The sequence below is a fragment of the Narcine bancroftii genome, chromosome 8, assembly GCF_036971445.1.
Source record: "Narcine bancroftii isolate sNarBan1 chromosome 8, sNarBan1.hap1, whole genome shotgun sequence".
Taxonomy (NCBI): domain Eukaryota; kingdom Metazoa; phylum Chordata; class Chondrichthyes; order Torpediniformes; family Narcinidae; genus Narcine; species Narcine bancroftii.
This window is the reverse complement of record NC_091476.1, coordinates 146,483,458-146,555,546: the sequence shown is the minus strand read 5'-3', so window position 1 is coordinate 146,555,546 and position 72,089 is coordinate 146,483,458. Positions and strand designations below refer to the sequence as shown.

Below are 72,089 nucleotides of genomic sequence, written 5' to 3'. Positions count from 1 at the left end.
TCATGTAGAAGGTTAATGGTGGCCGGTAGCCTTGCCCACTTCAGTCATCTCAGGAAGTGCAGTCACTGTTGCACCTTCCTGACAAGTGATTAGATGTTGAGTGTTCACATTACGTCACTAGTTAATTAAGTGGTGAGACCATATCCACCATATTCTATAAACATTGCTCTCTTTATTTAAGAAGGGATGTTAACGTGTTCAGAAGCAGTTCAGAGAAATTTCCATCAACGGACACCCAAAATGAGCAGCATCTCTTTTGAAGAATCACAAAGGTCTGCAGAATCCGGAATCTGGCACCAAAAAAACTGCATTTCCTTCCACAGATGTTGCCTGACCTGCTGAGTTTGTTCTCATGAGGTACGAATGGACAGCCTGAAGTTATCCCAGCACGATAAAAATTAATTGATTGTGTTATGAGCCCAAGGGACCCCAAAACCCAGCAGCAAGACATTCACCAAGACAATTGGTTTTTAAAGCAAAAGTTATTTTTAATCAACTTTAAACATGAAAATAGAATCAAACATTAACTTAACTCTATACTTAACCCAAATTAACCCCCTTCTAATTCTAAGCGCACGTGTATGTAATGTGTGTGTAAATTCAAGAAAAGTTCTTTGGTTCACAGTTCGATCTCACTTCTCCTTCTTCCAACTTCTCTGTGTAGGCAATCTCCATTCTGTGCACAGAATTTAACATGTATAAAGTTCACCAGACTTGATGCTTGAAAGGTAAGTGTCTGCTGCTCAGGAAGGTTCTTGTAGGGTTTGCAGAGAGAGATTGCTCCAGGATTTCCACAACTGAGGTACCAACTCTAGTCACCTCAGGGTCTCTCTGATGAAACTTGCCCCATCAGGGTCTTCTAGATGGTAACTTCTTTCTTCAAGCTACTAGAGTTCCATTCCTTCCTCTATTTCAAGAGAAACGTCAGACTGATAGCACTTCCAGCCATCTACTGCTCTGGAACTTGCTTTCATCAGTTTCAAACAGTTTTCCCTGGTTTGCACTTTTCAGTAACTTGTCAATGTCTAACAGTCACTGACTGACTGACTGAGCTGTTAACTCTCTCTCTTTTCCAATTGAAATTCCAAAGAGAGCATGTGACTCATGTCTTGCAAAACCCCACCTTCCTGAGCAAAACAACAGGAGTTCTTTCTTCTGCTACCATATGTTGTTAGATAAACAAAATCCAGGAGTGACCTTTCTATGAGCACTTTTCAGAAAGGGTACTGATGGACAGCATGTCTCCAGCAAGACAATGGTCAAGCATTTTATGACAGTCAGTTTAATGAACACCTTAAAGGCACTTACATTCTCCAGAGATCTTGCAATGTGAATTCTTCAGTCTTTCAAATAAGATCTGTTTTAAATTGTGTGTATGTATGGGACCTACTCTAAATCTTATAAATTCTCCCCAAATATTAATATTGTTACAATTGTACAATTGTCATATATATTATACAGCGTGCATATGCACCAAATTCTTACTTGCTGCAGCCAAACAGGTACTTTGAAAAAAAAACAATAGTGTACTGCATTGATTTAAAAAGAAACAACAAAGGCAAAAGGCAGATAATAAATATTCACATCTCGATAATGTGATCTCCCCATCAGAACTTGCTGTGTGTGATCAGATCCTCTATGTTAGCCTGGAATGGAACACTAATGTTGGTTTGCCTATATTCCCTATGGGATTTGTGGGATTTCACAGAGACATCATACAGTAGGTCTTACCTCTCCAGTTCAGCAAAGCTGTATCACAGCCTGGTTTGGGAAATCGACTGCCCAGAAACACAGAAGGCTGCAAACACAGGTAGGCCTACCACAGGCTCCAATCTCCCATCCTTTGAAGTCATCCGCAAGAAGGCAACCAACACCATAAAGGATCCCCGTCACCCTGGTCACCTTTTCTCACTGCTCCCTTCAGGCAGAAGGTGCGGAAGCCTGAAGACCAGCCCTTCTAAGTTTCTTTCCAAAAACTGTCAGGCTCTTGAATCTCCCCCCTATTACATTAATCATGGACTGTTTCAACACAGCAAGAGAATTCTCTGTGCTATTGTTGCATCATTTTTTCTTGTGCTATGGTAACTGCGAATATTTATTATCTTATCTTGTGTATTGATTATTCTCTTTTTCAATTCAATTTAATGAACACTGGTGTTGTTGTTTTGATAATGAATTTCTGTTCAGCTGCCACAAGTAAAAGGTTTGGTGCATATGACAATAAACTCATCATTATTATTATAAGTAAATAATTTTGATGTCAATTCTTCACCTATGCAAAGCAACAGCACCAAATACTTCTGCCAAAATTATCAAGGTTGCCTAGCGACACTTTGTGATGTTAAATAAGAATGAGTAGAGTAACGAGAAGTTGAAAAAGTCACTCTGGCCGAGGGGAAGATCAGAGAATTGTCAGCCCATTGAATGAGAACAGCTGATTTACTGGCAGGAAGTGTTTTACCCACTCGGGTGAAATGTTAGTGAGAATGAGTCAACGAAAGGGTTGAGATTTTCTGTGTAGAGGGGAGGTTGCTGTTTTGACTGCTTGGCATATTGTGAAGAGTAAATTGAAACCTTGGAGCAGGGCTCTGATTGCTTTGCATTTAACCTTCGCAGTGTGGCTATTGCAAACTGTGCAGATTCATTTTCAGTCAAGAGCCATCATTATCACTTGTCACAGCTGCAATGTAACCTGCAATTACAGAAAAGTGGATAACAGTTGAGGGGGGAAGGAACAGGAGGACAGGGTAATGGACTGAAATGGAACAAACCCACCATCTGTATCTGAGCTCCTCCATGTGGATCAGTTGAGTAATACAGCTCCCTCAACTTTCACCATCCCTTCCACCCTTCTCCTTCTGTCTTCTCTTTATTGCTCTCTCCTTATAACTTTAATTTAGAGGTACAGCCCTGTAACAGGGCCTTCCTGTCCACGTACCCACAAATGTTTTTTTGTGACCAATTAACCTACTAACCCTGTACATCTTTGGAATGTGGGAGGAAACCGGAGCACCTAGAGGAATCCATCTGGCCACGGGGAGAACAGACAAATTCCTTACAGACAGCGATGGATTTGAACCCAGGTCACTGAGATGTGATGGCATCATGCTAACCACTTTCTTCTTTCTGTTTTGCTTCTTTCTCCATCTGCCAATCACTTAGCTGCTATGCATTTAGACACTGCCCCTTCTCCCTCCCCCACCTACCCTCCTACTGTCTGTCATCGTCACCCTTTTGGCTCCCGTCTCACCCCTCCATCTCTCTGCTTTACTTGTCTTCCCACTCCACATTCAGTCCTGATGGGTCTGAACCTGAAACGTTGACTTTAAACTTCCCTCCATGCATGCTGCCTAACTTGCTGAGTTCCTCCAGCAACTCGTTTTGGTTTTATAAAAATTTTGGTTAAAGCACAAGATATGTGGATCTTTGTGCTCAAGACCATACTTTAGGGCTGGCTGTACGCTGGGTCTGGAATTAGCCTGTATTCACCAAGTTCCACTTTAGGGAGATTGACGAAAAGCACTTCCTGGATTTCCTGGAAGGAATGCCAAAAGTGCTCCGGATCCACAGGCAGTGGTGGATTAACTACCACTGGGCCCCTAGGCTAAGCATTAGTAAGGCTTCCCTGACCTTGCCCCTCCACCCCCCCCCCCAAACCTTTGTTGAATAGAATAAAGTAACATTGTTATGTTAAATAAATTATATTCGGGGGTCTCCAACATGGTCAATTTCGACCCCTGGGGGTCGATGGGGCTGTCCAAGGGGTTGTAAAATGCCAGGCGGTCGAAAGGGGTTCAGTAAATGCCAGGGAGGGGGGAGGTCGAATAAACTTTTGATGTGGAAAGAATTGTGGAGCTGAGGTCCCCATTCCTGCCTGGGAGCCTAAGGTCCTCACTCCTGTTGGGAGCCCAACATCCACGCTCCTACTGGGCCTCTTCCTTTCTGGGCCCTTAGGCTTAAGCCTCCTCAGCCTAATGGTTAATCCGTCACTGTCCACAGGACCATAAGAGTTGCAGAGAGGATCACTGGAGTTTCCCTCCTCCCCCATCGACATGATCTAACAGGATTGTTGTCTGAAGAGGGTGCATTGAGAACCCCTTCCACCCTGCACTCAGCTGCTCCTGTCAGGGAAGAGATACAGGAATATCAGAGCCAGCACCACCAGGCTGAGGTACAGCTGCTTCCCACAGGCAGTGAGAATGTGAACGACCAAAGGAACTGCTCACACTAACCATCTGAGACTTTCATTTATACAAAACAATGTTTATGTTTATAGATATAATACTAGTCCTGCATATATATATTATTTGTCTGTATGTGTGTTATGTCTGTTATGTCTGATTGTGGTTTGCAAAGCCCGCATTGGCCATTCAAAAGATAATGGTGATCCACCTTCTAGAAATGCATAAGCCTTCTGGTGAAGGACCTCTCATAGTGCTGTTGGGGAGGAAATCTATGTATATATGCATGTAATAGTCGATAGTGTGTAAACGTTGACTCCCTATTTTTGGCTCCGGCTGCCTGCCCATCCGAGCTTCTGACGCTCCAACCATGACTCTCGCCTAGGCTCTGGCCGCCTGCCCATTGGTGATCCCAATGCCCCAAACACAGGCTTACCATCCATTCCAATCCACCCAGCTGCCCCTCAGAGGTCCTAATGCCTAGATCGATGCAAATACTTACCGTGGTCAAAAGTAGAAAGCATGTAATAGTCAACCCCTAAATTTTATCTAAAAATTGTTCCAATTCAAATATTAAATGTGTATATACGGTGGTATTCTATGTAAAAACTGATTAAAAGCATTTAGAGATTTTCTGACAGGAATGTCAAAGTGCTTCAGAAAGGAATAGGCATCCAGGAAACACAAAGGAATTCATTCCATTTTGCTGAAGTACGTTTCAAAATTATGTTCCTCCCATTAACATTCTCAACATGGGCTGCATTCCATATTAGAATGGAATTAAAAGTCAACAAGATGAGAAAAATGAATGATTATTTCATGGTTCTTTCTTTGGCTTGGCTTCGCGGACGAAGATTTATGGAGGGGGTAAAAAAGTCCACGTCAGCTGCAGGCTCGTTTGTGGCTGACCAGTCCGATGCGGGACAGGCAGACACGATTGCAGCGGTTGCAAGGGAAAATTGGTTGGTTGGGGTTGGGTGTTGGGTTTTTCCTCCTTTGCCTTTTGTCAGTGAGGTGGGCTCTGCGGTCTTCTTCAAAGGAGGCTGCTGCCCGCCAAACTGTGAGGCGCCAAGATGCACGGTTTGAGGCGTTATCAGCCCACTGGCGGTGGTCAATGTGGCAGGCACCAAGAGATTTCTTTAGGCAGTCCTTGTACCTTTTCTTTGGTGCACCTCTGTTATGGTGGCCAGTGGAGAGCTCGCCATATAATACGATCTTGGGAAGGCGATGGTCCTCCATTCTGGAGACGTGACCCATCCAGCGCAGCTGGATCTTCAGCAGCGTGGACTCGATGCTGTCGACCTCTGCCATCTCGAGTACCTCGACGTTAGGGGTGTGAGCGCTCCAATGGATGTTGAGGATGGAGCGGAGACAACGCTGGTGGAAGCGTTCTAGGAGCCGTAGGTGGTGCCGGTAGAGGACCCATGATTCGGAGCCGAACAGGAGTGTGGGTATGACAACGGCTCTGTATACGCTTATCTTTGTGAGGTTTTTCAGTTGGTTGTTTTTCCAGACTCTTTTGTGTAGTCTTCCAAAGGCGCTATTTGCCTTGGCGAGTCTGTTGTCTATCTCATTGTCGATCCTTGCATCTGATGAAATGGTGCAGCCGAGATAGGTAAACTGGTTGACCGTTTTGAGTTTTGTGTGCCCGATGGAGATGTGGGGGGGCTGGTAGTCATGGTGGGGAGCTGGCTGATGGAGGACCTCAGTTTTCTTCAGGCTGACTTCCAGGCCAAACATTTTGGCAGTTTCCGCAAAGCAGGACGTCAAGCGCTGAAGAGCTGGCTCTGAATGGGCAACTAAAGCGGCATCATCTGCAAAGAGTAGTTCACGGACAAGTTTCTCTTGTGTCTTGGTGTGAGCTTGCAGGCGCCTCAGATTGAAGAGACTGCCATCCGTGCGGTACCGGATGTAAACAGCGTCTTCATTGTTGGGGTCTTTCATGGCTTGGTTCAGCATCATGCTGAAGAAGATTGAAAAGAGGGTTGGTGCGAGAACACAGCCTTGCTTCACGCCATTGTTAATGGAGAAGGGTTCAGAGAGCTCATTGCTGTTACAATGGGTTAAAATGAAACAGAGTTTAACATCAATATAAAGTCCACACACCAGACAGCACTGAACCTACCATACTCTACATTCAAGCTCCCCCATATGGAACAACTGGGTAAAGCACAGAATTGGTTACAAGCCTTGGGTTTATGTCCTCTTCATACCTTGAAGAAGGACTCGGGCCCAAAACGTCAGTCATCTTTACCTCCTATGGATGCTGTAACCACAATGTCTGCAGAATTTTGTAATTTACTTCCTATGGATGCAGTGGGAATGTGTTTTTACTACATTCACAGCGTCTGCAGACATTTGTGTTTTATCCTTTATATCCTGTGTTCATCAGAGTGGTAAAGGCATGGTAATTGACCTTTGAAGCAGAAATATGGGCAGAGGAAGTCTTCCTGCACTGTGGTAACTGTGGAAATGTAATAATCTATCTTTTGTATTTATGATCACTTTCTAATTTAATGTATACTATTGTAATACCTTTTTTCTTTACGAAGTACATGTTTGGCTGCAGCAAGTTTCAGTGTTCTTGTACATTGTACAATGAATATGACAATAAACTCATTATCACTAATGTCCTAAAGGCCATCCTGTTAAAAGGCTGGATCCCTGTAGAGAAAGGCTTATATTTATCTCATTCCTGTCCTGTTCTGTTCCATGTTTGGGGGTGATGTGGGCATCACAGCAAGCATTTATTGCCCATCCCTAACAGTTGAGTGAAAACAGCAGCATTACCTTAGGGGTGAGGGATAAACAGAAGAATTTAAAGGAACTTTCATCACAGGAGGACGCACCTGGATCCAGGTGTAGTTTGACACTGTATGCCACGTCCAGAACATCTGCACTGCCCCAGAAGACAGATGTGGACGCTATTTAGGATGCCTTCATGATAAGATGTAGCACTGCAGAAATGCCTACAGGACCTCTTTTCTCTGAAGCAGAAGCAGTGACTTGTTTGCTCTGCTGGAGGAGAGAGATGCTCAGACCAGTCCGAGAACTGACTTGAAGCAGCTGTGATTTGGGGTCTGTTAGCTGATCTCCACTGAAGATCTGAAGGTTGAGCCGATGGTGGAATGGTCTGAGTAACCTACAAATTTTTGCTCTGTTTTCTACTCAGTCCCCCCAAAGTATCATTGGTCTTCTGATTCTGGACTTCTACATTGGACACGGGACCAAGTCAAGTTTATTGTCATCTGATTGTACAAATACAACTCGACGAAACAGGGTTCTCTGGTCCTTGGTGCAAAAAACATCCAAACATACAACCAGACATAGCACACATACAGTCAGGACAAGAATTATAACAATAAATAAATAGATATTGCTTTCTTCATATGAGAGTCTCAGATGGTTAGTGTGAGCAGTTCCTTTGGTCGTTCAGCATTCTCACTGCCCACGGGAAAAAGCTGTTCCTCAGCCTGGTGGTACTGGCTCTGATACTCCTGTATATCTTCCCTGATGGAAGCAGTTGAAAGATGCTGGTGCAGGGTGGAAGGGGTCCTCAATGATTTGGCGCACCCTCTTCAGACAATGATCTGGTCAATCACGTTGATGGTGGGGGAGAGAGAGATCCTCTCTACCACTCTTCTGGTCCTGTGGATTGACCTCCCATCCATTTCTCTGCAGCAACCATACCACTCTTGATAGACCTCTCATAGAATATTGATGGCAGCCGGTAGCCTTGCCCGCTTGTCTTCTCAGGAAGTGCAGTTGCTGTTGCACCTTTCTGACAAGTGAGGAGATGTTGAATGTCCACAATAGGTCACTAGGTAAGAAAACTCCAAAACACCTGGTGCTCTCCACTCTCTCTACTACAGAGTTGTTGATGTGTAGTGACGGTGGTCTTTCCTAATCCCCCTGAAGTCCATGATCATCTCCTTTGTGTTGTTCGTGAGCAACATCTGCTCAGGTAATTTGCCGATGTATGCCCCCCTGGTCATCCAAGACCACTCTTTAAGTTGGATCAGGCAACAGTCTGAAGCCATCGAGGGCAAGAACCTCTCAAGGGTCCTCTGGTTTCCTCTCGCAGCATGGTTAATTAATTAACCACTGTAAATTGCACCTCATGTGTAGGTGTGTTTTGGAATCTGGGCAGAGCTGATATAAATGTTGGGAGATTTACAAAAGGATTAGGATTAATAAGTGGGCAGAAAAAACAGTATGGCTCTAGAATCCTCCTCATTCCTCTGCAGAGAACCCATGAAGAATGAGTCATGAGATGATGTCGACATTAAAGATAGCATACAGAGATTGAGTTAGAATTTAGCACATGAATATTTGTTTAGCTGTATCAGTTCACACAAAGTTTAGCACTCTAGATAAAAACAATCCTGAATATATTTACACTTAAAATAAGTGAGAATAACACCTGCTAAATTAAAATTCTAATTAGCTTTTTTTTAATGAATTGATGGTGCAAGTTGTCAGTGTACCAGACCAGATGGCACTGAAACACAAATATTGCTTATAAGTGAACCGGTGAATTGAAATACCCAAATTTAAATCCATTAGTGTGCCCCTGGATTCACATTATCTCAGCAGCACTCCAAACCTGGCATAACAGACGTGACATCTCTCTATGGTCATGGCCAGAATTAACACGTATCTAAGCAAAGCTCTGGACCCATTGCAATTTGCCTATTGTCACAATCACTCCACAGCAGACACAATATCGCTGGCTCTCCACTCTGCTCTGGATCACCTCAAAACAGACACTCATACATACGGCTGCTCTTCATCAACTACAGCTCAGCTTTCAATACCATTATTCCCTCAGTGCTGGTCAAAAAGCTACAAACTCTGGGCCTCTGTATTCCACTCTGCAACTGGATCCCTGACTTTCTCACAGTACGAATTGGAAACCACATCTCCTCCTCACATGTTTTTTTCTTTTTTTTTCCCCTCCAACGCATTTTAGGGCAGTGAGTGGTAGTAAATCCAAAAGAACAATGGCTATAGATATAGAAAGATAGAGAAAAAGAGAGAGATAGAAATAAAGAGAGAGATAAGATAGAGGAAATTGGGAGGAATTCATGGAGTCAAATGCTCTGATTGCAGGGTCTGGGACAGCACAATTGTCCCTGATGACTACATCTGCAAGAGATGCATCCAGCTGCAGCTCTTGGGAGACCATGTTAGGGAGCTGGAGCTGGAGCTGGATGAACTCAGGATCATTCGAGAGACCGAGGTAGTGCTAGAGAGGAGGTTCAGGGAGACAGTCGCCCCTAAAAGTCCGGAGACAGGTAACTGAGTGACTGTTAGGAGAGGGAAGGGGAATAGGCAGACAGTACGGAGCCCCCCTGTCCTGTTCTGTTCCATGTGGGCATCATGACAAGCCCATGATTTATTGCCCATCCCTAACAGTTGAGTGAAAACAGCAGCATTACCCTAGGGGTGAGGGATAAACAGAAGAATTTAGAGGGACTTTCATCACAGCAAGAAGCTTCTATCAGACCCCATAGGTACTAAGAAACAATTTTTTAATTTAAATGAGCAGAAGTTTTAAGGAGGTAGCAAAATAAATTGATGAAGTAGGGCAGTAGATGTGGTCTACATGGATGTTAGCAAGGCATTTGATAAGGTCCCTGTGGTAAACCACTGTTATGCTGGACACGACTCCTGAGACTGATCCTACCCATACCCCTTTGCATGCTCCCATTTCACTCTGCCTTGAGTGTTGATGGCTTTTCCAGCCTATAGTTAATAAAAGCCTATCAGGTTCACAATTTCAGTCTTTTATGATTATTGATGGTGCATCAGTTCCCCCACGAGAGACTCATCCAGAAAGTCATGAGGTATGGGATCAGTGGAACCTTGGCTGTGTGGATAAAAAAAATTGGCTTGCAGGAAGAAAGCAGAGAGTAGTAGTGGAAGGAAAGTATTCTACCTGCAGGTCAGTGACTAGTGGAGTGCCGCAATGATCTCTTCTGGGACCCCTGCTCTTTGTGCTTTTTATAAATGAGGTGGATGAAGAGGTGGAAGGATGGGTCAGTAAGTTTGTGGATGACATGAAGGTTGGTGGTTTTGTGGATGGAGCTGAAGGTTGTCTAAGGTTACAAGAGGATATAGACAGGATGCAGAGCTCGGCAGAAAAGTGGCTGAAGGAAGTTCAATCCAGATAAGTTTGGAAGTACAAACCAGAAGTCTGAGTGTAGGGTTAATGGTTGTATAATTAGAACAGAGGGACCTTGGGATTCAAATCCATTCATCCCTTAAAGTCTCCGCACAGGTTGATAGGATAATTAAGAAGGCCTAATGGGATGCTGGGCTTCATTAATAGGGGGATTGAGTTCAGTAGAGAGGCCATCTACAAATCTCTGGTTAGACCACACTTGGAATATTGTGTTCAGTTCCGGTCACCTCATTATAAGAAGGATGTGGAAAACATGGAGAGGGTCCAGAGATTTACGAGGATGTTGCCTGGATTGGAAAAAGTTTTATTAGGCAAGGTTAGCAGAGCTGGGACTTTTCACTTTGGAGTGTAGAAGGATGAAAGGAGACATAATAGATGTCTACACAATTGAGAGGCATAGATAGGGTGGACAGCCAGCACCTGTTTCCCAGGTCAGGAGTGGCAAATACCAGAGGACATATGCACTAATTAATGGGTGGTAAGTTTAAAGGAGATATGAGTGGTACTTTTTTTTTACACAGAGAGTTGTGGGTATCTGGAATGCCTTGCCTGAGATGATGGTGGAGGCTGAAACATTAGGGGCATTTCAGAGACTCTTAGACAGGCATATGGATGAAAGGAAAATAGAGGGTTGTGGGGTAAAGTGGGTTTAGTACATGTTTTTATTAATATATTGGTCAGTCCATCATCAAGGGTCGAAGGACCTGTACTGTCCTGGAGTGTTCTATGTTCTCTCTAATTATCAACACAGATACACCTCAAGGGGTGCTTAGCTCACTACTCTACACATTATGAACCCATGACTGTGAGGCCAGGCGGAATTCCAATGCTATCTATGAATTTGCTGATGACACCACATTCATTAGGCAGAATCACAAATGGCATGAGGAAGGGTAGAGGAGGAGATAGATCAGCTCATTGAGTGGTGCAACAGCAACCTTGAGCTTCATGTTAGCAAAACCAAGGTGATGATTGTGGAATTCAGGAGGTAGTCAGGGGAACATGACCCAGTCCTCATCGAGGGCTCAATAGTGGAAAGGGTCAAAAACTTCAAATTTCTGGATGTCAACAATAGACAATAGACAATAGGAGTTGGAGTAGGATCTTCGGCCCGTCGAGCCAGCACCGCCATTTTACAGATCATGGCTGATCACTACCATCAGTACCCCTTTCCAGCCTTATCCCCATAACCCTTAACTCCTTTGCCCACTAGAGTCTTATCTAACTCTCTTTTGAACATAATCAGCGAATCTCCAAGGATCTGTCCTGGAGCCTCCATGTCAATGCAATCATGAAAAAGGCTCACCACCAGCTATACTCTGTGAGATGTTTGAGGAGCTTCGGTACGTCACTGAAGACTCTCGAAAACTTCTACAGATGTACTGAGGAGAGCATCCTGTCTGGTTGCATCATTGTTTGGTATGGAGGTGCTAACTCTCAGGTCAAGAAATAACTCCAGAAGGTTGTTAATTTGGCTTGCAACATCACAAACACCAGACTCCACTCAAGGACATCTTCATGAGGTGACGTCTTTAAAAAGCAGCCTCTATCCTCTATCCTCAAAGACCCCCACCACCCAGGCCATGCCCTCTTCACTCTGCTATCATGAGGAAAAAGGTACAGGAGCCTAAAGACGAGCACTCAGCAGCACAAGGGCAGCTTCTTCCCCGCTGCCATCTGATTCCTGAATAATCAATGAACTAAAAACACTGCCTGATTTTGTTGTGCACCTTTTTCTAATTTGTTGTTGTCAGGTGATTTATATGAATTGTTTGCACTGGCAGATGCCAAACAACAAAATTTCGTGACATGTTCATGACAATAAAATCTGATTCTGATTCTGTTACCACTCAGCTGAACCGTCTGGGAAATGTACAGCCCTGTGAGAAACTAAACCAGGGTTCTACATAGTTCTTGCTGCCAAAGCAAATCTTAAAACTGATACTACACACCAATAATTGGGCAAATTATTGGTAAATTAATTTCAACACCAATAAATGTGAGTTAGGGGTGAAACAGTATAGTTGCTCACTGCAAGACTTATCAAGAGTAAGATTTTTTTTAAAAGCACAAGTATTTGAACTACCCAATGTTTTGTTGGCCCATTTTACAGCTGTTGAAGTCAACCAATTAATGGAGAAAGTTGAAGTGTTCCAACCAGATATTTTTTCCCCATCTGCGTGGGTTTCCTCTGGGTGCTCCGGTTTTCTCCACATCCCAAGGATGGATAGGGTTAGTAGGTTAATTGGTCACTTGGGTGTAATTGGGCAGTGCGGGGCTGTTGGGCCTGTTCCTGCGCAGTCTTTGTATATAATAAAAATTATTCAGTTTAAGACACCGAATTCCTCCAGCTGATTTTTATTTTGTTCCAAGTTTCACCACCTGCAGTCTCTTGACTGTAGTCCAAGAAGATTTCAGGTTTGATTAGCAGTCTCCACTGCAATAGAAGCTTTAATTAGCTCAGCCTTCTAGGGAGAACACATTTGTGATCATTATTCCACTGAATGCTAGCGACTGTTGCATGTGTTAATGCTCAATGAGAGCTCTTAGCTCAAACATGAAGAGCACCTTCTTAATGCTTTAGTGAGCCTACAAGCGTCTGGGGAAATGCTCCTTGACAGATTCAACACATTTCAGATCACACAGTAACGATAATAGTAGGCACATTGTTAACGATTCTGCAATTCTCTTTTCAAATCCTGTAGCAAGTCTCCCTATTGTTAAACTGTGTTCGCCCTGTGCCATTAAATGTGATTCGATACAATTGTAATGTTGCGAAAATGAATCCCAGCAATGCCAGGGCTATCTAATGGGTTCATGTGTGGGCAAGAAAGAATTTTAAAGGAAGGAGTTAAGCATGGGAGTCTGCAGACACTGATTGCAGTGCAGTGCACAAAAGTGCTAGAGAAACTCAACAGGTCCCACAGCAAATTTAGGGGCAAATAGTAACTAATGTTTCAGGCCTGGGCCTTCATCAGGGTAGCTACCTAATTAATTCCATTAAATTAATGGAAAGCAGTTAACTCAGAATAATCTCTCAAATTTATTGTGGCTGTTAAATTGCAAAAGACTGAGATGGTGAACCTACGCGTGTTCCTGCTCATTAATGATGCTCACACACCGGATCCCGGTTCCCTGCTCCCTCACCAGTTGGGATGCAATTCCCCACCCACTTGCCCACCAGGACATGGTTCCCCGCTCCCTCGTACACCAGATTCTGGTTCCACGCTCCCTCACCCATCGGACCCGGTTCCCCGCTCCCTTGCACACCGCAACCTGGGTTCCCCACTCCCTCACACACCAGGACCTGGCTTCCCTGCTCCCTCACACACCAGGACTTGGGTACTCTGTTCCCTCTCACATATATCTTATCACCTAGTAACATCTATTGCCTATAAGACCCAATTTCTCCCTTTCCATTCAACTCCATGTACTGGCTGCAAGCCAGGGCAGGCGAGGCCCCAATATATTTACGACTATATTGGGGCTGCCTCATGCACCCAAGATGAGTTCGCGAATTTCATTCACTTTGCTGCCAACTTCCACCCCAAATTCAACTGGTTCTTCTCTGACAACACTCTCCCCATTCTTGATCTCTCTGGCTCCATCTTGGGAAACAAGCTTTCCACAGACATATTTTACAAACTTACAAACTTCCACAAGTACCTTGATAACTATACTTCCTAACACCCAGTCCCCTATTCCCTTCCTATTTCTCCATCCCCACTACATCCCCTCCATGAACTCAGCCCTTACCCGCAACTCTTCCATTTCCTGCTCAACTGCCCTGGCCTCCTCTACCCCCAGACCTAACAAACTGTCCTTACCTATCACCCATAAATCTCTGCATTCAACACATTATCCTCCATACTTTGCACCACATACAACATGATCCCACCACAAGTCTTCCCACCTCCTCCCCTCTCTGCCTTCCATAGGGACTGCTCCCTCCATGACTCCACCAATCATGCCCCCAGCATGTTCCCCTGTGGCTGCAGGAAGTGCTAAACTTGCACCCACACCTTCTTCCTCACCGTAGTCTGGGACCCCACACAGGCCTTTCAAGTGAAGCAACCCTTCATTTGTGTATCCATGAGAGTTATCTACTGCATCTGGTGCTCCCTTTGTGACCTTTTCTACATCGGAGAGTCAGGGCGTAGATTGGGAGATCGCTCCGCTGAGCACCTTCACTCCATCTGCACCAGTGACAGAGACCTCACAGTAGCCAACCATTTTAGTTCTATGTCACACTTCCATACTCACATGTCTACTCATGGCCTCATGTATGATCCAACCAAATCCACCCATAAATTGGAGGAACACTACCTGATTTTCTGCCTGGGCACTCTCCAACCAGATGTTATCAGATCCGCTTCTCCGGTTTCTGCTAACCACTCTCCTTTCTCCCTCCCTCCCCTTTCCCCTTGTGTCTTTCCCTTAGCTCTTCACCCCCTTCCCTCTCTATTTACTGAGCTATCCCTCCTCTTTTCAGCTGTGCCCTCTCTCCCTTATTCATCTATTACCTCCTGCCTTTGGGACTGTGCTCCTCCTCCCTACCACTTTGTTCGGGCACCTGCCAACATTTTGCTCATACCTTGATGAAGGGCTCAAACCCAAAACCTTGGCTATGTAGTTTTATCTTTGCTATATAAAATACACTGTTTGGCTTGCTGAGTTTCTCCAGCATTATGTTTTTATTTCATGTACTGTTTATCTTCCAGCTGCACCCTCTGTCCTGATAGTTGCTGCAAAGTTCCTCCAGCAGTTTGTTTTATGCACTGCTAGAGAGGTGATGCTTTCCTGCTGCTATACACCGTCAATTACATTGAGGTCTTCATCTGCTTGTAATGCAGTTTCTTTAATAACTGGTGTTTGCCTTCATCCCTGTGCTCCAGCATTAAATTGGTTCTTGAAACCGTTATTTAAATCCAACTGAATGGAGATCATTGACATACAGAAATGAGAGCTGCCTTAATGGCAAGAAAAGCCTATCAAACAAGCCCTACGAATGATCTTCTGAAAGCAAACAAAACTACATGTATTGACTGGGTTAACGGTCGACAAAGGAAGCTAATAGTTGACTGCTGGCCTTAACTCCAACATAACCATTAAATACAGCATGACTCCAGTAGAATTTACTGCCCTTAGTTCAAAGCTATATTTAGAAACTCATTCCTAAATATCTCTAAACTAGTAATATTCTTTAATTTTTAAATCTTCCAACTAATTTTTCTTCTGAAATAAATTCCATGGAGCTGTGTGATCACAAACCTTATCAGGTTAGTTCATTTGTCAGGTTTAGTCCAGTCCCCCTCCACCACTACCCTCTTCCGGCTGGCAGAACTTGCCCTCACCCTCAATAATATCTCCTTTGATTCATCCCAGTCAAAGGGGTAGCCATGGGTACCTGCACAGTTATGTCTGCCTTTTTGTTGGCTAGGCAGAGCAATCCACGTTACAAGCCTACACAGGCAAGGCCCCTCAACTCTTCCTCCACATCGGTGACTACTTTGGTGCTGCCCCGTGTACCCATGAGGTCGCAGACTTCATCCACTTTGCTGTTAACTTCACCCCGGCCTCAAATTCACCTGGTCCATCTCCAGTAAGACTTTCCCTTTCCTCAATCTCTCGGTCTCCATCTCAGAAGACAAATTCTTGACAGACATCTACAACAAACCCATCAACTCCCACAGCTACCTTGACTACACCTCTTCACATCCTGTCCCCTGTAAGGATTCCATTCCACTCTCTCAATTCCTCTATCTTTGTCACTTCTGCACTCAGGTCAAGGACTTCCATGTCAGATCATCAGAGATGCCCTCCTTCTTCAAGCAACATTGTTTTCCCTAGCATAGCATCCATTACCGGCATATCTGTCCCCCTCTGCCCCCACACACAAGGACTGGATTCCTCTTCCTCACCTACCACTCCACCAATCTCCATGTCCAATATATCCTCCTCTACCATTTCCATCATCTTCTACCTGATTCCACCAAACACACAGTATTTTTCACTCTCCACCTTCCACAGGGACCACTCACTCTTTGACTCCCTTGTCCATTCCTCCTTTCCCACCAATTGTCCCCTTGGCCCGCACCCCTGTGATCGCAGGAGATGCTCCACTTGCCCCACACCTCCTCCCTTTCCAAACAATCCTTCCAAGTGAAGCAATACTTCAATAGTGAATCTGCACGGGTCATCTACTGCATTCAGTGCTCCTTGTGGTCTCCTCTGCATTGTAGAAACTGGGCACAGACTGGGAGATCACTTCACTGAGTACCTTGGATCTGTCTGTCACAATAGCATGGATCTTCCAGTGACCACCCATTTCAATTCCCCATTCCATTTCCTTGCTGACATGTCTGTTCATGGTTTCATGCACTGCCAGACTGAGACCACCCAGAAATTGGAGGAACACCTCATCTTCCATCTGTGCATCCTCTAACCGTATGGCATTAACATCACCTTAACATCCCCACCACCTCATTTTCTTCTGTCTCTTTTCCTCTCATTCTCTCTCCCCCCCTCACTTCCCTCTGACTCCTTTCAAAGAGCCAAAATTAATTCTCATCTTTCCTCTTATCATATCCAATTATCACTTTCTGTCTGTTAGTATGGACTCCTCCCCTCCCATTGTTCCCCCTTTCTCTCCCCAGTGTTGCTTTCTGCTTATACCTCAAAGATCCAAAATGTCAGTAATCTATCTTAATTCCTCCAGCATTTCTGTGTTTGCAGACTTTTGTGTTTCACCCCTAGTCCATTAATTCTTTTACTTCTCAGTAAGATTCATGTAATAAATGTTAAGTATAAAGTAGTCGATAATTATTAAAGGGGTTTAATCTTTCACAGATAATTAAGGGACAATAATCAGCCTTCTCATATATTGGCCATTTATCTACACATCTAGTTTGGAAAGAAGTCACTATAACAATTCTGATTTCAAGAAGCTTAAAAAATAATTCAGTCAAAACATTTAACATTTTACTCCAGGTTTCATTAGAATTTAACTTCATGTGATTCATTTGAATTGAAGAATCAATCCTAAATACCACAACCACTCATGTTTGCTTAATGGTGAGCAGGGCAGGTTTTTTTATAATAGAGTGGTACGTGTCTGGAAAGCTTCCTGGGAAGCGAATATAATAGCAGCATTCAATAAGACTCTAGATATAACCATATAAAACTATAGCACAGAAACAAGCCTCATCAGCCCTTCTAATCTGTGGCGACTAAAGTGCTCACACTAAACACATCCAAGACTCTCATTTGTACAAAGAAACATTTATTTATTTTTACAGATTATACTCGTCTTGCATATGTATTATTTGTCTGTATGTGTGTTATGTCTGGTTGTGTTTCTGTATCTTTTTGCACTGAGAACTCTATTTTGTCAGGTTGCACTTGTACAATCATATGACAATAAACTTGACTTTTGGTCTGCCTGGTCCAACTGACCTGCATGAAATCTATATCCTTCCATACTCTTTCCAAACATGTGCTTGTCTAAATTTTTCTCATGTTAAAATTGAACCCAGATTCATCACTTCAGCTGGGAACTCATTCCACACTCCCACTGTTCTCTGTGTGAATAAGTTCCCCCTAATGCCCCCTCTAAACATCTCCCCTTTCACCTTCAACCAATGTTCTCTGCTTTGTGTCTCACCTCACAATTGGGAAAAAAACCTACTTGCATTTATGCTATCTATACCCCTCTTGTATACCTCAATCAAATCTCCCCTCATTCTTCTCTGTTCCACATGAATGTGTCCGGAAGAGATAGGTATGTCACAAGCAAACATCTGACAAGTTAGATGTTTTGTCTTCACAATAGGTCACTAGTTAAGTTTCATTCTCAGATGCAAAAGGCATCTAGAAATGTGGTATTGAGATAGATAAGCAGCTACAATTGCCTTGAATGATGGAACGGGCTTGAAAGGCAGAAATGCCTGCTCTTGTAGAGACATCGGCAGAGGAAAAAGACACACAAGTAATTCTGGCACAACCAGTAGCACCCCCTGATGAGCTGGAAAAACTAAGATCAGAATAGTCCTTGCAGATATTTGGGTGGGAGGATGTGTAATCAATGAGTTTGGATGCAAGTTGGCTAAAATGGCAACCCAGCATGTCAAGCAGCATCTGTGGAGAAAGAAACAGTTTGTATTTATTTTTGGAGTTAAACAGGAAAGTCTGCAAATGCACAAAGGTGCTGGAGAAACTCAAGCATCCATAGGCAGTAAAGGGTAGCCATTGTTTCGGGTAATCTTCATTACAATCCTCTATTTTGTAGTTGTGTCCTTCACATGGACCTTAGACATAACCTCTCAGCCTGCTTGCAGAACCTTTTGGGTATTTCATAACAAATAAACCTATTTTCCACACATCTATTAAAATAATAATTTTAGACCCCATCCCCATGACCAACTGCCAAGGCAACATGGTACAAAGAAAATATAGAGGTCTTTATCAAAATGGGTTCAGTCACGACAAGACATAATAGAAATCTGAGGGCCGCATAAGCTGGCAAAAAAAATTAGAACATAGAACACTACAGCACTGTTCTGCCAACCTATATATCCCTACCAAAAAAAAAACCTAAATCTTTCCAACCTTGTAACCTTTTTACTTTCATCAATCTGCTTAAGAGTCTCTTAATGTTTCAGCCTCCATCACCAACCCTGGCAAGAAATTCTCTGTGTAAAAAATACCTACTCTTGATGTCTCCCCTAAACTTTTTTCCCTTCACTTTCCCCCTATTGTTCCTGGAAGTCTCTCACCATCAGGAATAGAATGGTGGTGACATACAACTCGTTTTCTTTATTTGAAGGCTTCAGTTCTGTCGTTTCTCTACAATAGTTTATAAATAATTGTATTACAAAACTGAATGACATATTTGGTGGTTGATGGGAGTCAGTAAATTCAGGGAGTTATTGTTAGCATTTAATAGCATGGAAGCAAGCCTTACAGTCCAGCACATCTGCAGCAGCCACAAAGAACTAACGTGCACTAATCTTGGGAGGGTTGGGGGGGGGGGGGTTAAGGTGGAGAAAAGTGAATGACTATATATAGAGGGGGAATAAGAGCAGAAAGTCCCAAGAGGGTGCAAATAAGGTCAAAGGAGAAACCATGGAAGGGGGAGGGGAGAGAAAAGTTAGAAAGGGAATTCAACCCCCCCCCCCCGAAGAAGATAGCGATGGAAACAGATGGGGGTGGGGGTTAATTAAAATGAGAAAATTCAATGTTAGGTTAAAGGTTATCCAGCAGGAAGATAACATGTTCAAGTTTACATGTGGCCTCATCTTCACAATAGCTGGGGCCAAGAACAAGCATGGTTATAGGAATATTGGGGGGGGGGGGGGGGGGGTTAGTTAAAATGATTGGTTACAGGAAGTTTAAGTTTAGACCCTCAACAAAATGGTCACCCAATCTGTGTTTGGTCTCACCATTGTAGTTCACACCACATACACTGAATGCAGATTAGATTAGGTTGGACAATGTACAAGTAAAACTCCGCCTCACCTGGAAGGTCTGTTGCTTTGAGGGAGATAATGCAATTTCTGCAGTTAAAATGGGAAGTGCCTTTGGGGATAGTGCAAAAACATCCCTGCAACAAAAAAAAATGGGAGATAGGGATGAAGGGAAGATGTCATTTGAGTTTTTTTAACATATAGCACGATAACAGGCCCTTTCAACCCACAAGCCCTTGCCACCCAATTGATCTACAAAACCTGGTGTACTTTTTAAGGGTGAGATGAAACTAGAGTCCCTGGGGAAACCCAGTCACAGGGAGAATGTACAAACTCCTTACAAACGGCACTAGATTTGAACCGTGCTCCCACCTGCTGGTGCTGTAACAGCACTGTGCCAACCATGCCACCCATTTGTCTGGTGGTGGATCACGCTGAAGTTGGTGCAAATGTCAGGAGGATAATGTGTTCTAAGTGGAGGTTGGTGGATTGTAAAGCAAGAACCAGGGGGCTTCTCCTTATCCTACCTAGGGGAAAGTGGGGCAAGGGTTGAAGTACAAGAAATAGATATGGATCATAGCTTTATCAATGACAGTAAAGGGGAAATCTATGTTCATGAAAGAGGTCAGGATGTTTTCTCCCTATATTCTCAACTCCTGTTTCCGATATATGGGTGCATAGGTGCAAGGGAGTAGTTTGATTCATCAAAATGACCACAATGGAGAGCTGAAGCAAATATTATGTCCTAGAATATTTTAAATCAGAACTTCCTCACTCATAAGCATGAATCCAAGGCAATATTAAATTAGATTGGTATATTCTTCTTTATCTGGAACCTCTGGCAGTCTTGTGCTAATCATTGGAATTCATTCCATTTCATCTGAATATTATTCAAGACAAAAAAACAATGATACTATAAGGTGTTGAGTAATACAATCTAATATGAATGTGCACTGAAATTTGACAGAGATCATTGGTGCATAATTTGGAAGGGTTGAGTGACAAGAAGAATTTTTTTTTGTTAGGAGCTGGAATTAATGATAGTCTTTATTTAAAGTTCCTCCCCTTCATAGTAACACACACCCAATTCCAAGAGACTTGCAATGAAATAAATTCAGTTGCACATAGGAATCCTTCAGAAATGCAGGAAAATAGAAAAAGGGAAATGGAAATTGGATTATCAATTAATCAAACTTCCTATGTATGTCCACATCAGGATGTTCAGCATTTAATGTCACATTAGGTATCATCAAGCCATTCTCAAGCTTCAATCCAAAACCCTGCTACAAGTGTATGGGACTTGCAGACTGGCAATTCCAGTCACCCCACCACTTTATCTCAAATCTCCCATTTTCAGCTTGTGCATGCTGTCAATATCGTTGCATGTGGAAATCAAGAAGTCTCTCCTTCAATGGAGGGATGCAGAATGACAATAAATTGTGAAGAAAAATAAAATTACATAGGTAGACATATTTCCCCCCCCCCACCCCGATGACATAGATACAATAACCATTTTGAAATGACATTTGCACCATATGAAAGAATACAATTTAATTGCATGACTAAGACTATTTTCTTCTTGAGTTTTTCTACCAACTCCCTCACCCCCATTCATTTGCAATAATCTCTCTAAAAATGCTTCCACCACCCACCCAAACAAGAACTATTTATCCTCTCAAAGCTTACATATTGTACTACGATCTTGCACCAGAACTTCATGTCAATGGGATATGGTCCTGGTTCTGTACATTCAGGTGCCTTATGGTATCTCAGCCAACTTCATTAGCCACCTCAATTACAATTCCTACCCTGTTCCCACGGTCATTGCTCACTCACTCTTATCCACAAGGTAGCCTTGGAATTCCGCATGCACTCGATATATAGTATCTAGCACCTTTGAAGCTGCATCAAATATCACACACCAGCTGTGGCAAAACAGAAGCTGAAACAAAAGCCCTTTTCAAACTAACCTGTTAATTGGCCGTTGAATGAACTGATTTTGCCATTCATACTGGACCAGTTAACCAGCTTCCCATCCCAGAATTCAGAGCGGCAGAGAAACCCCACCGAGTGCTCCACACCTACAGCCCTTTCTCTGCTGCACAGAATTCTGGAAGACAGGTCCCCCATTACTCTCTCTCCCTGCATCTTTCCATGGTCTTTATAAATTGTGTGCCTATGTGTTTTATTGCTGCTACCATTTTCCCATGGTCCTTTATAAATTTATGAACATTTATATAGGTTGGCAGAACAGGGGGTGAAGGGCTTATACCATGCTGTACATAATGCTTAATTATATAATTAGGCATGGTTAATTTTATTTAAATACAAAATAATACATTGATCAAGATTTAGTAAATTGAACACAAAGTTTATACTTTTTAATTTTTTGTTTCCTCCACATTCCTGCACTCGCGCAAAAATGTCATCAACGCATCACTACTTTGTCCCTGTATCCCTTTCACACTGGGCTAATCAGCACGCAGGCATCAGATGACCCCAGGAATGATATACCCCTACCTAGATGATCCATCCTCAGGGTGATTCGACTCCTGCATACCAATTTGTGTGTATTCACACTGCCCCTTTAACCAGTATATTGGCCGTTAATTACAAGATGCCAATGTGAAAGGGACTAAAGAATAGGCTTAAATCAAACTTTGACAATGCAATTAACTTGATATTATCTCTCAAGACCAGTGGCTACCAACTACATACTAATAAAATAATTCCAACTTAAAATCTGTGGTCTCATTTCCCTCCCTCCCCTTTCCCCCATTTTGCTAGCAGCAAATATAAACTTACAGAACAAATTCTTACACAGAAAGGAAAACAGTATTCCACTGCAAGTCTTCAGTTGCTAGCAGAGAAAATATTGGCAATATTTTTTCTTAAATGGTGCCAAATTTGACACAAAAATGATAGTAACTATAAACATTTTGGGTGCTGGTAAAACATTTTATGTTAATCCAGTCAGGTTTACATTGTGCTCCTTGTATTTTGCATTGTGAATGGAGAGGCATGGACTCATGGGCTGAAATGGCCTGTAACCATGCTGTATGTCTAAATTTAAGATTTAATTAAATTTGTCTGTGACAGATAAGCACTTGGTTCCTTCTAATAAATCTAATAAATCACCAAAAAGTACATCATTTACCAGAACACAATATGTGTCATCCAGAAATCGTGAAAGATAGTCCATGCATACAAATCAATCTTTTAATTCTCCATCATGAGAGGCCACTTCCTGGTTGCTAAGTCTTTGTTAATTTGTTGTTATTGCATTGAGTTACTAGCATAAAGAGCACACAAAACAAACATTTTTTGTACATCTCCATATGCATGACAATAGACAATCCAATTCAATGTTCTGTGTACCAACAGGAATATAATTGAGCTCCAAGCCAAATACAATTTAAAATTCATCTTATTACCCAAAATGTTACTGATCACTATATATAAAATGAAAAACATGAAAGCACTGTAGCAACATTTTAAATTTTTATTAAACATGTACAAATAATAAGTGCCTCAACATTATGGCACTAAGCAAATCTGGGCGATGACACACTGGTGCATATTCTTTCTCACGTGCTGTGAATTTTCTACTTTTTTGTATTAAGTAAAGCAAATATTTTGAACTTGAAAGTGATGGTAATGCTTGGCTCACCCAAGGGATTATCAGTTTAGCTGTAAACAGCGTAAACTCAAAAATACACAAACTATTTTTTTGTTGTTAAGATTACATTTGCAGTGCTACTCAAGTTCTTGAAGTTTAAGATGCACTCATGCAAGTCCCTAAAAACATTTATAATAGTCCACTCCTTCTAAGATGACAGAACTGGAGAGCAGACTGCCATCCTGTGGTGGAAATGGTTTACTTCTCCACAAATTACTCCATTCAGGAAGGTGGGAGCAGTGCTGCAGAGCCTAGTTTGAATACAACATATCAAACTTGAGAATGTTATTACAAAACCTTTCAGAGCTGTGTTAACAGCAAGATGAGGTGGGGAGGGGGGTGATGGATGAACTGCATTGGAATGTCTGATGCATCTGCAAAATTCAAGAGCATTTCTCAGATTTAATGAAGTAAACATCATATTTTAGTGATTAAAGGCAGCCAAACTATATGGAACTTTGCTCAATTTGCCCCTCAAAACAAAAGGCTGATGCATGTTCATCCCTGTGTCTCCAGAAACCCCTGGGTCCACCAGTAAGTAAATTTTGACTTGGGTTTTCAACTAGAAAATATGCCAAGCACAGTCAGTTGCAAGGATATTAAAATTTCAGTTGATACACAAGTCACAGGTGGCACTCCAAAACAAGCATATCAAGCATATTGACTGCTACAGTTTTGCCATAATTCAAACCATCTATATTCTATTGGAAAATCCATCTTGCAAATCTGAAGAGAGCAGATCTTGGATTATTCAGACCATCAAAACAACACAAGGATGTCAAATGAAGTTATAATTGGTCAACTAATCGTCAGGCCTTTTCAAAGCAGCGCAAGCCTAGGAGCAAAAAAAAACAAGGGAATAAGGATAAACATTTCAACTCAATAAAATGTTGAGGCAGGTTTAATAGCAACCTTCAAGAGAATTGGATGAACACTTAGGACAGAAAATTTCAAGCTATGTTTTTTTTTAAAAATGACAATGTGATGACTTCCCTCAACATTTGTTCAAAGATTCAGTTTGTCAAAAAAGGATGCAACAGTACATGCCAGAATGGTTTCAGATACAATTCATATATTTTGCTCAGACAGTTGATTTTTGGCTGAGAGGTTCTGGGTAAACAAATTGATCTCTCCATCCTTGAGAGACTGCATTGCCCTGTGAGTTTATGGATGGACTTGAATCAACTACAGGTTACCTTCATACCTACCTTATCTGTAGTATGGTAGAGTATTGGTAATATAATTGAATTAAAGAACTTAGTATATCACAAGGCCAATTTGGTTTCTAAAACACCAAATTGTTGATGGAAATAAAAACTATGAGTTCGTAATCAGTAAAAGTGATCATGAAAATATCAGATGGGTTATTCAAACAATGTCTTTGAGGACCTACCATCTTTGCATGTGACAATGGCAAGGTACCAAATGTTTTCTTCAGAGAAAGCAAAAAAGTTGATGTTCATAATCAAAAATACTTTCTGTAGACTAAAGTTTCAAGTTTATAAACTAATGGCAGATTTCACAACATCAAAAAAATCACTTTTTTTGTATCACAACAAGTAGATTTACAAAGTGTTTAGGAGTGGTGGATGGAAGTTAAATGTAGCTTCAAAATTTGCATAAATTATTAAGGAAAGAAAAATTACAGGAATATGGGAATGTACCAGTGAATGGACTTAAGCATGTAGATCTGAATGCAGATTAAGATTGGAATAATCAGTCTCTAACTATATGATTATATTTTGCTTTTCAGACCCAAGGAGTTCAAAAAAACCTTTAAATATTAATTCCAACCTGGATACAAGGGTCAATTAAAACCTATAGGTTAAAGTAGCATGAAGGTGAATGGGAATTTCTAGCCAGGCAATAGGTATAATTTACTTACACATAATCTACTGCTGTGGCAAACAATCCTCATGTATGTAAAGCCACTTTCAAATAGTTTGGCACTGTGAAAGAAAAATGGTACATTTTTTGTCATTAACCACTGAAGATTCTTTGTAATTTAAAAAACAATTACAAACTTAATTTCAACTTTTGTTATTCACAGCATGTTGCATTGAGCTACAGTAGGGATCATGGCCTGTAGAATCTCCAGCACAATATTTAGATATTAACACAATACTGTATATGCCACTGAGGACAACAGCAAAATTTCAGAATCAGAATCTTAAACTGTGCCAAGTTTGCTGTTGTCAGTCAGGATAATTGTGGGGTGCCAATTTTTAGCATTTAAAAAAAACTTCAGAAGCCAAAAATTTAAAATAAAAATGCAGGGGATGGATACATAGCAGATCGGTCAACATCTTTTGAGAGAGAAAAGAAGTTAACATTCCACACTGATGTTTCATGTGATTGGACATCCTGATCTGAGAGTTACTTGTATACAGAACAGCTTAGCTGTATAGCACGACACATTTCTAGAGCTGCTGAATCACAGATCCAGCTTCATGAATTCAATCTCACCCTCTTGTGGAATTTACACATCAGTTCTCTGACTGCATAGGTTTCTTCTGGGTGATCTAGTTTTTCCCATGAACTCGAAGATATGCGAGTTGGCACATTAATTGGCCATTGTAAATTGTGCAGATTGCAGGTGAGTGGTGGGAACTGGAGTTGTTGGCAATGCAGGGCGATAAAAGAATGAGATTAATGGAAATGGGTGCTTCAATAAATGAACAGAAGTGCCTGTTTCTGTGGCAATGACTACTATATTAGCACAGAAAAAACCCCACCAGCTTCAAAAACCATTAGTTAATGGTTGAAAGATTTGAACATTGCTTTTAGAACTCCAATGCAAAATGCTCTCAAAATGGCTGGAATTTCTTTCAATACCAGTGACTGACTATTCAACCAGCAGGTATAAAACATACTCATTAAGCTCTTAAGAACTTTGCCCACTGTATGTCAGAAACACAACTGTTTATTCAAACTGATTACTTGATGTATTAACAATGTTTCATGAATTCAGTTGCAATATTAGTGCAGTCAAATTGACTGTTCCCACAGATCTTTAGATTTTGCTTTATACTTTAATGCACATTCAGATGAGGAAAAGTTCATTTTTTTAAAATCAAACTTTTTACATTTTATTTTGAGTAATTCTTCTTCTGGATCTGTACATTTTAAGTGCATCTGAAGAAGATTTTGCAAGATGGTTAATTATCAGCTTCTCCTGAATGCTGGAGTTATGATAACCTAAACAAACACCTGTATGACAAAAGTCAAGCTAAGAATGTACCTGGTGAATGACTGTTAATCCATTTCCTTCGACTTTTTGTTTGTTGAATGTCCTCTCACTAAAACTACAAGACAGCAAAGTATATATTGACAACTCAAAACAATTTGCATTAAAATCTCCATGATCTAACTTTCTCCTCACACGAAGTCGTCCACTGGAGCAAACAAAATAATTTGTTAAATATTGCCCACAATGACACCACATCAAAGAGGGCCGAAGTTTAGCCTGTGCTTAATGGTAGCACGTGCATGGACAAACATGAAACTTAATTCAACATGCAGTTAATTCTCACTCCCCTTTGGCCAGAAAATTAGTGTTGGAAATTTTTTAAAAATAAATTACTGAGAAAACTCAGGAGGTCAGGCAGCATCCATGGAGATAAAGGGATGATGATGATTCCGAAGCTGATAGCATCAAAGGCAAAGGGAAAGTAAACTCTACCTCTGTTCAATCAGCTAGTACAGAAAATGAAGGAAAGACAGGTTAGGGCTCCATCAACCACAATGGAGGTGAACCCACATTTCCTGAAATAGGAAATCCTTCAGTGGAACACCTCACCTAGAGAACAGATGTAGTGGTGAGAGAGAAACTTGATGATGGGCTTAAACCCGAAACACTCTTATATACCTTTATCTTTGCTACATTAAGTACACTGATTGACCAGCTGAGTTTCTCCAATATTGTGTTTTTACTTCAACCATGGTGCCTGCAGACTTCTGTGGTTTATTTTTGAGAGAAAGGAATGGTACCCTTAAAGAGACATGATGGGAGGAGGTGTAGTCTAGGCAGCTGCAAGAGTCAGTGGGTTTATAATAAATGTCAGTGGATAGTGTGTTTCCTAAGATGGAAATAAAAGATCCAGAGAGGGAAGAAGTGTCAGAAATAGTCTTATAAATTTATGGGCTGGGTGGAAATTAATAGAAAAGTTGAAGTGGCAAATTCTGCACAGGAGCAGGAGGGAGCACTAACTTGGTCACTGATGTAACAGTGAGAGTTGGGTAGTGGTGCAAGAGTAGATTTGGAACATGAACAAAAGAAGATACATAGCTAGGGACCACAGGTACACTTCTGATTTGCAGAAAGCGAGTGGAATTGATAGGTTGTTCAGGGCAAGAACAAATTCTGACAAGCAGATGGAAACAGATCTATGATCCAGAAAGAAAAGGCTCTACTGCCTTCCTGATGCCCAATGGAGATGCTTTGGAACTGGACATTTTTGGTGAGGATGAGAAGCCAGGGGGCCATGAAATTGGAAACTGGAGAGCATGCAAAGTATCCAAAATGTAGATGGGGAGAGGGTACGTGACAGAGTTGATATGAGGAGATGTGTCCAGTGGAACAAGAGATGGCAGAAACAATGAGCCATGAAACCACAGAGACAATGGGTCTACTCAGGTAGCTGTGTTTGCAGATCTTGGGTAGGAGATAGAAACAGGTAATATGAGTTTGGGGCACCATGATGATGGAAGCAGTGGAAGGGGGGCCTCCTGAAGTGTGAAAATTTGTGATGGTATGGCAGACAATGGCCTGTTGTTCGTTAGTGGGATCATTGTAATGAGGTGAGGTATCTGAGAGCTAGATCTAACCTCATTAAGGTAAAGATCAGCCTCCCAGACCACAATGACACAGCCCTTGCCTGCCAATGTCATGACAAAGTTGGGACTAGTGTGAAGCAGGTGGAGTGCTGCATTTTTCAGAGGGAGTGAAGTGGGACTGGAGAAGTCAAGGCAGTTGATGTCATGTCAGAAACTGGAAATAAAAAAGTTGAGACTAAATCATTCAAAGCTCAAACCTTTTGTTTAATATCAATGCAAACACACTTGGACTGTATTGCATTCAGTTTTGGTCACCTCATTACAGGATGGATATAGAAACAAAAGAGCAGATTCAAAGAAGATTTACCAGGATGCTGACTGGATTGGAGACTGTGTTTTATAAAGCAAGATTGTCAGAGTTAGGGAATTCTCTTTAGAATGATGAAGGATGAGAGGTGACAAAAGAAGTATACAAGATTATAAGTGGCAAGTCATTGTGGGCAGCCAGCACCTTTTTCCCTGGGGTGACCATAGAAAATACCAGAGGATATCTGTTTAAGGTAAGTGGAGCAAACTAAGGGAAATGTCCGCCGAAATAAGTTTTTTTAAAAAAAAAGAGTGGCGGATACCTGGAATGCATTGCTTGGAGTGGTGAAAGAGGTTAGTACAATAAGGATATTTAAAAGACCTAGTAAGCACATGAATGTAAGAAAAATAGAGGGTGATGGATGTGAGGTAGGGAAAGTTTAGATCATTGAGTACATTGACATTAATATTTTACAAATAGACCATACACATGGTCCAAATATTGTGCCTGTCAATGCAAAAAATACAGGGCCATTCACTGCACCTTGAATATTGCTTCCACATGCAGCAACATTAAGTGAATAAGCCTCACCTGCATGCCTATCTTCCACATTTATACATGCCAAAGAAACCAAAAAATCCCCATTATAACTTACATTTAGGCCTTGCAGACAATGCTCACTACAATGAACCCAGTATTCATTCACAATTGATTTGTTCAGGTTTATTTTTGGAAAGACAAAAAAAAATCAATTTCTCTACTTCGCTGTTGTGACTACATTCTGAACGATAATTAATTTATTCATCTTAACAAAGTCTAAAGTCAACTACAGGCAGACAATTATTTACTCTGCCTGTCATTTAATTCAAGGTTTTGTGATTTCTACATTTTGGTGCAGAAGAATTAAAATTAAAACCTCAATGCAAAAGATAGAAAGTTCACTCTCACAATAAATTGTTTTGGAAAGGACATATTTGTGCTGGTTTGTCTTCCATTATCTGGAAGCAACAAGAAACAGAAACTGCAACACAATTGTATCACACACATAAAAGTCTAATCAAATCATGACTATAAATTATAGATTGGCCATTATGTTAAGAAATCATAAAGTGCAAGATTTTGGATTAAATCCATTTTAACTGGGACAGCATCGACTTTTCAGTAACCACATGTACAAGCAGAATGACACGCATCCATTAACGCGAGTTATTTTCAATGCATTCAATTCTCAAATGAGAAGATTTTCAATTATTCCATAGCGTCTGTTAATGTGACCTAGTTTCCAGAGGGTTACCACCAACAATGACAGATCACTATTTAAATGCTCTTCTTCCCTTTCTAAAATCAATAAAACCCTTTGAAGCTTAAGTTCATCAATTACTAAGTGAGAGAGATTGCCAAATCTCCGTTGTTCAGATAGTACTACGAATTATTTTAAATATTAGAAGTAATCTGTATAGACTTGACAAAAAGCTACAAGAACCTCTGATCAAAACCAGGCAGTCAAATTTTTAGAATAAAACCAGTCTTTGAATAACCTTATAGAATACATTAAAATGTCTGCAGCTGGTTTCTATGGAAACCATCACACCATAATCAATCTTCAAAATATTAATGACCATACTTTAAAATAAAAAATGCAGAAGTCCAGATGGTTTGTTCAATTTTTAATCACTCTGCTGGTCCAGAACTATTTCTGAGGATGTTGACTTTTGAATTAAGGTTCTATATTTAGTTATTCCTCATCTTGCACCACAGAAAATTCCAGGACACACAACTCAAATGCAAAATAAACAATATACAATTTTTTTTTAAGAAATATCATTTAAAAATATTCAAATCCAATTTCAATTTTGCTTATTTTGCCTTATTTAATGGAGTAAACTTTAATGTTCTGCTAAAAAGAAAACAGCCAAACTTTACATTCCAACACAGAACTCTTTACAACTTTTTTTTAGATGAAATTCCAAAATATACTATGAAGATTTTGAAAGACTTGGCACAGAAATGGTCTTACCACATAACTCCAACAGCAGCTTCCTGTACAGCCCCCACCTAGGATGTTGGGTGTCATGACAACAGGTCAGGGCCAGCCTCAACCACGCTTCCCTGATAGTCAGGTGACAAAAGGATATTTGTTAAAACTTAAGAGACTAGAATGAAAATACAATTTGTGGCTATTTACCAGAGTATTTACTAACAGCAATACAAAGAAATTTCTTATTGCCAATACTCTATTTGAATACCTTGCAACCAAACCGCTCCAACTTAAAAAAATTTTTCTTTTTTTTTTAAAAGCTAAAAGGAAAAATATGTGGTTAGAGCTGTTCCATAGCCAATGACAAAGTGCTCGTGTCGCAGTGGACAGATTACAGCACGACTATTCCCTTTATCAATATTAGCCAAGGTAGATTGGCACTAAAATTTTTTTTGGATATAATTTTCAAGTATTTGGAAAAAAAAATCAAGAAAACTGCCAGTCATGCCATTTTGTTCCAATCGATGAATGTGGTACAGAAATTATACTGTTGTAGCCAACCTTGAAATAGGGATGTCACAAACATAACTATTGTAGGTTGTTTATAGCACAATTTAACATTTAATTCTGCACACCAGGTCATACAATGAAGAATGGTTCTCAATAATCAGGATTCAGTGTTTATCCCAGATATGTAAAATTTTAAATGTATGACAGTAAAATAACCAATCTATTGTTACCATCACAAATGACTTCTTTGTTCAACCATATCTGTTTGTGAATGCAACCTGGAACATTACAACATCATGTGTCTGGCAAGAGATTTTCATTTGAATTAGCCAGTTAACAAAAAATGAATGCCATCCCTATTTGGCCATTTTAATATTGCCAGTATATTTTCAGTAATACAGTATTTGAGACTGGCAGATTCAGAAATGGCACTAGCTAGATCAAAAAGATCTCCAAGTTTATGAAGTTAAGATTTAAATTCTCTTTGCATGCTGTTATTCTCAAATGTACATACAGTACTTCATTTGATCAAAATCAAGTAGCATTTGATAAACTTAGCTCATGATGTATCAAATCTGAAAACAAAGTCAAGAGGATTGAAGGTATCAAATTTTAGAAGCCATGAAACAATTAATTTAACCAATATTATTTTTTATACCAAGCGACAACATCTTTAATGAAACCAATGGGAGGCTTCTTCCAATTGCATACATTCTTAAAGATTCAAGGATAGCCTTCATTCCCATTACCAACAAGCATGAAAAAGGTACAAAACTGCTACAAGTGAGTGATCAAAAAAGTAACTAAATGTTCTAAATCTGCTGCTGTAGAAATACACAATAGTTCAAACAGCATTTGTGTTAAAGGAAATAATTTTTTTTGCCCGTTCTTTCTCTCTCTCTCTCTGTAACACACACACACACAAACACCCTACCTTTTTGGGATTAGTTTTTTTAACTTTAAACTGAAAAGTTCACTATGGAAAAAAAAGCTTTTTTATTTAAAAGCAACCAATTTCTCATTCTGATAGTAGGAATATTATTCCACTATTAAAGTACACGAGGCAGGATATCCTCCAAAGCAATTTCAATGCAACTGAACCAATAAAGGTTGGCAGTGATGTGTAGATTGCAACCATTATTTAAGTAGTTTTCCTCAATCACTAAGAGCTTAACTACCAACAGATGCCAGCATAGTTAAACCTGCATACAACATAGGAATAGTCGGCCACTCAACCCTGCTTGCTAATTTAATAATTATGTAATTTCAGATTAGCCATGGAGACACTTGGGCAAAGCTCTCCCTCCACGTTCTTTACGATAAAATATTCTGCGACAACTTCATGCTCATACTGGAATATTATTTTCCAACTGGAAATACAATTGCACAGGCTTCTTGATACAGAGTAAATCTTCAATCTTCGTTTGGGGTCAACGTGCTGAACACAGCTAGAGAAAAGGGGAAAATTTCCCACACCACTCAAACATGAAGTCACCTAGTGCAGCAAATAACAGGCAGAAATGCCACAGCATTATAATGTTATAGTAAAAATTGAGTGAAGGATAAATAATAATGCTATACAAGTACATGGATGAAAGAAAAATAGAGGGTTACGTGGTAGGAAGGGTTTCGCTTTTTTGGTAGGGATATATAGGTCGACACAACATCAAGGGCTGAAGGGGCCGTACTGTGTTGTTGTGTTCTATTTACAAATTAATGGTACATGGAGAAGAGTACGAGACATTAGTATGTAGAAAAACTCAGAAAAATCATCACGTGTATTCTCAGATCACTAGTGTATGAAGCTTTGATATCAAAATAGAAATTCAAATTTCATTTCTTCTGTTGTTAGCTTACTTCTATCTTTTGCACCTTCTATTAAAATTTCTAAATGTGAAGAAATTGGATTATTGACTCAACAAAAGTAATTTCTAAGAAAGGAGTTATTTTGTAGTTTTCAATAACACTATCAAAGGAAAATACATGTTATTACACAATCTCACAGGTCCTCAGATATAGGTCTGCCACTGAACACCACAAAACATTTAGAACAGTTGTTAAGCAGAAACTGTGGCTCATTCTTTGATTTTGCAATCAATTCTACTCCATACAATCGAATTTAATTTTTCCCAATTTTTTTTTTTACATGTAATAAACTTTTTGAAAAGTTTCATTAGTTCAGCAACTTTTTAAAGAGCTCTCTTACTTGGTAATTAGTTTGAATAAACATACAAATCTAAAGCAGAAATAGGCCATTCAATCCCTAGAATTTCATAATATGATGGCCTATCTAATTATACCCTCAACTCCACAGCCCTATCAAACTGTGGTAACCATTCAATCCCTTACTTATTACAAATCTAACAAAAAAAACATGAAGACTTTGCTTCCATCACTTGAGAAAGAGCGTTACAAAGTTTTGAACTTATGGGGGGAAAAAATTCTCATCTCAATAATGTGACCCTCATTGTTCAATAGTGGCCCTAGGTTCACAACTTCCCTGCAAGAGGAAAATTCCTCTCACTGCATCCAAACCATCAAGCTCCTACATGACATTATGTGACACACAAATATACTCTCACTCTGCTCCAGCAAATATAAGCCCAACTTGTCCAACCTTTTCTCACAACTTCCTCATACCATATTAGGCCTGTAAATTTCTGAACGCCTTCTAATACATTGGAATTCTCATCCTAACTTCAATTCACTTCCCAATAAAACTAATTTTCTTAATTATTTGCTTCGTATCCTTTTGAGAATCATGCATCCTGACACCTCGATCCCTCTGAATTTCAGGGCTTTGCAATCTCTCATTTATGCACGCTTTACTTTAACGGCAAAACAGACAATTTCTCATCACCCCCATATTCCAATTGCTACATTTTTCCCTAATGAATCCATGTCCTTTTGAAACATCCTGGTGTCTTCATTACTTATTTTCCGAACTATATTTTGCGCAATGGCTTTGTTGATTTCATCCTGTTGAGGGACAATACATGCCAGTAGTTTAAGCAAAAGTGGCAAGTTAACTTTCTACTTATCAAAATGAAGAAAGTTAAATTGTAACTACCAAAGATAAATTAGTTCAAAAATATAATTGTACAACTTAACTCATTAGAATGAAACACTAGAAAGTAAAGTGACTTGACATTATTTAAGTACCGGCAATTACGAACAAGACAAATACTCTGATTTTCTTCAGCACCCAGAAGACTGGTTGTTGGTTCCCCTAGTGTGCAAGGTAAGTGATAGAATCTGGGGGTGGGGGAGGAGGCAACTTGGCGAGAATGAGGCTACACTTCCAGATGGACAATCAAAAACAGAATGCCCTTGTGGAGGGAAGCTCATTCCTGTATTTCAGAGTTGAGCCACAAGTAATTTCTTTCACTATTCTTCGCTGTGAAGAAGGTAGAGTTTGGTTCTAAATGTTACATGCAAGATCTTTCGGAAGATGATTATTTTTCTACAGCTGTACAACCAGCTTTTGTTTTCATCTGCCAAACTGTAGATATATAGCTAGGATTTGACACATAAGTACCAAATTTTAACTTTGTGACAACCCTGTTCATGGAAATAACGGAGTTTGAAATGAGAGAAGCAAAAGCAATCTGCAATTACACTGCCCAAGAATTTTAAGGTTTTCTGAATCACTATTCCACAGACTATGTTTGCAGATGTCACTGGGTTTAGGTCACATAACAAATGAATTACTGCATTGAGAGCACCATCTGTCACTTCATTCTACAGCACCAAAAAGCAAATAGGAAAACTGAAGCATCTATTCCACAAAAGGAGGGGGGGGGGGGGGAAGGAGATGGTATTGTTCCTTTCATTAAAATTTTTTTTTAATTATTAGGTAACTGATAAAGCATATACTTGTATCACATAAATCTGATTCATAGAGAGTGAAATCAAAACAATATTGTGTGGGTTTGCTTTCTCAGAAAACCAATCAAAAGCATTTCAACACTACAGGCTTTGAAACTAAACTGAAATTTCAAAAATGAAGTAAATGCTATTTTTAAGAAACCATCTTGCAGCAAGTCCATCGCAAAAAACTGGAGTTTGTTGAACTTCCAGCTCAGTAACCTTTTATAAACATTTAGAGAGCAAATTTAGTGGTTTATTTTTTCAGCTTCATATTAAACCACGATTAAACCTTTAAAAATAATTTATGAAAATTCTTAATATTAACAATCTAAAAATTTCTTCTAAAGCCCATTTTAAAATACTATAGAGAATATGCATTCTACACTTCAGGTCAAGTAGTTTTTGGTTTCTTTTAAAAATAGTTTAACATATTCACCTTTATTCTTAAATTAAATCAACTTCAACTATCCCATTACATTACAATCATAAACAAACTTTCCCAGGTACCTTATTCCCACAATAAAGTTTCATCCAACTTTCTATTTTAATTTCCATTGCAATACCCTTACTGTTGATGTTCCAAAATAAACAATTTAACTTTTCACTTTAATAGATGCAATAAAATTATTGCACCTTAATGTCAGTAATAAACTGTATTTATGTCTAAAGATTTACTGAACATCTTGTAATTCAAATGTAGAAGCAGAATTACATTTAGTCAACTATGCCTTAAATATTTTTTAAAAATGAAAGTCAGAATTAGAATTTATTGTCATGAACATGACTCGAAATTTGTTGTTTGTAGTGTGACTTTTATAAGATTAGCCGAAGACAAGCAAATAAAATTTCTGATTTATACCTACATTCAGATTGAGGTAACCATTTTTCAATCCAAGCATGACAAAGCCATAAAGCAATCATAAATATATAGTCTACTCTGAGCCACAGAGCATTTAAGAAATCATTAGAAAAGGATGGTTACATCCACACATACTATTCAAAAATAAACCAAAAACCTAACCTCAAGATGGAATGAGAACTAAAAATCATCCAACATCAAGTTCAATAAAATCCAGATACAAATTTGAAACTGGTGTTAAATAAAGTGGTACTTTCTATGTGGATCAACTGGAGTGTACATAGGAGACCACAATCCATGGCAATGGGGATAGCGTCCAAATTCATACACATTCTACACAATGCATTCTTCACCAACATTCACCATTGCTGAAAGCAGCTAGAATCTGCTGATTCAACATAATTGCAAGCACTCAGCATTTTTTTTTACTGGAAAAAAAATGTATTTTATTCTATCACACCATCTGCTAGGAGTTTGGCCAAAGTGTGGTCACAAAAGAAACCAGCTTATCCCAGATTTTGGGATATCCTATGTCAATTGTCCTCTGCCTGCAGGAACAAACAGTACAAGATAAATCCAGAAAGTAGGGTGAACAAGACCTTGGGCTCAAATGCACTTTCTTGTGATCCCTAACTCCCTCAGTATCACAAAATCTCTCTTGCCCTCCAAAATACATAAATCACCCTCCCTGGGTACAGATTCTAGAGATTACAAACCTAATAACTATTAAAGACCATACCACAGTTCTAAATTCACCACCTTCATTCTCACCTTTCTCTATCCATTAAATCCTCTTTGAACCTTGTACTTCAATGAAACTTCATCACAAAAGTGTAGGCTTAGCTGATTCAGGAGGTATTCCTTTTCATTCCATCAATCACCTTGTCCTGCATCAAAGCCTTTTTAAATGAAAAATGTAGTATTTCAGGATGATCTAGCCAAAGCTCAATGCAGACTTCTCAATTTTAGATTGGATCTCAACAATCCATTTGCATTCCTTATTGTTGCATTTACTAATTTTTTGTTCTTCAAATTGACAACAAAATTGTTCCAGAATTTGATGGCAGCTTTAAATTCATCTCGAGCAGCCATAAATATATTGCCCCCAAAAATTCAAATTGATTCAAACAATTCTAAAATGCATCTTTGCACATGCTCCACATATTACAAAGTGAGCACCCAGGACTCATTTTAAATACCTGGCAATCCACAACAAAACAGTATTCTTGGACACTTCCTGTTATATCAAGAGAAATCTAATTCAGATAGGCTTCACAATTAAAATAATTCCTCTCACTGAAAATAAGTTAACATGTTCATTTACCTAATGAAGGAGACCTTCATATAACAGGGTCAGAAAATCCATCATTAAATGGCAACGGTTATCATTAAACTTCCAGCCACATGAACACTTGAAGCCCTCTTCTCATTAAACCCAAAAACTCAAATTCTGACCCACATGTAGCTTAGTGTAGATAATTGTATACAAACAGTGCATTTCAAGAAACTCTGCAGCTTTGATGGAACAAGTTCACACATAAAACTTCAAATTTGAAAGCAGCACAACCACCAGAATAAATTTTCCAAGTGTTCTGTGCAACAAATTCCATAATTCTAAATTCCTTATCCATCACATACTCTTGGTTATAAAGCTCTTTATTTTCCATAGCAAGCAGTTACCAAGATGTGTAACAAATGCCTGGTACCCACTTGAAAAGACAGCCTACCATCACTAATACATTGATGCAATACAAATTCTCTGAGCTAATTTCATACAATTAAGATGCATCTCAATTTCTCACAAACTTAGTACTGACTTCTGAGAACATATTTAGCCAGAGGCCTAAATATGGCTAGAATACTCAAATAAATGTGTTCCCATTCATCTTGAGAGCTGGTTTTCTCACGATTTACTAAAATTATTTTAAACTATAAATCAGCAAAACGTGGGAAATCACATGCCAACTAAACTACGAAACCGAATCCTCTCACCTAAAACAATTCTTTTTCTGTATTGATCAGGTGGTTACTCCTGTGTGACTAACTGGCAAATCATTCAACAGAAAAGGAACACACAATAAAACTTGATCCTGTCTTCATGCATGGCAAGTGTGCTGAGTAACAACAGAGCAGGCTTTCTGACCCATCTCTCCAACCCAAGGTAGTCAGGGGTGATTTCAGTTTTCCAGGTGACACTGAAATGAATAAGGTTTAGGGATCCACAAAAATTTCAACCAAGCTAATTAAGCTCTTCTAATTTAACTAGAAAAAATAACTCCAAAAGGTACACCCCACTGGCATCAGTTCATGATAGAGAAAAAAAAGTTTACTTTTTTTTAAGATGCAAGGAAAGCAGAACAACTAATATAAGACTGCTAAAACCTATCAAGTATTTTAAGTACATTTTAAATTCAGTATATAGAAAAGATTAGAACTGTCACTGCGACCAAATTATTACGTCTCTGAACCCTAACAAAGTAACACACATTAAAAATGTTGAAAACTATTGAACATTCAAAACTGCACAACTACGGAAAAACTTTATCTTTTACAAAATCTATACTTTCAATCCTTCGTTTCCTTGTGGAAAAACAAACAAAAAAAGGCAAAGTGCTAAATTTGATCACTCACATAAGCAGCTTTTTGGGGAAGCTGTTGGTTTGAAGGTAATCACATTTCTAATCAATCAAATTTTCAGGACACAATTGAATTTGAATCATGAATTTTGGATAATATAGTTTTAAGTTTTATTGAAATTTGACATGAACAATAAATTGTAAATACAATCACATCAATGAACAAAACGCCACGGGTTGTACGATTAAGCCAAACCAAATTTTGTAGGTCAGATTCTTAAAGGTGTGAAGCTAACAATTTTTTTTAAAAAACACAATTTACCTACTCTACAAATGCAAAACAGTTAAATGTTACTTTCAGTACAAGAAAACTTAAAAATGGTTAAACTGCAAGCTCATCTTAAAACTACTAAGACAAAACACTAGCATTTACTGTATATACAGCATACTCCAACGGCAATCTAATCCCAAAACTACAAACTAGAGAAACTGTCCAATATCAGTCAATTCTGCAAAACCATGATTGAAAATTGTGCCCAACATCTGAAAGCAAAGTCCAAAGTTTCCTTTCAAACTGCTAAAAAGTAGCTTAAAAACAAAATAAAAAGCATCTTTTCCCCAAAGAATTGGTATGGGAAAATAAGCCAGAAATGTCCAAGTGCATTTATGGAAAAAAAATCTGGTATATACAATAGTGATTCTTGATGTCAGCAAAATGCAAGTGGCAGCCAATCGGTACTGAAGGATGTAGAGTTAAGCCAATCTGTATTGAAGGATGTAGAGTTAAGCCAATCAGATTTGAAGGTTGCAGAGTTTAGCCAATCGGGTCTCAACAATTTCACTGAAACCCCAATTTGTTTACTTCCATTGCTGCCCATAAGTATCCTGATAAAACTCCTGGTTGTCATTATTGTAACCATAGTTACCAGAATAATCACCACCTTGCTGAAGAGGCTGCTGAGCGATGGGTTGAGAGCCCCAATTCTGTTGGTTGTTGGTCTGGCGTCGTTTGGAATCTGGCTGGTTGTACCCATCGGCTTTTCGCTTTCCTCCTACGTTGCCGCCACGATTACCTCTGCCTCCACGAGCACCACGCCCTCTTTGTGGTGGCTGTGGGCCCCCTCTGCCACTCCGAGCACCTCTTGGAGGACCCATTGGCGCTCCACGTTGAGGGTAGCCTGCCCTTCCTCTGGGTGGGGGTACACCACGGCCTCTGGGAGGGGGAATTGCACTTCTAGCACCCCTTCCACCTCTTCCTCTCTGGACTGGGTAGCCATCATCATAACCATAGTATGGATCTTCATATCCACCACGATAGTCATGGTAATCGTAGCCATAGTAATCATCGTAGTAATCTTCATAGCCATAATAGTCTGGGGGGTAGCCGTAACTACCTCCTCTACCTCCTCTGACTCTGCCCCTTATTGGGGGTGGCATACGGGGTGGGGGGTAGTAATAATAGTCTTCATACCTGGAAAAGAAAGTTTCGTTAGACAGATGAAAGAAAAAAAACCTCAAATCTCACTTTTTCTCCATTTCAAAAAACAACATACACTTGAGTCCTTGTAGCCTGTCTCTGAGCTTGACGTTCCTTCTTTTTCTTGTCTGGTGGCTTTGCAAGAACTATTTCAATGTCTTCGCCTTCAATTTCTCTTCCATTCATTTGATTCATTGCCTTTAAGGGAAAAAAAAGCGCAATTACCCAAGGTTATCACTAGACCTTGCAGAATTTCCGTTCCTTCATCAGCATATCCTTTAAGTAGAAATGGGCAAGAAGAATCAATTGAAAATAGCTGGATTTTGAATCCGCTGAGGTTTGAATGACAAAAAAAAGTTTCGATAGAAAAGGGCTAAAATAATGACATTTAAATCTAATTATCTGAAACATCTTTACTGCTTTATTTTTAAATCAACAGGTAACGATTGAACATCAGTCATTTCCTTCTTATTACTCTAAATATCGATGTCAAAAACAAGTCAAAAGCCAGGTGTGTGCAGCATACCCGTGGGGGAGGGAACTGAAAAAAATAAGCAAAAAGAGGAATTTTTTTTTTTAATAAAGTCAACAATATTCAGGAACTATCATATTTGATACCAAACCTCTTAAGGCAGAAGGGATTGCATTAATATACAGAGGATAATGTTCAGGTTACGTCAAAGTGAGCCAAGGCATTGGCAGTGATCAAAATAGAAATAAGTGCGAAGAAGGCTAGCTTCATTCAATGGCAAGGTAGGATGGAGACAGCATGGTTCTGACCATCTTAAATCTTCAGCATTTAGTGAATGTTAGAAAAAAAAACTTGGATCCCAAGTCTTACAGATCTTGTCACAAAATGAGCAACCTAAATTCCCCTCGACAGAGAAGTTCACTTGATTTTAAAGGAATATAATCAGATGTTCTCCAAAGAAAGTGTTAATGAAAGTTGTGCAATTCAGATGCAGACTTTCAAAAGGCAATTGAAATAAAAACAAAAACACCCTGAAATGGAAACATGTGATTAAAGAGAAATTGTAAACTGGGTACACAATTCGCAAAGATGGACAGCAGAGTGATGATTTTATTCTGAGAAGGCCCACAGATTTGAGATGTCAACATCTTCCTGATGTTAAATTCAATTATATTCTTGCTATATACTAATAAACCAGAATTTTGAATATGTCGATGTCAAGTCTGAGGAGTTCATGTGCAATGAGGGCAGACCGACGTTCAGGTCGGTGGCTGTCAGTCTTGTCTAGCATGGTTCTGATGTTCCAGCATGTGAGCATCTTTTGAGGGGGAGGACGTGGAGGGGGAGGATGTGGAGGGGGAGGACGTGGACCTGTCCTCGGGCCTGTGCAAAGGAGCTTTTAGGTGGAGTGCAGTGCGCGCAGTACCGGCCCCACCCTTTACACCCATGGTTCGTGTGCCGTGGCCAAGCAAGCTGGGACGTGGCAGCGAGGCCTTCTCCTATGCAGGTTTCTTACCTGGGCTGGAGGGATCGGTCCATACTGCCTGGACCGGGGCCGAGGCCGCCGTTGCTCTCCCTGCGCCCGGACTGGGGCCGCCGCCTCCAACTCTCTGCCCGGACCGGGGCCTCCGCCTGCCTCACTCGACCGAGGCCGGGGCCGCCGCCTCCCCCTTGCTCCTGCCCGGATCGGGGCTGCCGCCGCCTACCCTCTGCCCAGACTGGGGCTCAGTGAAGTCCGCCTGGCAGATGTAGGCAGCCTCCAAGAACGCGACGCAGGCTACACACTCTACTGGTCTGGCAAGCCTTTGGATGAACAACACCTATCTGGTGTAGGCTTCATGGTCAAGAACTCCATTGCCTCCAAACTCGAAAACCTCCCGACAGGCCACTCGGACCGGATCATGTCCATGCGACTCCTCCTTCAAAACAAGCGTCACATCACCCTCATCAGTGTCTATGCTCCAACCCTCCAGGCGGAACCAGCAGAAAAGGACAAGTTCTACACTGACCTGCGCAACCTCATTCAACGCACCCCTACAACCGACAAGGTTGTCATCCTTGGCGACTTCAACGCTCGCATCAGCAAAGAATCAGAAACCTGGCCAGGAATCCTGGGCAAGCATGGTGTCGGCAAGTGCAACGACAATGGGCGTCTCCTGTTGGAGCTCTGCGCAGAACAGCGGCTTGTCATTACAAACACCCTTTTTCAGCAGAGGGACAGCCTGAAGACTACCTGGATGCATCCCCGATCCAAACACTGGCACCTCCTGGACTACGTCCTGGTGCGAGAAAGAGACAAACGAGATGTGCTCCACACCAGGGTCATGCCCTGCGCGGAATGCCACACTGACCACCGGCTGGTTCACCGCAAGCTCAACCTTCACTTCAAGCCAAAGCCCAGGAACAGTAAAGCCCCCAGAAAGTGGTTCAATGTTGGAAACCTGCAGTCAGACGAAGTGAGAGGAAACTTCCAGGCAAACCTCAAAGCAAAGCTCGACGATGCAATCCGCCTCACGGACTCGTCCCCTAAAACCCTCTGGGATCAGCTGAAGAATACCATACTGCAATCCACTGAAGAGGTACTGGGCTTCTCCTCCAGGAAAAACAAGGACTGGTTCAACGATGACAGCCAGGAAATCCAGGAGCTGCTGGCAAAGAAGCGAGCTGCCCACCAGGCTCACCTTACAAAGCTGTCCTGTCCAGAGAAGAAACAAGCCTCCCGTCGTGCATGCAGCCATCTTCAGCGCAAACTCCGGGAGATCCAAAATGAGTGGACTAGCCTCGCCAAGTGAACCCGGCTCAGCGCGGACATTGGCGACTTCAGGGGTTTCTACGAGGCTCTAAAGGCTGTGTACGGCCCCTCACCCCAAGTCCAAAGCCCGCTGCGCAGCTCAGACGGCAAAGTCCTCCTCAGCGACAAGATCCCCATCCTCAACCGATGGTCAGAACACTTCCAATCGCTCAGTCCAAGATTCTGCCCTGCTCCAGCTCCCTGAACAGCCCCTAAGGCTAGAGCTGGATGAGGTCCTCACCCGGGAAGAGACATACAAGGCAATTGAACAACTGAAAAGTGGCAAAGCAGCAGGTATGGATGGAATCCCCCCCAGAGGTCTGGAAGGCTGGCGGCAAAACTCTGCATGTCAAACTGCTTCAGTTTTTCAAGCTTTGTTGGGACCAAGGAAAACTGCCTCAGGATCTTCGTGATGCCATCATCATCACCCTGTACAAAAACAAAGGCGAGATATCAGACTGCTCAAACTACAGGGGAATCATGCTGCTCTCCGTTGCAGGCAAAATCTTCGCTAGGATTCTCCTAAATAGAATAATACCTAGTGTCGCTGAGAATATTCTCCCAGAATCATAGTGCGGCTTTCGCGCAAACAGAGGAACTACTGACATGGTCTTTGCCCTCAGACAGCTCCAAGAAAAGTGCAGAGAACAAAACAAAGGACTCTACATCACCTTTGTTGACCTCACCAAAGCCTTCGACACCGTGAGCAGAAAAGGGCTTTGGCGAATACTAAAGCGCATCGGATGCCCCCCAAAGTTCCTCAACATGGTTATCCAACTGCACGAAAACCAACAAGGTCGGGCCAGATACAGCAATGAGCTCTCTGAACCCTTCTCCATTAACAATGGCGTGAAGCAAGGCTGTGTTCTCGCATCAACCCTCTTTTCAATCTTCTTCACCATGATGCTGAACCAAGCCATGAAAGACCTCAACAATGAAGACGCTGTTTACATCCGGTACCGCACGGATGGCAGTCTCTTCAATCTGAGGCGCCTGCAAGCTCACACCAAGACACAAGAAAAACTAGTCCGTGAACTACTCTTTGCAGACGATGCCGCTTTAGTTGCCCATTCAGAGCCAGCTCTTCAGTGCTTGTCGTCCTGCTTTGCGGAAACTGCCAAAATGTTTGGCCTGGAAGTCAGCCTGAAGAAACGGAGGTCCTCCATCACCCAGCTCCCCACCTTGACTACCAGCCCCCCCACATCTCCATCGGGCACACAAAACTCAAAATGGTCAACCAGTTTACCTATCTCGGCTGCACCATTTCATCAGATGCAAGGATCGACAACGAGATAGACAACAGACTCGCCAAGGCAAATAGCGCCTTTGGAAGACTACACAAAAGAGTCTGGAAAAACAACCAACTGAAAAACCTCACAAAGATAAGCGTATACAGAGCCGTTGTCATACCCACACTCCTGTTCGGCTCCGAATCATGGGTCCTCTACCGGCATCACCTATGGCTCCTAGATCGCTTCCACCAGCATTGTCTCCGCTCCATCCTCAACATTCATTGGAGCGCCTTCATCCCTAACATCGAAGTACTCGAGATGGCAGAGGCCAACAGCATCGAGTCCACGCTGCTGAAGACCCAACTAACTGCGCTGGGTGGGTCACGTCTCCAGAATGGAGGACCATCGCCTTCCCAAGATCGTGTTATATGGCGAGCTCTCCACTGGCCACCGTGACAGAGGTGCACAAAAGAAGAGGTACAAGGACTGCCTAAAGAAATCTCTTGGTGCCTGCCACATTGACCACCGCCAGTGGGCTGATATCGCCTCAAAACGTACATCTTGGCGCCTCACAGTTCGGCGGGCAGCAAATTCCTTTGAAGAAGACCGCAGAGCCCACCTCACTGACAAAAGACAAAGGAGGAAAAACCCAACACCCAACCCCAACCAACCACTTTTCCCCTGCAACCGTGTCTGCCTGTCCCGCATCGGACTTGTCAGCCACAAACGAGCCTGCAGCTGACATGGACATTTACCCCCTCCATAAATCTTCGTCCGCGAAGCCAAGCCAAAGAAGAAGAGAATTTGCAATATATTTACACACGATATGTAATAATTATAGCAAGAATTATTTTACCAGGATTTGATAAGAATAATAGATTTTAAAAAGATAAATATGAACAGACAAATGGCAGAAAACATTTAATGTAGTCACCGATTGATGCCTTTTAGGGTGAACATGGCAAAGTGGTAAGATTCCACTTGTAACACTATGGAAGAGGGGAAAGAATGCTGGGGTATAACATATAACAATTACAGTACGTAAACAGGCCATTATAGCCCCACTAGTCTGCACTGATTTAAGGGAACAAAGGGAGCATATTCATAATTTTTTGAAGATATCAATATGATAAAAATGATTGTCAGTCTTACATGACATTTTTAATGCCTGAAAGTCTTAGGATTAGAGTTAGTGCCCAGATTTCAACAACCTGTAGCTGAGGTCAAAACACTTTGTATCTTTTTCACCATTTTTTAAATTTAGTGCCCCTGTTAATAAATTCATGCAAGACTGCCAATCATTTTTATCATATTGACATCTACAAAAAATTATGAATATGCTCCCTTAAATCGGTGCGGACTAGTGGGGCTGTAATGGCCTGTTTCCATACTGTAATTGTTATGTTGTTTATATATATATATAAAAAACACACACACAAAACAGGCCCTTCCGGACCACTAGCCCATGCCACCCAATTAACCTATATTCCCTGTAGTTTGAATGGTGAGAGGAAAATGAAGCACCTGAAGGAAACTCATGCAGACAGGGGAAGAACATCCTTACAGACAGTGCCTGGATTCTAACCCGAGTCGCTGGTGCTGTAGCAATGTTGCACTAACCTTTATGCTAACCGTGCCGCCCTAGACCTTGTGAGATCTGGATTATCCTTACAGCATAAGAAAAATAATTAATATATTCAAGTTTATAAAAGATTACTAACTTTAGCCATATCTCATGGCTAGTTCATAATTTTGATCATGTAAATTTATGGGAAGTCTCAAATCTTCAGAAGAATTGCAATGAAAAACAAATGGTACTTTGGAAATGTACATCCCAATACACAATCCCATACTTTATCAACCATACAATCCAGGAGTTGCCATCTCAAATCTGTGGGCCTTCTCCATTGTTCGGTACAATTGTAAATGACCAGGCTAAAACTCATCCAAACTCACTCTTTGCTTATCCAGGAATATATCTCTGCTTTACCTACTCTTCTCCCCCAAACCCCACTGAGATGGTAACACCAAAACTCCATGAACAGTTAAATCTTACATATTTCTAAGACCTTCCAATTCCAAGGGCCTTATACCTAACATTTGGTTTTGATAAACATTTTTACACTTAATATTCAGAAGACTTGAAATGCAACTTTTCAAGTTTGTAGTGTAAACCTCCACACTCCGCTACAACTCATCCTTATAACCAGTGATAATGTTCACTTACTGCATGGAAAACAGATGGTAAAGATTACACTTGTCTTTCTATGATATTGTGATCGGTACTATAGCAACACATACAACTTTAAAACAAATTTAACTGGCATATGAAAAATGAAAACATTTCACTTTAAACTTGATTATTATGCCCATTCATCAAGGATATCTCCACACTTAATTCTGTCACTTTGGTTTAGGAAGAATGAAAATGAACTAAGAAACATGTTACTGCAAAAGTACCATATATAGATGGCAAAAAGGCCATGATCTATTTTAAACTCTCTCATATACATACATACACACATAGACAGACAGATAGATCTATACTGGTATCTATATTTACTTATTTAGAGAGAGTTTACAAATTGCATTAGATTGAAGTAAAAATTACATTAACTAAGGTGAATCTTGTAAATCAATTGGTAAATCAATTAATGCTTAAGGCAAAAAAAAACCAATATCATTGCAAGCTCTATAAATCTGCTATTTTGTGTCGATGTCAAATCCACGCACACCTGATATGGACTGAATTAAGTTATCTAATTCAATCTGTACAAACCTTCACTGCTGCATCACGGTCCTCAAAATGAACAAATGCATAGTCTTTTAATTTTTTCACTCGTTCCAGTTTTCCAAATTGACTAAAGGTCTTTTCTAGGATTTCTTCTGTCACAGAGCTGGCCAAGTTTCTTACAAACAATACTTTGACCTGTGTAAGATAGCAAAATGGTAGAGAGATAAGTTCCTTTAAAGGTGATATCCTTTCGAAACCAAACTCTAAAACACAATACTATACTAATAACAAAACTGCACATCTCTGGATTTCAAGAGATCATTGTTAAATATTTAAATTGTGGTATTAAAAATAATAGCATGAACAGATATGAAATTGAAGTTAAGCAATAGACCTACAACATGGAACCAATCAAATCTTTAAGAAAATGAAAAATTGGGATTTGAAATTAATTTTGCATTATAAGATATCAGAATTTTTTAAGATTTCCATGCGTTTTTATTCAAACACTTGTAGCTTTACAATAGACAGTAAGTAACTATGACAATGTCAAACAATGAGATTTCATTAATCTCATTTGACATTAGTTTTCAGCAGTCTAAACAGGGCAAAACAAGTTGATAACACCAAGTTATCATCATTACCATTCTATACAACAAATTACAAGGAGATTGAGCTAAAAATTTATTTTACAACAAATATAAATTCAAGGGAGTATTGCATTTTGTACTAAATTTGGCCTGTTTACACATGAATGATATATGCAGAATTCATTTTGTTTTAATAGTACTATTATATCACAGTACCATAACCCAGGTTCGATGCTGAACTCCAAGGTTGATTGTGTAGAGTTGGCATGGCCTCTCTTTAGCAAACTAACTTAGTGTTGTAAATTACCTTGCTGTAGCTGGGTAATTGAGGATATGGAAAGAGTAGGGATACTCAATTAGCTTAAAAAAAAGCGTAGAGGGAAACAAGGGGGGAATGGAACTGTTCTGATTAAAGACAGTATAAATCAATGCACCAAATAGCCTCCATTTGTTTTTTTTTAAAAGAGAGATATAGATTGGTAACAGGCCCTTCTGTCCCACAAGTCCGTGCCCCGTATTCTATATGTCTGCATTACCTTTGCCATCACCTCTGGATCTGGTTCCTCTACTGGATCTGCCCATTCAACTGTGACAACATTTCCCCAGACCTTGACTTTTCCACTCATTAATCTTCGCCTTGCCTGTGCAGCAGATTTGTGATCCTCAAATTCGAGAAAACAGAAGCCCCTGTTTTTCTTCTTATCATCAGGTTGATGATATAAAATAACATCAGTGAGACCCTCTAAAGAAAAGAAGTATTAGTTGGACAAAAGTAATCCCTGTAAACTGACCAAAGGGGCATTAGAATGGACACTACATTTTCTGTCATATAATCCAATTTAAGTTCAATTTCACCAGTAAAAATTACAACAGTTAATACCAATGACATTGAAGTTATATCAAATTAGGGCAAAAAGAGTTAATTTATTTAACAGTCGATACATTAATAGGGCAGATAGGAGGATCAATTGTCTTGTGGGCAAATCCATGATACTGCAGAACAATAAAATATAGAGCTCAAAAATTCAACAACCACCTTCAAACATAAGCCGTTTCCCTTAAAGGTATATTTTGGGCGTTTCAATCATAACATCCAGCAGTCTTCAAACTAATTATGTGTGGGATGGACAGACAACCGAAAAAATTTGAAAATCATGTGCCAAAGATCACTGATAAATTTACTCAGAACTGAATGGAAAATCTAAAACCATGTTTAACCTAAAATGATTGAAGATGGCTGGATGATTCAAGGAATGCTTTTATTATACCAGCTGATGAAAATCTTCCCCTCCCCACAAATTATGAATACCCTCAGCATGACACAATGGTAAAAATTTTAAATTGTTACTTATTCCAAACAGCCCAAAATTTAGACACATATTTACAAAAGGATATGCCTACACAACAATTTTACTTCTGAATATTATTTGAGGCATAAAGAACTGAAAAATGCAAAATATTCTTTCATGATCTCAAGATATCTTCAAGCACTTTACTGCCAATTCATGTTATGCAGGCAAATGTGCAAACAGACACACATGCAGAATGCCATAAAACAGTGAAATAATGATCCAATAAGCTGAACACAGAATAATGCCTTGGCAATTGGGAAGCATCTATTGCTCTTTAAAATACAGGTTGAACCTCTTTAATCTGGCACTGTTGGGACCTGGCCATTGCCAGATGACAGAAAATGCCAGAAAACAGAAATTGACCCTTAAGGGAACCCCTTATGCAAACACATTAAAAGGTAGAACAAAGCTTAAAACAGGAAATAATACTACGGGGCAGCACAGTTAGTGCAATGCCTTTACAGCATCAGTGATCGGGACATTAGTACAAACTCCTTTCAGACAGTGCAGGACTCTGTACGAACAACGGCAGATTCAAAACATGCTAGACCACAGAGTGCCGGATAATAGAAATTCAACCTGTAGTCCAAGTTATTCTTTTTTTTTCCAACCCGAGAACAGAGGGTGTTGTGTTAAATATACAGTGTGCTACACAAGTCTGATTATGCAAAAGCAGTAAATAAAGTGGATATTTGCAAAATCCCACTTTTGGTGGCTTTATCAAATCAATGACTTTGAAATAAATAATTTCATAAGAAAAAATATTGGTGCTGCCACTCCAATATAAAAATATATAATTATCAGATATTTGTTTAAAAACCATTAACTATTTTTGGCATCAAACAATCATATGAACCAACCTGTGACTTTGCTGAATTCTTCCATTATGTTTTCCTTGGTCTTGTTCTTTGGAATTGAACCAACAAACAGCCTATTATTGGCTACAGAAATGCAAACTCCAATGTGTTTTCCAGGACGGATTTCGTAATTATCACACTGCAAGAGCCAGAGATTCAATATCAAAATTTCTGCAATGGTCCAATAGGATTCAATAATTTTTCAACCAAAACACACTTTAAAATACCACATAGAACAAATATGCAAAAAAATGTTGATTTATAGCCTAAACATTCAATTATGAATTCATTCATGGTTTGAAATGAGGATTAACAATGTTTTTCAAAATTCTTACCAGTTTGACAGCTTCTTGGGCTGCATCCTTGTTGCAGAATGTCACAAATGCATAACCACGGTTCTGGCCTGACAAAGGGTCCATCATAAGTCGCAAGTCCCAAATAGAACCAGCTTTTTCAAACAACGGAACAAGCTCATCTTCATACAAATCCCTGGGTATTTTCCCGACAAATACCTAAGTATCCAAGCAATTAAGTTGCGAATTTGTCAGAAAATGTTGCCACATACTTTGGTCCAAATATCTAATGTAATGCAAATTATAATCAAGTTACTGTATATATTTAAGCAATAGTCAAGTTTGGGGACCAATTTGCCCGTGGTAAGTACCTGTGTCATTTGAGGCGTCAGGAGCTTGGATGGCCATGGCTAGATGGCAAGTCCACATATGGGGCATCAGGAGCTCAGATGGGCGGGCGGCCAAGGAGAGGATCCACGATTGGGGTGTCAGAAGCTCAGATGGACAGGCAAGCCAGGGCAAGGATATGCAGCTGGGGAGTCAGGAGTTCGGATGGGTGGGTGGTCGTGGATGGTTGGGAGCTCCGGTGCGCAGGCAGCCAGGACCTATGTAAGAGGTGGCAGTTGGGGCATCAGGTGACCATGTAGGTGGACGGCCAGAACCCAAAAGGGGTGGGGTTGGGGGTCAAATTTTACACACGATATATGAAAAAATTCTATATTTTGGAGCCTAAAGTAGGGATGCCTTTTCACAGTATCAACTATTACACACAAGATATAGGAAATTTCTTATATTTTGGTTTACCAAATCAGCTGTATGTACTTTACCTTTAAGAGGTCGACGCTGTACTGATGATAAAAAGCAATCATTTGGTAAATATCAATTTCATGTTAGAATTCCTCGAATTCCTATTCCCCTTCCACAATTGAAGCCAAGTGTCTTGCTGTTGCTTGAAAACTCTCATATGTCCTAAATCAGGGTACATCCTCTATACATTTAATGTGGTTTAATGGTATGGCCTAAAGGTCACATTATAATAATTTACTAACCTCTGTTCCAATTCCTGGTTGTGGCCCTGAATGCACACCATCAGGAGGAGGGCCACCATACTTCCTTTGCCCTGTGGTTACATCCAAAGTGTACCCTGTCCGTTCTAGCAGTGCCTAAAAAAATACATTAACAATTTAATGCAAAATCTCTACCAGCATATAGCTTATATTATTTAAAACATTTTTCCACTAAATACAATAAATAAATACTGTCTACTTGTAGATACAAATAAATCAAATGCACAATTTAATTAACTTCAATTCAGATGTACATGACATTGTTTGCCTAAATTCCAAAATGTCCATGCTGCGAATGTCTTTTTTTTTGGTTTATGGACCCCATAATAGGGCGTAGAGACAAATGTTTAATTTTGACATACCAAATCGGTACCTTTCATGAACATTATTTTATGAAGAACCTTTCTAACTGCCATTCTTAAACTGAAAAGAATATACTTAAACATCCAGACCATTTGGTCACCTTGCCTTCTTCACTCAAATGTTTTCTGTACACTTCCCCACCTTACCACTTCTTTACATCTTCAAAACTCTCACCAATCACATTCTCAATGTCAATCATCTTTCTCACTCAAACAATAGTCAACCCCTTCAGTTTCATTTCTATTATATAATAGGCTGTGCTAAAATAACATCTAGACAAGCTTTATCATATTTAATCCAAAATGTTTTTGTAACATTGATTGGGAATTAACTCCTATTCCTATTAATCTGCTTTCCCATCACATTCAAATTCATATTACCTGCATTTCCACCAAATTTCATTAACTCATCATGAAAGATATATTACCTTAATTTTTGATTCATCAGGACCCTTTGTAGCATCCTGTACTTTGCTACCTTGCTTCTCTCGTTGTCTGTAGGTCTTCATTACTCCGCACAGGAAGGCACTTTTATTCTGTAAATTTAAAAACAATTAAACCATTGTTTTTAGACACAGCAAATTAAAATCAATGGAATAATAAAACTGCAAGTATTGCACTTAAGAATAGTATTTCATGAAGTGAAATGCCAGTAACTTTTTTAATCCAAGTTCAATTCTTTAATCTATAATCACTGTTATTTAAAAATGTTGATGAATCTTAAATTTACATCTCTTCCCCATAAAATGAAGTAAACTAAAATCATTTTTCTTCTTAAAAATCACCTAATGTCAAAAAGTATTGCATGATTCTATTACGATTGCATACCAGTAGGCATTTGAAATGAGTTCAAAACACAGAAGTACTGGAGGAACTCAGTCAGTCTTCCAGTGAGACCTGCTGAGTTCCTCCAGCATTTCTAGGTTTTGACTACTCTCACCATGTCTGCAGACCTTTATGTTTCAGTCCATTTGAAATTACCTGCACGTGTGATAGGTCACTTTCTTTAAACTGCTGCAGTACTGACAATGCTCCTTCTTCATTGAACTCTCTGAGGGCATCAATGGCTCTTTCATCAAGATCAACATAAGAAACTAATCCTGCAACAAAATTCAACACAAAACTATAATAAACACTGTGCATAAATAAACTTCAGAAATATACCAATATTATAATTATCTTCCAAAATGTATGTCTCTTTTTATTTAATATCAGGAATGAACAAAAAGATGTCATTGCTCAAATCTTGTTGAGTTTGTTCATTTATTGTTTACTTAACAGCTACTAGTTGCTAAACTGCATATACTTTAATGTTGAAAATAACATGTTTCTCACCCTTCATTAGTTTACACACGATATCAAAGTATGCAAAGGCCTTTCAACAGTACAGAAAAAACTGTAGCACGTGTACAATGGAAAAAATCAAATTCATTTCAATAAAATGTATACAATTTTTATTGGAATATGAATCCATCATCCAGTTCACAATTCAGTCCCTAAAGCCACCAATTTTAGTCATTACAACCAACTTGATTGTAAGCACCAAATACTATAAAAGGCAGTAATTGACATGAGCAATTTTAATTTTTATCAACAGCAATCTCAAACTGCAAGACAAATGTTACAGGGATGACAACCACCCAAAGCCCTTTTTCTGCATGCAATTTAAAACTTTTATGTTGTGTAAATAGATGTTTTTTTTGGCATTTGCATCACTGTATACTTTATATACTAATCCTGCGGCACGGTTAGTACAGTAGTTAGCGCAACATTATGACATCATCAGCAACTCGAATTCAAATCAGTAAGGAGTTTTCCCTGTGTCTATAAGGTCTTTCCCCAGGTGCTCCACTTTCCTCCCACCCTCCAAGACGTTGAAGGTTAATTGAGTGTAATTGGGCAACACTGGTTTAAAGGATGGAATCAGCTTCTACCATGCACTAAATAAAGAAGAAAAATCAAAACCAAATGAATAAGATCCTTCAAATGACTTAGCTCCCTTGCCGCAGGGAAAATACAATGCGATAGTTGAAGTTAAACAAAGTAGTCCTTCCCCTCAAGCAGACCAAAACTATTGCTCATCTTCAGCTTCTGGGAAAAACATATTGCATAACTCCATTGTATGGATAATGATGTAGCTTAATAAACATTTGCACTTTAAGTGGCCTCAAAATTACAAAAAGTTTATAAACTAAAATCAATGCTTTTAGCATTTATGGGCAACATACATTTATCAAAATGTTTCAAAATAATTAGCCACAAAATGCATTCATATATTGCAATTAATGGGTGGGGGGTTCACTGCTTTTGGATGCTTTCACAACTCTTACTAACTATGAAAGTACATGAACCTTAATTTAGTTCAGTAGCAAAAGTCATCAGCTATTGCTTATGCTAACGATTCCAGTAATTTAATCATAAATGAATGATATAGAAAATAATTCACTACCAATACCACTACAAATGCTGGCAGATATTACACACAGCAATCTCTTTTGAATTAAACAAATACATCAAGTATCAAATTCACCTCCCTCAAATTTGTTGTCAAGAATAAGTCAAATATTTTCCAGTTACATATCATGTTCAGGGTTAAAGCAATAGTTTGGACTACTAAAATCACAGGTCTTGACATATTATACCTGTTTGAAAGATATCATCTAGCCTTTCTGCTACTTTCTGTGGCAAGCCAGCATCTATTAGCACCTGGTAGTGTTCTGAATGGGTGACAGCAGATGAGGTATCCATGGGTTCTTCCTCCTCCTTCACCTGCGCTGCATTTCCATTCACCTCAGTAGCCATTTCTAATTATAGCTGGAATGAAAAAAGATATTTAAGACAATTTTTCCCTCTGCATATCAACTGGTCACAAGGCTTTACTTCAAATGCTATGCAAACAGGGGGCTTGGGCTGTCCAGTGGCTAGAACTCTGTACCTAACACTTCTGGAAACAGAGTTTAGGTACAGCCTAGACCCGAGATGAAAAGATCCTTCTATCCAAACCAATTGAAAAGGTCCCAAAGTTGAGCCTGGAAATTTCTAACTTGACTGTAGTTGACAATGCAAAAACTGTTCACTATTCACCACTCAGAAACAGAGATGGCTAGTGTAGGAAATGGAAATGTCACGCTGGTTCAGTAGGGGTTCTCTGAGCTTGGAATTCAGCAACCTTAGTAAATCTGCGAAGAGTGGGCTTGATGTTACATACCCAGATGGAGTAACAGTTGAGCCGATGGTGCTTGATGCTGGTACTTGGTACAGAGGAAGATCTTCTAGTAGTGAATTATCTCAAAGATGCATCCAGAAACATTTATTTTACCCTTGAGTACTTGATACAAATTTGATAAGCTCCCATCATTGACCACAAGTAAAAATTATGGAAAAAAATCTAAACCACAAGTAATATAGGAAAAAAAAACTCCTGGACAGCAGTTTTTTTAAAAACATCAATATATAATTTCAAATGATAAAAGCCATCCAAACTTAAAAATAAATATGCATTTCATCAAATTATTTCAATAAAACTCAGAAATCTCAACCAACAGGAATGTAGAGAAAAAAAAGTTACTGGACACCAGAATACTTTTCTTAAATAAAGGTATAATTCCAAATCAAACTGAACATTTACCTGAATGTAAAATTTCCAAACCTCAAAATGAATGAAATACAAAGAAGTTGCAATTAGATGATTTATTTTACATGGTGCACATTTCAAAGAAAAATATCTGCCAAAAATTAATTGATAATGGTAATGAAAGAAAAAATCATGGCCATTGAAAGGGCAAAGAGGAGCTGAACGAATACAAGTACTTTGCAAACATTAGCCAAAATCTTTTTTAGACTATTATGCCAATGTGACAGTCATCAGTTTGTGCTGAAGACATTCAAACTTATAAACGTCAGCTGCTTCACCATCGATTAATTTAATGGCAAACTGGAGAAATAGTAATCATTTAACACTTGTTCAATTGTTGCAAGAGGACTAGAGGGTGGCAAATATTACAATTATATCTCAAAAGGAGAAGAATATTATCAGTATTTGCAAACTTGGGTCATTTGAAATTTCAAGAACTGCACTTAAATAACTATGCTATTTTTTACTGGGGAAAAATCCATTAAGGAACGACAGTCAACATACTTGTTCAGATCATGTATCTGGCTAAGCTCAATGACTTTGTTAACACACCAGACAATCAATGTAGTGCATTTGCATTTTCCAGGAAGTACATTACCAAATACATCAACTTCTTAGCAAAGATATGAAACTGGCTAAGAGTCCAGAAGTAAAAAGTAAATAAATGGCAACAAGGTTTGATTACAAGAAAGATCACAGATGCTGGAAAAATGGAGCACTACACAAAGTCCTGGAGAAATTCAGCAATTCTGACATCATCCACTGAATGTAACAGAAAGTCAATGTTTCTGGCCAAAAGTAGTAACACGTTGTTCTTCAGATTTAGGGAACTTTTTTCTTTTTAAAATCTTTTTATTGAGTTTAACATACAAGCGTAAATAATAAATGACGACTACATAATGACTTAATTGTATACAAGTAAATATATAAAGAAGAAAAAATGGGTAAATCAGAAAATATGCATAACTACATTAATAGTTACTTAGTAATAAACAAATATATGCAACCATGTCAGATCCATTTATTACTGTTGTATTAAAATGATTAAAAAAACCTAAAAACTAAAGGACTAAACTAATCTAATCCCTCCCTCTAATCAAGGTTTCGTATTTTTTGTGAAAAAAAATCAACAATGATGTGGAAACACTGGTGACCCTCAGAGAACAGACAAAGAATTACCGAAACGTAAAATTATTATTGATTCTTCCAATTATAAAAATAATTCTAAGAATGGACCACATAATTTCATGAATTGAAACTTTCTATCTTTATTATATCTGATTTTCTCTAAACTTAAATAGGACATTACTCCATATATTCACTGCATATGAGTTGGGATGAGTTAAGTTATAAATATCAGTAATAAAACTATTGCTATTTGAAATAATACAGTATAATTCAGATTATCTGAAATCAGATTCCCCAAAATCCCCTTTTATCGCAAAAATTTAAATTTCAGCAAAACGAGGATATCTGAAACAAATTACAAATGCTCATTTATTCCAAATTTTTTCAGAGCCAAACTAATCTCACAGGCTGAAAAAAAATTCAGTCGACATGAAATTAGAACGATTGTCCTCATTTCAGGTAACCCCCCCCCTCTCTCTTTCTATTTCTTCTTTGTCTTCCCTTATTGACTTTTCTCTCCAACTGCGTGCCACTGTCTCCCAAAGAATACCTTGTCCCAGCATAATCAAGGAGAGCTGCCTCCTGGACAAGGAGTGGGGACCTCGGTGTGGAGGTGTCAGTGATATGCATCCAGCATATTTTTTGGTGAGAAGTAAACATTATTTTAATGCTTAAAAAGCCTTCCCTTGTTGTTTGTTCTTGTTTAAACATGGGTTAAAGTGATTTGCTGTTGCTACTAAGTTATTTTCAAAAAATAACCAGTTATCCAAAAAAATCATTTATCCAATATAGGCCCGATCCTGACCATTTTGCATAATCGGAGTTGTACTGTAGATACAATCCAAACAAGACATGGGAAAATTCTAAAACTGGAAATTAATAATAAAACAAAAAAGATCAACGATTGGTGAAATGAACCAATAGAATATGTTTAAAACAGGTGTGATACTGGGAGACTCCATCACACATTTTAAGAAATTAAAGAAAAAGAGAAAAAAATACTTGCTGCTTCTTCCACATCTTTGAGGGTAGCAGCAACAAGAGACAGAGAGCTGGAGAAGAGAAAAAAGGGGGGAAGAGGACAAGGCGGCAGAGACGGGGGGGGGGGGGGGGGGGGGGGGGGGGAGAGAGGGGGGACACGGGGGGGGGGGGAGAGAGAGGGGGGACACGGGGGGGGAGAGAGGGGGGACACGGGGGGGGGGGAGAGAGGGGGACCCGGGGCGGAGAGAGGGGGGACCCGGGGCGGAGAGAGGGGGGACCCGGGGCGGAGAGAGGGGGGACCCGGGGCGGAGAGAGGGGGGACCCGGGGCGGAGAGAGGGGGGACCCGGGGCGGAGAGAGGGGGGACCCGGGGCGGAGAGAGGGGGGACCCGGGGCGGAGAGAGGGGGGACCCGGGGCGGAGAGAGGGGGGACCCGGGGCGGAGAGAGGGGGGACCCGGGGCGGAGAGAGGGGGGACCCGGGGCGGAGAGAGGGGGGACCCGGGGCGGAGAGAGGGGGGACCCGGGGCGGAGAGAGGGGGGACCCGGGGCGGAGAGAGGGGGGACCCGGGGCGGAGAGAGGGGGGACCCGGGGCGGAGAGAGGGGGGACCCGGGGCGGAGAGAGGGGGGACCCGGGGCGGAGAGAGGGGGGACCCGGGGCGGAGAGAGGGGGGACCCGGGGCGGAGAGAGGGGGGACCCGGGGCGGAGAGAGGGGGGACCCGGGGCGGAGAGAGGGGGGACCCGGGGCGGAGAGAGGGGGGACCCGGGGCGGAGAGAGGGGGGACCCGGGGCGGAGAGAGGGGGGACCCGGGGCGGAGAGAGGGGGGACCCGGGGCGGAGAGAGGGGGGACCCGGGGCGGAGAGAGGGGGGACCCGGGGCGGAGAGAGGGGGGACCCGGGGCGGAGAGAGGGGGGACCCGGGGCGGAGAGAGGGGGGACCCGGGGCGGAGAGAGGGGGGACCCGGGGCGGAGAGAGGGGGGACCCGGGGCGGAGAGAGGGGGGACCCGGGGCGGAGAGAGGGGGGACCCGGGGCGGAGAGAGGGGGGACCCGGGGCGGAGAGAGGGGGGACCCGGGGCGGAGAGAGGGGGGACCCGGGGCGGAGAGAGGGGGGACCCGGGGCGGAGAGAGGGGGGACCCGGGGCGGAGAGAGGGGGGACCCGGGGCGGAGAGAGGGGGGACCCGGGGCGGAGAGAGGGGGGACCCGGGGCGGAGAGAGGGGGGACCCGGGGCGGAGAGAGGGGGGACCCGGGGCGGAGAGAGGGGGGACCCGGGGCGGAGAGAGGGGGGGACCCGGGGCGGAGAGAGGGGGGACCCGGGGCGGAGAGAGGGGGGACCCGGGGCGGAGAGAGGGGGGACCCGGGGCGGAGAGAGGGGGGACCCGGGGCGGAGAGAGGGGGGACCCGGGGCGGAGAGAGGGGGGACCCGGGGCGGAGAGAGGGGGGACCCGGGGCAGAGAGAGGGGGGACCCGGGGCGGAGAGAGGGGGGACCCGGGGCGGAGAGAGGGGGGACCCGGGGCGGAGAGAGGGGGGACCCGGGGCGGAGAGAGGGGGGACCCGGGGCGGAGAGAGGGGGGACCCGGGGCGGAGAGAGGGGGGACCCGGGGCGGAGAGAGGGGGGACCCGGGGCGGAGAGAGGGGGGACCCGGGGCGGAGAGAGGGGGGACCCGGGGCGGAGAGAGAAGACCCGGGGCAGAGAGAGAAGACCCGGGGCAGAGAGAGAAGACCCGGGGCAGAGAGAGAAGACCCGGGGCAGAGAGAGAAGACCCGGGGCAGAGAGAGAAGACCCGGGGCAGAGAGCGAAGTCCCGGGGCAGAGAGAGAAGACCCGGAGCAGAGAGAGAAGACCCGGGGCAGAGAGAAGACCCGGGGCAGAGAGAAGACCCGGGGCAGAGAGGGAGAGAAAGATAGATATTGGGGAGGGAGGGCATGAGTGATAAGGAGCAGTTGATCGAAAAAGTACAGGGGCAGGCGAGCAATACGGCGTCAGGCAAGAGATACAGCGGTGGGTGAGCAAGGGAAATATGGCAGCAGGAGAGAAAAAAGATAAATGTTCCATAATTGTCTTGTTATACTAATTTAGAATGTAACTTTGTCTACCATGTTGCCAATTTGTCAAGTGCCTCTCACAGAAATGAACCCCCATTGATGAATGAACTCATGATACCTAGTTTACAAGACCAGTGCTCTAACCATGGGAGAGGCGACAGCAGGTGTGAGATATGGCAATGGAAAGAGAGGTGGCAACCATAATGCAAAGCACCACAGATGAATGGAATCTGAAAATAACAAATTTCAGGGGGCCTGGTATCATGAATGGATAAAGTAACTGATAAATGCTCTCTTTATTGAGAACTTGGCTAACTTAAGAAGGTATACTGCTCTGTGGGCCAGAGAATAAAGTGTATGTCCATACACAACAGATTTCAGATTTCCATTGGTTTTTTTTATTTTCATGGTCATCTTTTGTTTGAGAAGGCAGTATTTTTAAGTGTAAACTTATCAAATGGTTCCAATGTCATGCTCTGCTTTCCATTTACTCAGTGATATTATTCATAACATCACAGAACTGCAAAACATTCAAAATTGTTTTACACAACTTGGAACTAACACTGTTGGTATGTTTCTGAACAATTTATTTATCAAGCAGAGCTTGCACTCCACAATTTACTCTCATGACAGAAAGCATACAATTTCATATTTCAAACAATTTTCATTCCAATTCAAATTATTTGACATATAACAAAATAATTCTTAGTTTTAAGTGATATACTACAAAAAAAAATGAATGGACATTTCTGCATTGAACTTGTACACTAAAAGAAATGCAAGCTCATTTAAATTGATAAAGCACATGAAGGAGCAACAAAATTTGAAATTTAATTGTTTTTCAATACCTCAAAAAGTACATCGAGGCAGGAAATCTAAAAGCCACCTGTTTGTTTAGAGAATGAATTCCTCTGCAGACCTGACATGTTTTCTCTCTGGCCAGAAGACAAAGATCTTTATTTGCGTTCCCTTTCTTCCATATAAAAGCAGTTCATAGGCACTGAGGTACAGTGTATTAAAATCCAGAAGGTGCAAATAAAAAATGCCACGAGAAAATTGAAGTATCGTGATCCTGAACCTTAATTTGTTGATTTTACACTTCTGGCACTTGTATGGAATAGAGGGGCTGCTCAAGATTGTCAAGTGAACACGCAATGATGGAAAAATTCAGCAGGTCAAACTGCACTTTGTGGAGCCAAGATAAAGATACATAATCAACGTTTTGGTCTTGAGCCCTTCATCGAGGTACGAGTGAAAAGTAAAATGAGGAAAACGTTGATTATGCATCTTGGCTCCATGGAGTTTTGCGTTTTGACTTCAACCACGTGTCTGCCGAGTTACCTCCCAAGTTCACCCATGTGCTAATTAATACACGTGTCCTAAAAATGTCCGATGTGGCCATGCGTGAACTGTGCACAACAATGAGGACCAGGCTCAGGCGGGAACGACCCGCGATCGTACAAGAGACCATCATAAATGGAAAAAAATAACTATGCAATAATATATTCGCGTCCCTGTTTTTCTAAAATTACGACCTAGGAGGAGTCAGACCTTCGAATATTCTTAGCGAGCGAAAGAAATACATTTCTTGGCTCTTGCATTTCAAAACTATCCATGGAAGTCGAGTGCATTGATAGTCTAACATGCCCACCACGGTTTGCAGCAAAATTAGAAAACCTTCGTCCTAAAATAGGCGCCGGTGTTCCCATCCACCGAAGAATTAAAGGAAATAATTCATTGCGTGGCTGCAGATTTAAGAATCCTACTCCTCCCTCAGGGCCCGGATTAATGCAAATCGCGGAGAAAAACATGAACACACCCAAAACCTTTAAATTTTAATATTGATGATAACATTTAATTTGCAAAGCTCAGAGAGGCAAGATGCTCAAAAGGGCCCTCATGGCCTCGGTCTCTGCAGCTTTTTTTTAAATTTTACCTCTCTCTCTGCATTGCAACACGTCAATCCGCGGTTAAACGCTTTTATAATAGCAAATATACATAAAGAACAATTTGCAAAGGGAATTGCATCCGTTGAAGTCAGTTATTCCAGTCCTCAGCGACACCGCACGAGAAGGACAAAGTGAGGAGGCGCTGCGGCCTAGCAGCCAGCCAGCCCTGCCGCAGTACCGGGGGAGGGGTCTTTATTACCGATCACTCCCTCCCACCGCCGCCTCACGACTGCAAGGACGAACGAGCGCTTACCGTGTCCGCAATCTCGCTGAGGGCGCGGCGGCCTCTGCCCTCCCCCCCCCACGCCGTTCACCGGTGCACTGAGTCGGGAGCTGTCGATAAAATGGCCGCCGCCGCCGCCTCATGGATCCCGCTCCCGGCGCTGCGCGGGGTTTCCCACCGCCGCCTGCACGGGGTCGCCTGGCTGCCCGGGCAACGCGCCGCCAGCCAATGAGAAGGAGGCGAGGGCAGCGCGCGCGAGAGAGGCGGTGGCTGCGGCGAGGAGGAAGGAGCAGGCGAGACGTGCATGAAGTCGCCCTGTAGGCGAGAACGGTACGAGAAGGGTGGCAGGAAATCTAAAAGTCACCCGTTTGTTTAGAGAATGAATTCCTCTGCAGACCTGACATGTTTTCTCTCTGGCCAGAAGACAAAGATCTTTATTTGAATGGCGCACCTCCCTGAAAGCCCCCCTTTTTTACGGACCTTGATGAAGGGCTCAACCCCAAAAGGCACACGGCGCCTGTCTTCATCTTGATGAGGGTCACAAGCACGAAACGTTGGTTATGCATCTTTTACAATAAAAACTGTAGGAGAAACTCAGCAGCTCAAAACTGTATTTTATGTAGCCAAGATAAAGCTATAGAACCAACATTTCGGGTGAGCCCTTCAACATTTTGACAAGTGTTTTTACATAGCTCTTCACAAGGTATGAACAAAATGTAGACAGATGCTGTGCACTTTATATACTAAAGATAAAAAGGTAAAGGTTCCATTATTGGGAGTATATTACATTTAGAATGCAATACACGTGAAATTCTTTAACTTTTGTCTACTGGAAGGCAGGCAGAGTCACCACTTGTCCAGCACCCCTCAAAGAAACCTGGCAGTCTCCCCTCCCAAGTACTGAGCCTGCTTAGCCTTCCAAGATCAGACAATCTTGGGCATATTCATGCTATTCGGTAAAGGCGCATAACCAACCTTTTGGGCTTGAGCCCTTCGTCGTACCTTGATGAAGAGCTCAAGCCCAGAGTCACCACTTGTCCAGCACCCCTCAAAGAAACCTGGCAGTCTCCCCTCCCAAGTACTGAGCCTGCTTAGCCTTCCAAGATCAGACAATCTTGGGCATATTCATGCTATTCGGTAAAGGCGCATAACCAACCTTTTGGGCTTGAGCCCTTCGTCGTACCTTGATGAAGAGCTCAAGCCCAGAGTCACCACTTGTCCAGCACCCCTCAAAGAAACCTGGCAGTCTCCCCTCCCAAGTGCTGAGCCTGCTTAGCCTTCCAAGATCAGACAATCTTGGGCATATTCATGCTATTCGGTAAAGGCGCTTAACCAACCTTTTGGGCTTGAGCCCTTCGTCGTACCTTGATGAAGAGCTCAAGCCCAGAGTCACCACTTGTCCAGCACCCCTCAAAGAAACCTGGCAGTCTCCCCTCCCAAGTACTGAGCCTGCTTAGCCTTCCAAGATCAGACAATCTTGGGCATATTCATGCTATTCGGTAAAGGCGCTTAACCAACCTTTTGGGCTTGAGCCCTTCGTCGTACCTTGATGAAGAGCTCAAGCCCAGAGTCACCACTTGTCCAGCACCCCTCAAAGAAACCTGGCAGTCTCCCCTCCCAAGTACTGAGCCTGCTTAGCCTTCCAAGATCAGACAATCTTGGGCATATTCATGCTATTCGGTAAAGGCGCATAACCAACCTTTTGGGCTTGAGCCCTTCGTCGTACCTTGATGAAGAGCTCAAGCCCAGAGTCACCACTTGTCCAGCACCCCTCAAAGAAACCTGGCAGTCTCCCCTCCCAAGTACTGAGCCTGCTTAGCCTTCCAAGATCAGACAATCTTGGGCATATTCATGCTATTCGGTAAAGGCGCATAACCAACCTTTTGGGCTTGAGCCCTTCGTCGTACCTTGATGAAGAGCTCAAGCCCAGAGTCACCACTTGTCCAGCACCCCTCAAAGAAACCTGGCAGTCTCCCCTCCCAAGTACTGAGCCTGCTTAGCCTTCCAAGATCAGACAATCTTGGGCATATTCATGCTATTCGGTAAAGGCGCATAACCAACCTTTTGGGCTTGAGCCCTTCGTCGTACCTTGATGAAGAGCTCAAGCCCAGAGTCACCACTTGTCCAGCACCCCTCAAAGAAACCTGGCAGTCTCCCCTCCCAAGTGCTGAGCCTGCTTAGCCTTCCAAGATCAGACAATCTTGGGCATATTCATGCTATTCGGTAAAGGCGCTTAACCAACCTTTTGGGCTTGAGCCCTTCGTCGTACCTTGATGAAGAGCTCAAGCCCAGAGTCACCACTTGTCCAGCACCCCTCAAAGAAACCTGGCAGTCTCCCCTCCCAAGTACTGAGCCTGCTTAGCCTTCCAAGATCAGACAATCTTGGGCATATTCATGCTATTCGGTAAAGGCGCTTAACCAACCTTTTGGGCTTGAGCCCTTCGTCGTACCTTGATGAAGAGCTCAAGCCCAGAGTCACCACTTGTCCAGCACCCCTCAAAGAAACCTGGCAGTCTCCCCTCCCAAGTACTGAGCCTGCTTAGCCTTCCAAGATCAGACAATCTTGGGCATATTCATGCTATTCGGTAAAGGCGCATAACCAACCTTTTGGGCTTGAGCCCTTCGTCGTACCTTGATGAAGAGCTCAAGCCCAGAGTCACCACTTGTCCAGCACCCCTCAAAGAAACCTGGCAGTCTCCCCTCCCAAGTACTGAGCCTGCTTAGCCTTCCAAGATCAGACAATCTTGGGCATATTCATGCTATTCGGTAAAGGCGCATAACCAACCTTTTGGGCTTGAGCCCTTCGTCGTACCTTGATGAAGAGCTCAAGCCCAGAGTCACCACTTGTCCAGCACCCCTCAAAGAAACCTGGCAGTCTCCCCTCCCAAGTACTGAGCCTGCTTAGCCTTCCAAGATCAGACAATCTTGGGCATATTCATGCTATTCGGTAAAGGCGCATAACCAACCTTTTGGGCTTGAGCCCTTCGTCGTACCTTGATGAAGAGCTCAAGCCCAGAGTCACCACTTGTCCAGCACCCCTCAAAGAAACCTGGCAGTCTCCCCTCCCAAGTGCTGAGCCTGCTTAGCCTTCCAAGATCAGACAATCTTGGGCATATTCATGCTATTCGGAAAAGGCGCATAACCAACCTTTTGGGCTTGAGCCCTTCGTCGTACCTTGATGAAGAGCTCAAGCCCAGAGTCACCACTTGTCCAGCACCCCTCAAAGAAACCTGGCAGTCTCCCCTCCCAAGTACTGAGCCTGCTTAGCCTTCCAAGATCAGACAATCTTGGGCATATTCATGCTATTCGGTAAAGGCGCATAACCAACCTTTTGGGCTTGAGCCCTTCGTCGTACCTTGATGAAGAGCTCAAGCCCAGAGTCACCACTTGTCCAGCACCCCTCAAAGAAACCTGGCAGTCTCCCCTCCCAAGTGCTGAGCCTGCTTAGCCTTCCAAGATCAGACAATCTTGGGCATATTCATGCTATTCGGAAAAGGCGCATAACCAACCTTTTGGGCTTGAGCCCTTCGTCGTACCTTGATGAAGAGCTCAAGCCCAAAAGGTTGGTTACATATCTATCTTTTGCTACATGAAGTACACTGACCTGCTGAGTTTCTCCGGCATTGTGTTTTTGCTTCAACCATGGTGACTGCAGACTTCTGACTACTGCAAAATCTCTTTGAAGGGACACCTACCCTGAAGAAGTTTTCTTTTGGGATTCTCTCACTGTTCCCCATCTGGAATACCTGCTGCTCTCAAGTTATACATACTTTGAAGGGCTAAAGCAGGGGTCTCAAGCTTGCGGCCCGCGGGCCGATAGTTTGTGGCCCTGCCTTAATGTGAAAGTTTAATGTTAGTGCGGCCCGCGAGTGATATGATTGGTACTTTTTAGTGTTGTGTGCGTAGCTGAACGAACCTACCATTCACGGTGGGGTATATTGCTCTCGGGGGCGGGACATCGTCTGGGCTTATTGCGAATATAAGCATATTTGTGTGCATTTTCTATTTGTCATTATATGCACGCGGCACATGCGCAATTTCCGCGGCCGCTCCCGCTGCACGCGCTTCAGCGCGTGAACTTCAATAAGTCCAAGTACAGGTCCAGACTTACTGATGAGCATCTTCAAGCCCTACTGAGGGTCTCAACTGCCTCCTCCCTTAAGCCAAATGTGGCTCGGCTATGCGAGAGGAAGCGCTGCCAGATCTCTAGCAGTAAGAAGTAGGCAGAAGAAGACATGTTCATAACAGTTTATGTTCAATGTTCCATTCATGTTCAGAAAGTTAAAGGTTAAAGAACTGTTAGTAGACATTTGAATCTGAATAATAATAATTACATTTCTCCAGTCAGCAACTATATGTGGTTTCTTCAATCTTCTATATTTGCTGTATTATTATTATTTTCATTATTATTTTCATTTTATTTATTTATTACTGATTGATTTTATTTTTTTCTTATGATTTGTTAATTTATTTATTTATTTTTTCATTTTATTTTGTGTTAAAAAATAAAAATAAAGACATTTGATAACATTGGAATGTTTTTGTAAGAGCTTTTCTTGTGGGAAAACCTGATGCGGCCCAGCCTCACCCAAACTCTACCTCCAGCGGCCCCCGGGTAAATTGAGTTTGAGACCGCTGGGCTAAAGCCTGAAATGTTGGTGATGCATCCTTATTTTTGCTATATAAAGTACTTGTTTGACCTGGTGAGTTTTTCCTGCATTGTGTTTTTACCTATACCTTAAGACCTACTGTTCATTTGGGGATTGTGGGCAGGTTCACCCATTCTATCCATTTCAGAATAATTCTCTATTAATCGCACTTCCAATTGTGCTACCATAAGCACGTCATGTTCCTTGCATCAGCATGAACTGGGTTTCCTTTGTGTGGCTTGAACGGATACATTTGCTGACAAAAGACATCTGCTATCTAGAGCAAAATAAAATACTTCTAGAAATGAAAAAGTGAATCTGAAGATAGTCAAGATTATTGACATCTGATTGTACAAATACACCCCAACGAAACAGCATTCTCCGGCCCTCATTGCAAAAACACGCAGACATGACACATACAAACAACACGCATGCTGGAAAAGTATTCATCTTGTACAAATAAATAAATATTGTTTCCTGAATATGAAAGTCGAGAATGTTTAAAGTAAGCAGTTCCATTGGTCCAGCATTCTCACTGCCCGTGGGAAGAAGCTGTTCCTCAGCCTGGTGATGCTGGCTCTGATCCTCCTGCACATCAGTGCCTCGACTTCCACAGAAGATCGTAGAGGTTTTGATATGACTCCAGAAATTCTGGCAAATTTCTACAGATGTGTAGTGGAAAGTGCTGACTGGCTGCATCATGGTCTGATATGGGGACATGATATCCTTGAGTGTAAAGCCCTCCAAAAGGTAGTGGACACAGCCCAGGACATCACAGGCAAAACCCTCACCTCTATTGAGAACATCTAGAGGACACTGCTGTCCGAGAGTAGCAGCAAACATCAAGGATCCACACCACCCAGCATACGCTCTGTTCTCACTGCTACCATCGGGAAAGAGGTATAGGTGCCACAATACTCACACCACCAGTCTCAGGAACAGCTGTTACCCCTCAATTAGGGACTAATTTAAGCCTCTGGAGCACTTAATTTTTTAAAATTCTATTGTACACTCTGTTTCCATTTGTTATCTGTCTACAGTTTATTTATCTTTTTCAATATTTTTATTTGTTTTATCAAGTAAATGTTACATAGGTACATGATAATAAAATATTAACAAATCACATAATAATAAAAATGGTGTTTAAGACCTATGTTACATTGAAAAGCAAAAAAAAATACTACTAATTGTTAAACCCCTCCCTTCGGAGGCTACTATCAAAATATAAACAGTCCACTACTTAATAAAAAAGGGGAAGTTAAGCAATGGGGTCAAGAAAATCAACCTTGCAAATTTTGAAAATAATTAAGAAATTAACTTCATAAGGAAACAAAATTAAGATTCATTTCAGTCATGGAACATCTAAATTTTTTCCAAAGTCAGACATGCCATCATATTGGACAACCACTGATTATGAGTGGGGGGGGACCAGCATCTTTCCATCTCATTAATATGACCCATCTAGTGATAAGGAAGGCAAAGGCAGCTACATGGTATTGTGAAGCAGTCAATATCAGATCTGTTGGCCCACTTATACCAAAAAAAGGATTTGGAGTCTGTTGGAACCAAGGGGTTAAGTAATCATGGAAAATATGCCTATGTACTATTCATTATGTATTCATTAATCCATTACTATGTAACAATTTACTATTTACTTCAATTATACTGTTTAAGGGAAATATTAATGCAATTAAGTAACAGCCACAGTATGTAGAAAAGTTGGCTGATTATAGTACGTGTAGAATTTGCTGCCTCCAAATACAAAGAGAGAAAATACTTTCATCCCCAAGGTTACACTGCTAATTGTAAAGCATACATGGGACTAACAGGATAGCAGATGGGAGAAGTTAGACAGGATGAGGTTGGAGGAACCATAGGGACAGTGATTTATTCTGAAACAGGCCAGTGACAGGAAGATAAGTGTATTGCAAGGATAAGTGATAAGAGTACCATGACTGAGAATGTCATGGACAAATAAAATGGATAAACCAATTAAGTAGGAATAATACATGGGAGGTGTTGATTAGAACAGAAGACTATGGTCAGACGAGAACAAAGAAATAATTACAAATATCTGGGGTATGAATTGACTTCTGATCAAAACAACAGGATGTTCTGGCCTTGGGGATTAAGATAGGAGGTCTACACCATAGATAATTGCAGAGCAGGAAATTGCTTGAGATAAATCTTATGCAAGGAGTCTATCAAAGAAAGCAAACTCTTGATCAATGTAACAAGGTTGATCTATATAAACAGGACAGTAGGGGTCAGTCTTGGGGAATAGCTCACTGAGCAGGTGACCTATGAACTAACGACTGAACCAGAGCTCTGTTAAGCTTTATTCTTGTGCTATGTAATAAACTGTTTGTGAAACCGAATACCTTCATTCAACGAGCACACTGGACTCAGACGACACATAGACCAAATTGAGGGTAGGGTAAAGCCAGAGTCCGACAAATCAAAGTAATGTTAAGAACTAAAGACAAGGTATGAAATACACCTTCCCAAAAATAGGAAAGAGAGGGACATAACCAGAACATAGGATTCAGTGTACTTTTCAGTTATACATTTAGAAGAGAGATTATAATAGAATTTAGTCAATTGGACTTTGGAATAGTGGAGCTGGTGTATTACCTTAAATTGTAATAATGAGTGTCTAACAAAGAGGATGAATGCACTTGCTTCAAAATAGAATCCCTTGTAGTTTCAGAAATTAACTTGAAATCTTGTTCTCAACTGGAATTTGAGCAGCTACTTTCTGATGATGTATGGGAAAGAATTTTTCGACTTGTCAATACTACTTCAATTCATGCCCATCACTCTCTGATTCAGTTCAAAGTAGTGCAGAGAGCACATATGTCTAAGGGCAGATTAGCCTGTATTTTTCCTAATAAAAGTCCTATTTGTGATAAGGTGTAAATCCGAAGAGGCCACTTTAACTTATATGTTTTGGTCCTGTACAAAGTTAGATCATTTTCAGCAAAGTATTTTTGAAACTTTATCTAAAATGTTGGGCCTAAATGTGACAAATTTACAGGTATTTTTGGGATCGCAGTATAGGAATCAGGCTTTGCACCTGCTTCAGCCCAAAGGATAGTAGCATAGATCTATATTACTCAAATGGAAAGATTCCAAACTGCCTGCTTTACTCAATGGCTTTCCTCCATTGTCATTCTTATATTCAGAAAACAAAATAGAAGTTGGACATTTGACTCTACTTTTAACTTAGAAAAAAACCCTAAAATCAGGATAAAGTTAAATTATCCCAGAAAGACCAGAGGTTGATTACAAGAATGGGACTTGGCGCAGACAACACACCTGTCCTTTTCTTTACAGGTCCTCAGTTTTCTTTTTTTTCTTTTCAGTTCCTTTCTTTTCTCTTTAGTGTTTACTTTTGAATGGCGTTGCCACCTTTATTTCTTTTCATTACAAGGTTTGATAGGGGTTATCTACCCCATGATGACTGGAATCGGTATAAGTTTTTGGAATGTATTCGCTGAGGTGGTGCGGGGGGGGGGGGGGTGACAAGTATGGACTTTGGATATGAATATGTACATGCATGGCTTTATTTATTGGACTTTGTAAAACTTAGAAAAAATCTGATGACCATTTATTCAATATTTTCATGACTCAAACTAATAAAGAAAATGAACCACTTCCAGTATTTTTTTTCTCCAAATGTGTTTACTCAGGAAGAATCTCTTTTCTACTTATTTTACTCTCAGAATGGATTGACCAGTTGTTTTTGTTTTTTTTTAGTTTTCAAAAAAAATTCAGAGTTCGATGTTTTTTTGGTTTATGTGTTAACTTTAAAAAAATAAAATCTTGTTCCCATAGTTTTTTAATTCTGTCCAGGGAAATATCCCTAGATCTTAAAAGTACTCCATAAAGGACTAATGGCAACTGTTTGTGATCATGTTTAAAATTATAAATCTTCCCTACCATATTCAGCAGCAATATCCGCCCTGCATCTCCGAATACACAACAACCATCAAGCATGTCTCGGGAAAGGACAACACAGTGGCAGATACACTTTCCAAGTCAACCATCCAGGCCTTGTCCCAAGGAGTAGACTTTGCAGCACTGGTGGAGGCAGTGCCCAGCGATAGGACTGCAGTCTCAGGTTTGCAACTGTAAGACATCCTCGTAGGTCCAGACAAGAAGACTCTCCTGTGTGACGTGGCTACCAGTCAACCTCTCCCCATTATCCCAGCAGCCTGGAGACGGCGAGTTTTCGACTCTATACACGGGTTGGAGCACCCACCCATCAGGACAACCATCCAGATAGCCGCCAGCAGGTTCGTGTGGCACGTCCTCCGAAAACAAGTCAGCGGATGGGCAAAAACGTGCACGCAGTGCCAAACAGGCAAGGTACAACAGCACATCAAAGACCCGTCGCATCAGTTCAAACCCACCCACCGAATGTTCAACCACATCCACGTAGATATCATGGGGCCCCTGCTAGTGTTGCGAAGTGGATCACTTCATGAGATGGCCAAAGGCAGCCCCACTCAGACACAACTGCCAACCCGAGCACTAATCGTGACCTGGGTGGCACGTTTCAGACAGCGGCCCACATAACCTCTGACAGATGTTCAATTTATCTCCAGCTTATCTCCTGGCTAGCCTGTGGGGAACACACCTACACTACACAAGTGCTTAACACCCAAAGTGTTTCCACACTTAAAAGTCGGTACTCATGGCTCACCTAAAGGGGCCCAACTGGGTATACAAGCTTCCCTGGGTCCTGCTGGGAATCCACATGGCTTCCAAGGAAGATCTGGACACCTTGTCAGCTGAGCTAGTTCAGTGGTTGTCCCCAGTGAGTTCGTGCCAGCCCCACGGGAATGAGAGGAAGACCTGTAGCAATCCTGGACAGACTACGCAAGAGGCTTGGTACCCTGGCCCCCATGGCAACATCCCAGCATGGACGGACACAGACCTGTGCCCAGATCTGCAGGCTTGCTTTTATACGAAGGGGGTCCATTGGGCACCGTTGCAGTGGCCGTATAAGGGACCCTTCAAGGTGGTTAAGAACAACAGGTCCACATACATCTTGGATATTGGGGGGGGAGGAGATTTTCATGGTAAACAGACTTATACTGACCCATGTGGACTTGGCTCAACCAGAGAGATCCAAGTACCACTGCTCAGGGGTAGAGTGCCCAGAGACTGATCCAGACTTTGGATGTCAGGATATGGATCGCTGGTTCTGGGGGTTGGGAATTATGTGGCAGTCCACTCACTACGCAAGTGAACCGGCTCCCAAAATGGTGGGCACATGTCAGCAGGGAGGCCAGTTCCCAATATGGCACTGGGTCTTCTTCATTGAGGGGAGAAAACCCACTCACAGAAAGAGCCTTTTGTATGTGGCGATATTATTTCCACCTGGAGCGGAAAAACGTATAAGCATGGGCTAGAGACCCAATTAAAGCAGTCTTGGTCTTGGGTACAACCCCAAACTTGTCTGTCATTATTACTTTAGCACTGTGTGTAGCAATTTCTACAATACCTAAATTTGACCATTGATGGTAACCAATATCTTGAACCAAAGGAAAAAGAATGATCTAAAATAGGACTAATTAATAAAAATCAATTGTTCCCAAAATGTTTCCTGAATTGAAACTAAATTTTTATAACATTATCAGTTAATTTGGAAACTCTAAAAGGTAAAGGCAAGCATCAAAATACTTTTTAGTAGATTTAATTTCTAAACTAATCCATTTTAAAGCACCTAGATGTTCCTGATGATGGATCCAAAAAATAACATATCTAATATTGACTGCCCAGTAATAAAAACTAAAGTTGAGTAATGCTGGGCCTCCATTTTTAAAAAATATTTTGAAAAAAAAAACTTTTTAAAGACAGGGCACTTATTCAATATGAGATGAGAGAGTCCAGTGAATCAAAAAAGGATTTGGGAATAAAAACAGGTACAGCTTGAAAAATATATAAATATTTATGTAGGATATCTTGATAATATTGGTTCATCAAATTAATGTCATTGAAAGAGGGAACCACTGTGTCAAGGACTTCTTGACATGATTCATTAAGGTAAGAAAGTGTTCTTTAAACAAAGTATTAAATTTCATAGTAATGGCAATACCTAGATAGTTAAATTGATTTTTAACTATTTTACAAGGAATTAGTAGTCTAACGAGCAAAAAGAGTTCAAAGCGAACATTTTTCTGCAAATTTAATTTATAACCTGAAAATTGACCATATTGATAAAGTGATAAAATAGATGGAATTGATCGGTTAGGGTCAATACATAGAGAAAAAGATCATCCGCATAGAGACTCCTTATGGACAGTTTCAGCCCTAGAAGTTCCTGAGATATCAGCTGATTGCTGAAAGGCCACTACA

General features: G+C 41.3%; 1 protein-coding gene across 4 annotated transcripts; it reads right to left on the bottom strand.

The window, feature by feature from the left end:
* Positions 1-23,320: 23,320 nt before the first annotated feature.
* LOC138741322 (heterogeneous nuclear ribonucleoprotein R) lies at positions 23,321-61,257 on the bottom strand. Of its 4 annotated transcripts, XR_011343454.1 has the most exons (15): positions 61,105-61,257; positions 53,756-53,927; positions 52,095-52,213; positions 51,542-51,649; positions 50,734-50,847; positions 49,727-49,903; positions 49,395-49,530; positions 47,719-47,924; positions 46,638-46,787; positions 39,941-40,062; positions 39,329-39,858; positions 30,612-30,703; positions 26,753-26,816; positions 25,397-25,460; positions 23,321-24,346 (listed from the first exon to the last, which is right to left on the bottom strand). XR_011343454.1 is itself a non-coding variant. In XM_069895192.1 (11 exons), the coding sequence occupies exons 2-11, from the start codon at positions 53,913-53,915 to the stop codon at positions 39,246-39,248; spliced, it is 1,905 nt and encodes a 634-aa protein (XP_069751293.1). In that variant the 5' UTR covers positions 53,916-53,927; positions 61,105-61,256; the 3' UTR covers positions 38,535-39,245. The 4 variants fall into 4 exon arrangements, 3 of the variants coding, with proteins under 3 accessions (XP_069751293.1, XP_069751294.1, XP_069751295.1); XM_069895192.1 differs by lacking the exons at positions 23,321-24,346; positions 25,397-25,460; positions 26,753-26,816; positions 30,612-30,703 and having other exon boundaries at positions 38,535-39,858; positions 61,105-61,256; XM_069895193.1 differs by lacking the exons at positions 23,321-24,346; positions 25,397-25,460; positions 26,753-26,816; positions 30,612-30,703; positions 53,756-53,927 and having other exon boundaries at positions 38,535-39,858; positions 61,105-61,204.
* Positions 61,258-72,089: the final 10,832 nt, after the last annotated feature.

What these genes read in the sequence shown, in the direction of transcription:
- LOC138741322 (XM_069895192.1), bottom strand. Translation starts at nt 53,915, where the DNA reads ATGGCTACTGAGGTGAATGGAAATGCAGCGCAGGTGAAGGAGGAGGAA. An exon ending in GTGACCTATCACACGTGCAG is followed by an intron (nt 51,650 to 52,094) that starts GTAATTTCAAAT and finishes TTAAATTTACAG; the next exon opens with AATAAAAGTGCCTTCCTGTG. An exon ending in CAGGCTACAAGGACTCAAGT is followed by an intron (nt 39,859 to 39,940) that starts GTATGTTGTTTT and finishes TTTCTTTTCCAG; the next exon opens with GTATGAAGACTATTATTACT.